The sequence below is a fragment of the Lissotriton vulgaris genome, chromosome 9 (assembly GCF_964263255.1).
Source record: "Lissotriton vulgaris chromosome 9, aLisVul1.2, whole genome shotgun sequence".
Lineage (NCBI taxonomy): Eukaryota > Metazoa > Chordata > Amphibia > Caudata > Salamandridae > Lissotriton > Lissotriton vulgaris.
In genome coordinates this window covers 1,212,232,716-1,212,304,804 of record NC_141697.1, presented here as the reverse complement: position 1 = coordinate 1,212,304,804, position 72,089 = coordinate 1,212,232,716, and the positions used below count along the sequence as shown (strand labels likewise).

Here is a 72,089-nt window from a genome sequence, read left to right as displayed (position 1 = left end):
CAGAATATATCATTTTGTTCAAACAGGGGAAGGCCCTGAAAGTATTGGCCAGGCCATGGCTCACCAGAAAGTTGACACTCAAGCCAAGATATTACGGTTTTTCATAAACTGCCTAATCAGAGAACAAGATAGGCCGGGTGTAGACCCGGAGGAAATGAGAGCACTTAATAGATGGGGTCAGAATATAGCAGACGGGAACCACGATAAACAGAGTTGTATAAAAAACATGTACCAAAGAATCAGAAGCGCAGTAATAAAAATACATGAAAAAAGACAGTTAGAACCAGAAGTAGAATCAGACAAGTTTGAATCCTCAGGGGAGGAGGACGCACAGGAAACGGCAACAGGACAAGCACAATTACCAGTTAGAGAAATGATAGCTTATGTAGGTAAAGGAAGATCCTATAATAATTCAATGCGTCCAGTACGTCCAGAAAGTAAAAGAATTTTTCAGGAAGCCATGTCTAATCCAAGAACGCCTGAACACCTATTCCAAGCCACTGACAACAGACTTCGAGAACGAATGGGGTACCATGTACTCGATTCTATGGATGAACAGGAATTAGCTAGGTCAGTAGTACAATGGGCTGACAATCCTGAGAAATATAGTGATGATGCGTTAGCACACACATTTTTGAATATGACACCAAGCGAACAGCGTTTAGCTGGTACATACATGATACAACACCTACTCCTATTGTATAGAAGCCAACACTCTGATCCAGGTCCCCTGCCTGATATATTAGCAGAACTACTCATGAATAAATGGAGAGGTCTAGGTACCGATCTCATTAAAGAAATTCTAGAACATCGGCACAGATATAGTGCCTTCCTGTGTCCACAGCCTGATTCAACACACTCCATGGAAAGAAAAATGTATTACATAGACAGACAGAATCCGTTCCGAGAAGTGCACCCAGTCCAGAATGCTGATAATACGCTTAGACGCGTGTTTGTGTACACGCCCATAACTAAAATAGAATTATTGGAAATGAAAAAATTAGTACCCAGCCATGACAAAGATCCAGCAGGTTTTCATCGTGAAATAAAAGACATGTTACTCATGGGTGATTACACTTATCCTGACCTTATGAAAATATTGAAAGTACTACTGCCTGCTGGTATTTACGAGAAACTCAAAGAAAAAGAATGGGAAGTGGGAAATGCAAAGATTGATTGGGCTGCATTGGAAAACGAAGAAAATACCCGAATTCCAGGCCTAGGGCTTGGAGACAAAGTTAAAGCGTTACCAGGATTGTTAGTACAAGTATTGCCACGTTTATTGAGTACGAAAAAGGAAGACTGGGGTGCAATCTCAGCCTGTAAACAGAAACCCGATGAGGACACTAGTGATTTTTATTCCCGATTTGAAAAATGTTTTGGTATTAACAGCGGCCTTAAAGCAAGTAGCGAATCATATCCACATCTTTTTGTAACAAAATTAGTCGAGAATTCACTGCCCCAGGTTAAGAACAGAGTACTAAAAGTCTAGAGTACTTGGCAAGCTAATACCCCTTCACAAATGTTACAAATGTTACAGTATCACCAGAATAGAATTAGAGAAGAACAAGAACACGAACAAAGACGTATGAAAGACACGAAAATGAAAATGTTAGTTGCTCAGTCAGTTCCAGCTGACGGTCACAAAAAGGGTGCGACCCAGCCCAGTAATTCGACGGCTCCTGTTAAAGGGGTGTGTAACTATTGTAAACAGCCAGGTCATTATATAAACGATTGTGCAGTTCTGAAACACAATATCTCCACGGGTAAGACCAAGGAGAGACCACGTCCACCTAGACAAGATCAAGCCCAACAACAAGTACCCCAGAATATACAGCATATACCGCCTATGCCAGCTTCACAACAGACCGTAGCAGTACCACAGCCACAGCCTATTGCCGCAACACAAAACACGACACAACAGATGTACCAGTATGCACAAAACGACTACCCCGATTACCAACGATACACATGAAACAGCCTAGAGAGGGAGGTTGGCTTGCCTCTTATTGAGGTTCCTGTAGATCAAGAGGGTCCTTATGTACACAGTCAAGTATTAGGGAAAGACAGAAAGTTTTTAATTGATACAGGGGCAAGCAGAACAACGATTAGTCACGATGAGGTTCCAGGGGCTCCCCTCTCAGGCTCACAGAATGTTTCCCTTGGATTTTCAGGAAAACCTATTATTAACGAAGTATCACAACCTCTTCCTCTTGCAGTTGGTCCTCTGATACGGACTACAGATTTATTGCTTACAAAGTCATGCCCAGAAAACTTGCTAGGTATAAAGACACTGAAAGCTCTAGGAGCTATAATATGTTGTTCTCCGGAAGGAGTACGATTATTCTTGCGAGATTTTAAAGGTCACTATGTATTGAGAGACATGGATCACCGATTACAGAATGTCCCTGCACATTTGTGGGCACAAGGCCCCACTGATGTAGGTTGTATGCACATTACACCATATCGAGTCACACTCAAAGCAGGACTGGTATTACCACGAATTCGGCAATACAAGTTACCCCCAGATGCTGTAGTGGCTTTACTGAAAATCATTGACGAGCTCATTGCACAAGGAGTGGTCGTAGAGACCGACTCTAATGTATGTATTCTCCTATCATTCCAGTTCTCAAACGTACTGATCCAAATGCACCACCAGTTTATCAATTAGTTATTGATCTGCGCGAATTGAATAAATGCATTATACCACAGTACCCCGTGGTTCCAGATATCTCTTCATTACTGACAGCTATTGATCCAGAAGCAGCGTTCTTTACTGTAATTGACCTCAAGAACGCCTTCTTTAGCGTCCCAATCGATCCGGAAAGCCAATACTTGTTCGGATTCTGTTTAAATGGACGAAGTTTCAAATTTGCACGCGCACCTCAAGGATTCACAGAAAGCCCCAGCATCTATAGCCAAGCACTGAAAAGACAACTTGACAGTATCCACATGCCTGTTAACACCGCCCTACTTCAGTATGTCGATGATCTGCTGATCACCGCCCGAAGCGAACCCGAATGTGAGAAAGCATCACTGACGGTTTTAAATTTTCTGGCCGACGAGGGGCACAAGGTATCCCCTTCGAAACTGCAATTCTGTGTTCAGCAAGTTGTGTACCTTGGTCACTTGCTGTCCAAAGTGGGGAGACAGCTCACACCTGATCGCATCCAGTTAATTGTAAACATGTCACCACCCAAGACACAAAAGGAGGTGCGGGCCTTTATAGGCCTCACTTCGTACTGTAGACAATGGATTCCCCAATATGCATTTCTAGCAAAACCACTTATTCAGTTGACAACTCAGGAGGCAGCGACATCGACTGTTCTCCCTTGGACTCAAGAACATACACAAGCTTTTGAAGACTTAAAGAAAGCCTTATGTCAAGCACCAGTTTTAGCAACACCATGTTACAGTAAGCCTTTTACACTTTTTGTCACAGAACGTGAAGGTACTGCCTTGTCAGTACTCACTCAGGAACAAGCAGGTTCACACAAACCGTGTGCTTACTTTTCTAGCACATTGGATCCAGTAGCCCAGGCTCTGCCTGCGTGCTTGAAATCAGTTGCAGCGACAGCTTTAGCAATCAGACAAAGCGATTCCATAGTGTTAGGACACCAATTGACAGTGCAAGTTCCACATTCCGTGGAAGTTCTTTTAAACCGTACACAGACCCAACACTTGACTATAGCAAGACTGACAGGTTATGAATTGACATTGTTTCAGCCACACATAGAAATCAGACGCTGTAGTACATTAAATCCTGCCACACTTTTGCCATTAAGTGGCGTAGACCCATTGGCACATGATTGTATTGAAGTCATTACTATTACGACGAAACCCAGACAAGACTTGACAGACGTTCCATTACCAGATCCAGACCTGACACTTTATGTGGATGGTTCATGTATGAGAACAGGTACAGGTGAATTAGTGGCCGCCTACGCAGTCACGACAGACACTGAAGTTATTGAAACCAATTGTATTGACACCCTGTCAGCTCAAGCAGCAGAGCTCATCGCTCTGACACAAGCCTGTATTCAAGCCAAAAATAAGAAAGTTAACATATACACAGATTCACGTTATGCATTTGGAGTCGTTCACGACTTCGGAGTCCTCTGGCGAGAGAGAGGTTACTTAACTTCTCACGGTGCCAACATTCAACACGGTCCCCTCATTCAAGCCCTGTTAGATGCAATACATCTGCCTACTGCAATATCTATCATGAAGTGTAAAGCACATACAAAAGTCACCGATATCATTTCCCAGGGTAACGACCTGGCAGATCGAACAGCTAAGCAAACTGCTCAGAATCAAACTCATGTAACTGACGTGACAAAGACAATAGTTCCGACATCGACACATTGCATGACAGTCAGGGATCCCGCACATGATGTAATTGACATACAGACACATGCTACACCAGATGAAATCAAGAAATGGACTGAATTAGGAGGGATCCAAACAGATCAGGGATGGATGACGAAGGGAAAATCTACATGGTTTCTCCCCGACTCTATGGTTCAAGTCATTATTAACACGATACATAGTCCAGCACACCTAGGAGAAAAAGCCATGCTAGACAGTATTCAACACATATGGTTCAATAAAAACTTACGAGCAGCAGCCAAACAGAAAGTGCGTACTTGCATGATTTGTTGTCAGTTCAATCCAGGTAAAAGCATTCCCGTAGAGCAAGGTGGATTTCAGCCTCCCGATCACCCTTTTGAAGTCCTCCAGATGGATTATATCCAGATGGAACGTTGTTGAGGATTCAAATATGTCCTCGTAGTCGTATGTGCACTTTCCCGATGGACAGAAGCATATCCAGTCCCAGATTACACTGCTCCGACCACTGCCAAGCAGCTGGTTCGTGAATTCTTCCCACGGTATGGTTTGCCCCGTATCGTGTACTCAGATAACGGTCAGCCATTCTCATCCGAGCTTGTGAAACACATTACACTCCTGTTAGGCTACCAGTGGAAATTCCACTGTGTCCGGCATCCCGAGGCAGCAGGTCTCGTGGAGCGTCACAATCAGACTCTGAAAATCCGACTTTCTAAAATCTGCAGAGAGAAAGTCGTTGACTGGATAGTAGCTTTGCCAGTTGCCCTTTTTTATATGAGGATGGTAGCGCATTCTCGAACCGGGCTATCCCCATATGAGGTGGTCTTTGGTAGGCCACCAAATATGTGGGGGACGCCTGTACCGCGTAAAATCACAGATGTTGACTGTATTATGCTGACAGATTACCTTGCTTCCTTGATGTCTGCACTACAATCTTGTCGTTCACAGGTAGCTGCAGCCTTTCCCGACAACACCGAGGTGAAGCCCCATGAAGTGGTTCCCGGGGATTTTGTTTTTGTTCGCAATTTTGATCGAAGAAGTCCGCTGGAGCCCCGCTGGCAAACTCCGAAATTGGTTCTTCTGACGACGAGGACCGCCGTGAAGGTTGAGGGCAGAAAAGGGTGGCTGCACTCAAGCCACGTTAAGAAGTTTCACGGACTCCCTTCGGACTTGGACTCTAAGCCCTGCCCTCCTCCACAGACTGACTCAAAACTCCCCCTGGTTGAGAAAACCGCCTCCGAGGAATATAGACTGAAACTACGGTCTAGCAAGTCAGACAGTTTAATTGTTTAAGTCCTCCCCTAGGTGAATCGGTTAAATTAGTCTCTGACATGTATCCCCTAGACCGAAATAGAGAGAGAGATAGACAGATACAGCTCAAGAAACGTGCATATTGTAAATCACTTCGTAGTCACTGTATAGTGACATTATTGATTATGTTTTTTCTGAGTCTGCTGATTATTGCTACCAGTATATTATTGCATATATATTACCCTATTTTCAAGCGTGCACATTCTGCTTTCAACGTTACTGCTGAACATTCCTTTAGCAAATTACCTCCGTATGAATTGTCTTACAGACTTGCGCTGCGCAACAACACATTCATTAGTATGTTACATCACTCCCATCTGACCAACAACGCTACAAATTGTTGGATATGTGGCCGACTCCCTCCCTACCAGAAATACAAGGGAGTTCTGCCCCTTTTTCCGTACCCGTTCACACACAATGGTTCATGTGGTGCATGGTTTAGACTGATTGATTCTTTAGATTCTGATACTATAGTTTATGAAGGAAATTGGGTTTGGGGAAACCTGAACTTAGTATTGCTTAAAGCCTGCTACCCTAACAAGGAGGGACTTCCCACAAGGACAGGAACCGATCTCGAAAATGAAGTATATGGATTAGGTAACTTTACCATTAACCTCATGATTTTGAATGTTGAATCCGAAGCTGCACCAGTTTTGCCTGCTATGTCAGTATTACCAGTCACAGGTGAATTATGTGTCAGAAAGAATGGTTCAGTACACTTAGGTCATAGTAAATGTTCTACTGTGGTCGAATTCAGTGATCAAGGCAAGTCTACATTCAGAGCTACTCGTCATTCCTACTTCATTTGTGGTCATACCGCATATATACGCTTACCTCTAGATTGGGATGGTACCTGTTACATTGCATTCCTTCTGCCACCTGTTTTCCTAGTCCCTCCTGATTATCATAGAAACACTAATCTAGTAAACTATAGACTCCGAAGAGATCTCCCGATTGTCGATTACACTGAAACGGCATGGGAGCAATACACAGACTTCAATAAAGGTTTCTTTCCCTACTTAGGTGCTGTCTTTAATAGTAAACTGATACGCAAATTAACTAGAACCCTCGAAGCAGTAGTGAATGAAACTACTTCCGCCCTAGGCAACTTAACAGAGGAGCAGTCTGCTATGCGGGTTGTTGTTCTTCAAAATCGTCTCGTCCTTGACGTCATCCTGGCCGATAGGGGCGGAGCCTGTAAGGTCATCGGGTCAAGCTGCTGTGTTTTCATTCCAGAAACGCGCCATCAGTATATAAAGCCATTACCCGTCTTCATAAGATTGCAAGTTTGATACACCAGAATCCAGGCACCTGGACTTGGTCCGGTTGGTTCTGGACAACGTTGACCGCCTGGGGATGGAAGGTCCTATCCTTCCTAGGCATTGCCCTTCTCGTAGTATTCAGTTGCTGCCTATGTCTGCAATGTGGGCCAGCGATTTGCGGCCTGTGTGCCACATCATGTATTCCACATTCAAGTTCCCATTCAAAACGCCATAAGAAGAAAGAAGAGCAAATGATGTTACGTGAACAGATTGATCGATTCATGAGGATCGATATATCATGAAGGGTCCGTAGGGGACAAGGAGGGAATGAGGAAATATGAATTTTATGATCAATTGTGTCCCCTATCTTAGACCCCAACGACTCCGTGTACGTGCTACAAGTACATGTATGTTCCCTCCACTTCCAGCTATGAAGACGCAAATACATTTGCGTCCAACGTTAACATGTCCTCTTTCAGATCCACCATGAATGGGTCGAATATTCCGTTCCTAAGTATGCCTTGCCAACGTCTGTATGTGGTGTACTTTACACGTTTTTCAGCTCTAGCGAAGTAGGCCCTGAATTCTGCCATCGAGCCTTTTCCTGCCTTATGACTCTGAATGCTTCAGCCTGGGCCTGCATCTGTACCCGTGACCTTTGTCTCACTCCCTGCGCGGCTAGCGGTGCTTGGCTCGGCCTGTTGCCTGCCAAGACTGTATTCAACCTTCAAGTTATCTGCTCCGCTCCTCGAAAAATACATTCCTGTCTAGTAGTTCAAGTAAACATCCTTCCAGCTGCAGAGCAAAGGGCCCGGCCTCACTGTCTCCGTGCAAGTAATTCATAGCTCCTGTTACCATGATAGGCCCATGCCCCCTCGCATCTCATGCAGACACGTAGACGCTTATACACGCACTCACAGTTAGTATAGAATAGCCTCTGCCCGAGAGACCTTTCCTTCCAGATAATATAGTTCCTTAAACACAAGATATTAGATACGATTTAGGATTAGGTTGATCTGACATCCCAGACTTCTGTCTCCTCATGTAGGGCTAAATGTAAAGTCCCCTTCACCCTCCAGTTACACGTCAATCACACGTCATGTTGCCTGCGCGCGCATCTCTGCCATGTATTTCTGCTGACACTGCAGGATTCTCTTATGGATCCACCCACTTGTGACATCTTCTTAATGACGTTTCTAGTACACGCCTTCATGCACGCCTATTGTAACGCCTTTTCATCACGTATGTGTATTCTTATCTCTCTTCTCAGCTGTTACGCCTTCTGCATCTGCCTTTACTGTAATGCATTGACTATATATACTATTAACTGTCAATAAAGTATTGTCTGTCAGTCCCTTCCCGAACCTACGTGGTGACGGAATGGTATGCCACCTTGGTTCGAACCAATACCAATTCCTTTTTAAGGAATAAAACCCCTTTTGAGAAACCTCAAATATCACGGATTTTGCCTCTTCTTTTTGACTGAGTTATTCTTATTGAACTTTACCGCATAAATTAAGTATAGGTCATTTAAATTTACCACAATACCACATGTAAGTAGTTAATCTTGCTGTTATTTCCTTGCATTCTGTAACTTCCATTTTTAATTTCCATTCATAAATGCAAGAGTTTAGGATCTAAATGAAAGGACTAGGCCACTTCACTGATGTCAAAGATGATTAATAGTCCTGCCATTTCACTTTATGTCACGTCACTTCTTGTGTTGTCACATGCAAATTAGAGGGGCCTCACATTTTCCCGTTCGCCCAGTGCCCCAAAAGTCCAAGTGGCGGCCATGCTGACGGCCTTTCGGTGTACTGGTGCAAGTGGTGAAAGGAAGGAAGGAAGTTGGCGGGAATATTCTAAAATATCTAGAGAGCCACGAGAGGGCAGCAGTGAGCAGCGGACAGCAGCGGACAGTCTGAGAGCTGCAGCAATTGGTGTGCAGCAAGGCCGCCGCCATCGCGACAGAAAAAGAACCAGGAGACAGGAGACCGGTGCCGGTGCCGGAGCAGGAGACCGGAGCCGCCGCGGCCGCAGCCACAGCCTGCAGTCTTAACGCGGCCACAACGTGGCGGCAAAGGAGGAAAGGAGAAAGGAAGCAGCGGTGAAGAGCGTGGGATTGCGGTAAGCACATAGCAACACCCTTCCCCGCCGCAACCGCCACCGCTAACTGCCCACCGCGGCCTCACCTGTCATGCAGCCGAGCAGCCAACTGCTCGGCTGGAGTAACTTGGAGTAACTTGGCGGGCAGCCCTCACCTTCACTCACAGTTACCGGAGGTACCTCAGAAAAGCGTCACAGAAGGCGGAGAGCGAGAAGCAAACGGCAGGAAGGCAAACTCCTGCAGAACATTGCTTCACCCCCTGCTCCCCCCCTGCTCGACCGAACGCCTGCCACAGCTACCTGCCACAGCTACCTGCCAAAGCGCCTGTCACCTGCCGCAGTGCCAGTGAGATCCCTCAGTGGGCCAGGAGGCCAGGCGACCAGTGGGTCAGGGGTCTAGCGCTCCCCGCTCTAACTGGGGTTAAGAGCGTGACAGGAATGCAGCATCCAGCACTCAGCGCCACCAAGCGGCAGGCCAGTGCCAGAGACAGAACTAGTGCCCTAAGCACCAAAACTCAAAAATACAACCTGCAACTTGCAACTTGCATCTCTCCCCCAGCACAAGCCCTGGACTCGTAGCAACAGCCGCAGGGAGCCCAGGGCACTTTTCAACCCAGCTGGAAACTCTAGGAGTCTCCCACAGACTCCATCCACTACCTGGGCTCAACCGAGTAGCAGCAGCCTAGGAGCCGGCAAGTCACTCAAAACCAACCCTAAAATGAGGACCAGAAACTCCACTCTAATCCAACCCCAGGAGAGGCCCCGACCACATAGCTCCGCCAAGAGACGGAAGGCGAAGTTATTTTACCCCCCAGTATTAGAACTAGGGGGATCTTATCAAGGCCCAGGGCCCTGGGATGGGGATCACTCAGGTGCAGCAGGAGTGACAGGAGCAACGCCAACTTTTCCGGTACCTCACATTGATTTCAACGTGGAACCGCTGGCCCCTTCCTCCCCAGCCCATCCCTCGACTGACTACACGGGGAAGCCCTATAGCCCCCCGAAGCTGAACGTGCACAAGGCCAGGCTCTCCACCAAAGAACGCTCAAATTGCTCCGCTGGGATTAGAGACATAAGAAGTTTTTTGAACCCTAAACCGTCCTCTCCCTCCGCCTGCCCCAGGTCTCTGGCCAGTTTACCTACTACAAAAGCAAAGGAGGAAGGGCCGAGCCCTACACAAATAAGTCCCCGAGCCAACAGGATCCCCCTCTCAACAACAATACTTACCCCCCCGCACGGAATACCCCCCAAATCTAAGACCCCGGACATGGTGGCACTTGGGCCCACCCACCCAAACATCACGGCCCAGACTCCTCCCCCGCCAGAGGACCGACCGTGGAGCAGCCCTTCTTCAACCAAAACAAATATGCACAACACTTCCGACAGTACTCACTTCGACAAGAAAGGAGGCACAATTTCCCCCACCACAGCGATGCATACAGATTTGACCTCCGCACCCCCCCCGCGACAAAGGAAGGTGCAACCCGACAATCATTCGACAGGACCCTATTCCACCCATTGAACATACCAGTACCAGACCACCCGGAACACGACAAAATGTCCCTGGCTTCGCCCTCTGAAAGCGGCCCCGCAAACACAAGCTTATCACTTATTAGTGAAGCCCTCGTCTCAATGACAGGAGCAGCGATAATGCACGCGGACAAGCTTGATGTGCAGATTAACATCCTACAAATAGTGGCAAACTTGATATCTGGGATAGACTCAAAATTGGACAACTTGAATACCCTGATACGCAGAGCACAGGACAGCACACAACTCAAGCCAGAGCCATGCAGCTGCAGCCCGATTCTGCACAGCCTTGAAAAACTTCCAAATATCATGACCACCCTGATAGAGGACCTCAAGGGCGAGGTAAACAAAAAAAACTGCCAGAAGAGCATGCCTCTAATCACACAGGGTCTCGCCCGGGCACACTCCATAGACAATAGCCCAGCATATCCTTGCCCAAGCAGCTCAGAAAGCATGCTCAACTGGCTTCGCCAAATGCTGGTGGAACAAGAATCACCTTCACCAAGGCCGAAAGCCACGCCCCGCAACAAACTCTTAAGCCACCTAGTCCTGGGTCACAAAACCTGTCAAAGAAAAACAAGAAAAAACTGAGAAAACTCAACAAGGAGAAGAAAAATAACGCATATGCCACCCGCGTTATTCACAATTGGTTACGACCCAATAAGCAGCCTCCCGATAACATCTTCACAGATGAAACACCTAACCTGGCAGACCCAAAACATACCGCAGAAGTTATCGGTCCATCTACTGGAAACTTATACACACTCATCTCAGCTAAGGAACCAAGTTTACTACCTCTCCCAGCGGCCCCTCAACCAGTCACAGCGCCAATAACACAAAAACAAGCGCATGAATCACAGCTAAACCGCCACGACGAAGCCACGCAACACAAGCAGGAGCCCAGCCAATCCAACTTCCAGAACCCAGCGCAAACCAAGTTTCCAACGAGCGGAGCATTTGACTCAGACAACTCAAAAACCACCAACGACACCATTGGAGACTTCCAGAGCGCCCCCCTAGGGTCAACATCCCTCAAACTGGAGCATGCCGTCTACAGGCCACGGAATAAGAACCACCCACCCAGCATAACGCCCAAGGAGGCACCTCAACTTTCAACAGAGCCAAACCAGCAGACAAACTCTTACCAGCCCGGTCCGACAATGCCATCTCCAATCGAGACCCAGGGAAAAATTTGGCTCAACGAGGCCAGCTCAAGTCAAGCAAATGCTAAGGACCGGAAAATACTGTTATACCCTGAATACACCTCGCAAGGAAAATGGGACATCCTCAACCGAAGTAACCTTTTAACACTCTGCGCAAACATCCCGGGACTGGAAGGTATAAATACCACAGACATCGAAACCATCTCCTTCCTGCCCCCGGATGCGGAGGAAAAAAACGAAACTACTGAACTAACCTTCAACAGCCCAGACCAGGCGGAGGCACTGAGGAACCAACATTCCCTACTGGAAAGCTGGGGCATAAAGATAAAGGCAAAGCCGGTACAAAAATACCCTTCAATCTTAAAAACCTTTAATCCACACTTTAAGCCGGACAACCAGGCACAGGGAGTGGCTGACTTTACACGCATAAACGCTCCTTCTACCCACCGGCCAAAAGTCGCGTCCGTCCTTCAGGGGTGCAAAGGCAGCACAAACAACAGCTCAATCAATGGAACCCCAGTCAAGATCACAACCAACCCCAGTCAAGGGAAACGACTGTGTATAACTAGGGGTCACGAAAGCAACGACTGGTCCTGGCTGTCATCAGCACTAAATTCCAGCACCTAATACACTTTGCCCCGCAAATTCAGACGGAACTCTTCAACACACTGCCAGTGAGCGAGTAAAAACTTTAAAAAAAAAGAAAACTACCGAGAGTTTAAAAATACTGACGTGGAACGTCTCAGGACTCAAAAAGCTGCTACTAAACCCAGTTGCGGTGAAATTCTTGGAGGAAGCAGATATTATATGCACACAGGAAACTTGGATGATCCAACCGCTGTCGTTAAGAGGATACGCAGAATATAGCAAAGCAGCAAAAAAGACCAATATATTCGGAAGACCTTCAGGGGGGACTTGCATCTATATAAAACACTCACTGAATACCGAATTCATGGAACTCCATAATCAACCAGACACCCTTCAGGCGGGCATCCTGAAATTCCCGCACTCCACTAATGGCATTGCCCCCATACTACTAATCAATATCTACCATAACTCACAGGAGAACACATCTAACTCGCTTTCACTTGCAAACCATCTCGAAACTTTACTGCTATGCCATCCATCATTAGATAGCATTATACTCGGCGACTTCAACATCCACAACATAGGGGCCTCTACCGAGCAAAACCAACAGCATGGGGCGACTAAAGCATTGAATGATCTTTTAAAATCCCACAAACTGGCGATGGCCAACACACTGCTCTTAAAGAACACCCCGGGAGCTTTGATTGGTCACACGTACAACAATAAAACGACGATCGATTATATCATCTTAAGCGACAAATTGCATGACAAAATGACAAACTTCACGGTTCACCATCGCAACGACAGCGACCACGCAGCTCTAACAATCACTATGAACCTATCAGTAAAATTACGCTACAATCCTGCATGCATCGGGGCATCGGACGGCCAAGAATTAATAAAGCTGCCTAGAAGAATCAAATGGGGACAGGTAGCCACCGCAACTTTTAACAACTGGGCAAACACGTGGGCAGGCTGGCCCCCGCGCAAATACAACCAGGAGGCAATAGCAACATGGGAAGGAACCACCCTGACCCTAGCGGCAGAACTCCGGGGATGCGGGGACAAACCTAGGGCAATTCACTGGCACCCTCCGACGGCCTTCGGATTCAACGTAGAAATTAAAACAAGTGCTAAGGATTTAAACAAAAAACGAAAAGCCCACAGCAAAAACCGCACAACCGAAAACAAAATTCAACTGCAGGAGGCCGCAAAGAGCCACTCCAAAAAAGTGTGGGCTGCAAAGCATAATCACTGCGAGGCACAGTGGCTGAAAATCTTCGAACTGTTGAGCCCTGGTAAATCACAAGAGTTCTGGAGCTACATAAGCCATCTTGGTCGAGGCACAAACCACAGAGAAAACTCCCTTGAGGCATCGGTCTGGGTCTCTCACGTAAAAGCGCTCTACTACGAAGAAGGACCAACCACCCAGCCACACAACACGCCTCCACCAAAAGTGAATCCAGTCACAATCACCGACCTAATGCCCCCCCCCCCCCCCCCCCCCCCCCGGAAAATCTCTAGTCTCCAAAATATTAAAAAAAAATCAGAGCAAACGGAGCACCGGGCCCTAACGGCCTCCCAGGCCACTTGTTCAAATCAAATATTGAATTTTGGTCCGAAAATTTGACCTACTTGTTTTCTGACTGCTGGCTATCGGGGGCCGTGCCCGACTCATGGCGAGGCTCACTCCTGCACCCAATTCATAAGAAAGGGACCAAATCGGATCCAACAAACTACCGCATGATCGCCCTGTTGGACATCGAGGGCAAAGCCTACGCAAGTGCCATCTTGAAGGACCTCACAGACTGGGCAAGTGAAGAAAATCTTCTGCCATTCTGTCAAACCGGCTTCAGACCAGGTTCCTCGACTGTAAATAACATCACAGCACTCTCTTACCTAGTCAATCGAGCACGGCTACGCAAAAGCCTCCCATTATTCGCCTGCTTCATCGATTACTCAGCTGCGTTCGACGGAGTAGACCGCACCATCTTATGGAGAAAGTTGGTCCATTGGAACATCGACCCCTCTTTGCTAAGAGCGATACAATCCCTCTATCAAAACACCTGGGTAAGAATCAAACTCTCTAATGAATCTGCAACCGACAAGATAGACACGAACCGTGGCTTAAAACAAGGGTGCGTGCTGGCGCCCCTGCTGTTCAATTTATATACAGCAGACATGGAGATGGCCTTGACTGGGGCCGCCTTAGCAACTCCAAAGATCGGGGCAATCAAAATACATTACATGCAGTACGCGGATGATCTCGTAATCCTTGATCACACAAAAATAGGACTTCAAAAGGCACTCACCGCTTTGGCAATGTATAACAACAAAAACAGACTGGTAGCAAATCCGACAAAGTCAAAAATAGTCATCTTCGGGTACTATCCCAAAAAAAAAAAAGCAAAATGGAGCCTCGGCCACCTGACTTTGGACAGCACCCAGAAATACGTGTACCTAGGGGTCTCCTTCCATGAATCAGGACTGTGCGGCTCACATTTAAAGAAAATCCAGGGTAAAGGGAAGTCCATCACCTTTGCCCTATGTAAACTACAAGCCTCCCTACACAGCCCATCAGCAATTGCCATCCAAAGAGTCCTCAAGGCCAAATTAATCCCGGCCCTAAACTACGCACAACAGGCGTATCCAGGCAAACTGAATAAGGAGATGGAAAAAATCCACTGCGGGTATACAAGAGACTGTCCCATCTACCGAAATGCACAAGAAACACCCTAATTCGCCTGGAATTCGCCCTTAACCAACAAACGCTGGAAGAGATGGCGGCCCTAAGTAAATATTACTACCTCACAACAGCGGCACGCGACAACACACTGAAGGCCGTCTTGAAATACATCTTTATTGAACCAGGGAACCCCTGGTCAGCCATCCTTGAAACAGCCAAAACGCAACTGAATCTGGCGATTGAGTCGTGGGACCCAGATCTGGTCAATTACACGACCATCAAACACGTGACAAAAAAGCAAATGCGTGCATGCTCCCTGGACCTGGACCTGGAGTCCCTCACGAAAAGAGCTTTTTGCGAGTCCCTATGCCTGCCGCACACCGCGCATAACCCCCGAAACCATCTCACGCAGGCCGTGGGCCTTTCAGCACTTCACAAGATTCTCGCCTACAGACTGCACCCACTGCCGCTCAAAGAACTATATCATCCGGCAACAGCAGGCACGGGGCCTCGGGAATTCAGGCTCTGTAATTATAAACGTGAATCATTGGCCCACCTACTATTCTGCTGCCCTGCCCTACGTGTACCCCGCACCCTCTACCTCAGGCCCATTCTAAGGGACGCCGGGTCACGCACAGCTAAGGAAGCAACCCATCAACTATTCACCTTGAGCATACCAAAACAGATGGCCTCATTTGGAAAATTCATACAACAGACTCGGTTCGAGTTGATGGCCGCCAAGGCCACGCAGGAATAGAGACTTTGTTGTGGGGCATCGGGTGGCCCGCCCCGATCACGGACTGAGTGTGTCCTTCTGAACTTTGACAACTTGCCTGCAGAAACACCTTTGGTTTTAACTTTTATAATTTTATACTTTGGTTTTAATGTAATGGTTTTAAGCAATCACACAATAAAGTTATTCATTCATTCATTCATTCATTCATTCATACTGGATGCCACTTGCCGCTTTGCATACTCCAGCGGCACAACCGGGCTTCATCGTCACGCCTATTCAAGGTTGTGTTGCACTTCCCTTGCTTGTGCCGGTAAGTACGTTTGTACTTTCGCACCTGGTTACCACTACCTTTAGCGCTTTCTTGCACCAGCCTGCTGCAGTACCTCTTCTTTTGGTCTTACCAGTAGGCTTCTGATAGGCTTTCTGACTGTGCTGCTCCTTGACCTTCTTCAAGAGCCTTGTTCGAGCTAGAGAGGAGGTTTGACTCCCCATACGCCAACCATAGACTGCTTCTTGAGGCGCCTGTGGCAAGCACAAGGAGTTTGCTGGAACTTGGCAAACTCTCAGCGAGAGCAGTCTTGTTTCTTCAGGGCACTTATCCCCTACTCATTGCCAGTTGTTGCGTCCTACCCAGCTCTGTGGCACACAAATGAGCACGCCACACACAGAGCTGTGTAAAACACATCTTTATTCTTTAGTGTGCAACCGTTAACTGAACGCACTACGTCATAAGCTTTATTAACCACACCCAGATACCTCCCAAGTGATTATGTAACTTTGTAAGGAGTTTGCCGAGAACCACAAGAGTGCACGTGATCACACGACACTGCAATAGTGAAGAGGATGTACAAATAGAGAAGAATGCAAGCGCACAGACGAGAAACAGGAAATGATTTGTCTCCTCTCTCACGTTTAGAATATCTATAAAGCATAAGCAATTTGAGAAGAGCATCACGAACTTGCCTTTATGCGATGTATTATTCAGGGTTATGCGAGGCCAATTTAGTTAGTCACTAAAATATTGGATGATTAAACAATTTATTAAAATGTATTGAATTATTTGTAAAGGGTCTGCAATAATAATCATGCATGATAACCCTAGAGTCCCGCACACAAAAAGATAGTGCCACCAGAGCATGAGTACTCAAGAACTCGAACTCATACCACAGCTGACAATATTTGTGTTGTTGACAGCCATTCCTAGGTGAACCACTCACAGTATAATTCAGCTTTATTGGAACAACTAGATGCTCGCGTGAGCTTGGTTCTGTAACTGTCTTTCAATCAGAGAAATAATTTTACACGGACTACTGAAAGAAATAAACCAGTAATAAATAAAGGATATTATTGTGCTCTGACACCTTCGGGTAAAGTTCGCGTTTTATAAAAATGCATTAAATAAATCATTAAATAAATAAAATAGTTTCTGCATTCCACAAGGTATAGGTTGCCCTGGCAGTCAGGCATCTTCTTCTGAGTCCCAGAACTTTTGGAGTTTATTGTAAACCATGCGTGACTCACAGACGCATGACGTCCTCTCCCCTGCTGGTCACGTGGTAGCGCGTCGCTGCTCGGGGTTTTTCCTCTAACCAGAGTCCGTCTCCTGTGGCGGGAGAAGGGCGGCTGTGACGTAAGTACGAGCGTTACAACTGTGGGCGTTAATGCGCTTCGCCCGCTGTGCGAACGGTTTCGGGGCGCCTTTTCCGGTCACTTCTGAGGGAGGGAAAGATGTGAGTCCCCAGTCCCTCCCGCGGGAAGGGCAGCTCTGTCCCTGGGTGAGAAACCGCACGCTTCAGCTGCCCTCCCTCACCTGAGGTACCTCCTCTCCAGGGTCTGGGGAGGGCCCGGCGGGAACGGTACACGTGAGCCCGAGGTCCGCTGCCCGTGGGGGCAGCAGCCTCCGTAGACGAGGAGGAGGCCGGCTATGGTTGCCAGTTTGTTCCATCTCCCGAACGTGCAGATCTTGGGAAAGTGCGCACTCTTTGGGACTTTGGGAAGGGTGGTGGAGAGGGCGGCTACTACTACTACCCCCCCCCCCCCCCCCCCCCCCCCCCCCCCAGGCCGCGGTATCCCTGGAGGAGCAAGCAGTGAGTGCACAAAGGAAAGTCCTTGGAGACAAATGGCTCCGACTTTCATTATCCTAGCCCGCACAGGTGCATTCTGGGCAGTGTAGTTTTATGCGGCTGGAGTTTGCGCTAAGGCTCTATCTCCCCGTCGAAACAGGTAGAGGAATTCTGTGTCTCTGCTAAACAGCTGTCTTTCAACTAGTAACCATATCTACCTCCATGATCAAAGTGCCAGGTCCACGCTTGACGAGTTGCTCCACTCCAGGGGGCAGATTTACAAGAAACTGATGCATCTCTGCATTTTAGCAGAGGTGCGTCTGTTTAATTTCGTCATGCTAAAAAAACCTTGCACCACCATGGATGCGTTCCATTTACAATGTGGCGCCAGGATTGACAGATGCGTGACGTATCTGTTGGTGTAAAGGTAACGCATTGCTGGAATTGTCGCAAGCACGTCACAACTCTAGGAATGCCTATACCTATTGTGCTGCATCACTCCTTACGCCTGTTAGACGCTGTGGTGTTGTAGAAGTGACGCAGTGAAATCTTGTAGATTTCACTGTGTCCCTTTTACAAGGCTTTCTTTTGTCGGAACGCCCACCCTGCATACATGATACCTGGTGCAATGACGCAACAACGGCAAAAGTGTCGCAACTGCAGCATAAAAGTGTTGCTTGAGGCTTGTAAATCTGCCCCAGGTGTTTTCTCTACAGTTTCCTATATTGAAAGAAAGAAAGCTAGACGGGGGTATCTACTCATGCGTGCAAAACTAGGCTGCTAAGTGTACAGGGTGTTCATATCTAAACCACACCTTCACCTATATCTACTTGTGTCTGAATCGAAAGCAGTAAAAGTACATGGCTTAAATGTAATCATGCTTATTATGAAATCCTATATAAAGGAACAAAGTTGCCTCCTGACTCCATAAGCGAAACGTCAAAGGAATTTACTTTTTGTAAACAATTTTACACACAAAAGCGTAGTGGCCATATATTCCCACAAAGGCTAAGACTTAGTAGATGTAAAAAAAAAAAAAAAGTTTTCCTTTTATAAATAAAATGTGTTCAACTGTTTGGTGTGACTATTTTTGTTTCCTGCTGATGTTTGTAACCAGCATCAATTCACATGAGCTCCACGTTCATTCGTTGTAATATCACCAAAGGGCACAATGGTTAAAGTTGGGCATTTCCTGCCTCATTCAACGAGCTTCAAAACATAACCCCGTCCTTGACCGGATGTATGACATTACAACGCATGCTTTTACCACGCATGCCTTTACAACGTGGTTTTTACAACGCATGCCTGTACAACACATAGTGCTTTGGGGCGCTGGATAGTGAATAGTTTAATTTACTATTTCAACTCCAGTCCCCGTGGATAGTAGGGAAGGTGTTGGATAGTACATTAAACCTATTCCCTATCCTAGAGTGCCCCCCCAGCGCAATGCGTTGTAATGGTTTGCGTTGTAAAAGTTGCGTCGTAAAGGCACTGCGTGGCAAAAGTTGCGTTGTAAAGTATGTTCCCCCCTTGACCATTCGTACTCATAAGGAGCTTGTTTCCTGGGGGTTTAAGAACCCCCCCCCCCCCCCCCCCCCCCCCACGAGGCCACAATGCAGTTGCATGTAAACTGAGTACAGTTTTCATTAAGAAAAAAAGTGGCAGTGGTGCGCAGAAAGGAGTCTTTAAAAGTGCAATTAAATTGACCTTCGAGCCACCTATGGCTAAAGGGAGCGGAGCCGCCCACCTTAAATTATGGGGGATGATGGTTTGCATCAATGAGGACTTAATGAAGGAATGCTTTCTCAGCGCTTGGTGTCTCTAATGGGGTTGATTGCAGCATGAGGTTCTTTGATAAGATAGGTTGCTGTCCCAGGGGGTCTCTAATGAAATGTGGTCATGCGTCTTGGCTCCAACAAATAAGACCGCAGTGCTCCTTAAAATAGGGATTTAATAAAGTTGCTGTTTGCTTCAGTGCCAAGGCAGTTAGTTGTCAAGTGCAAATGAACAGTCTTATTTCTACTTTAAATTGTGGCTATAAGGAGATCAAATGCTCAGCCAGTTCGAAATTAAATAAGAAGTGATGACGCACAATCACTGCTTATAGCCTTAGAGGTCTGTGTAAAGGAGGTGTAGGAGTCATAGGGATTTATTTAGTTCTTTCTTTTAGTACCTATTCCTTATGGGTGAGTGGCCACACATTTTATGAGTGCAAAGTGTGTTGGTTGGGTTGCAGGTCTGTTAAACTCTAACCAGTAGTTCAGTTTGGTCGTGTGGTATCTCTTGGGATTACTTTATGCAAATAGGAGGTTCACCGAACTATCTCCTGAGACCTATTTATACTTCTGGTCTGGAGTCATTGAAGCGTATGCCACAGAACTCATTTCTTTGACCACATTATGGTGAGCGACTTTCACATTAACCGGGATAGATGTCTTGTACAAAAAATCGTTTTTCAGTGCTATGGTTTGGGAGTCCGCTGCTAGCTCTTCAGATTTCTCATGTTCTGTAATTCACAAATTCGTGTTACTGCTGTAGACTATTCTCTCTACAAGGGCACAAGTCCTATGAAAAATAGTGTGTATGTGCGAGGTGTATCAATTACATAAATCACAACTAAATTACAAGAAGTGACACCACAATAATTAATGTCATGTCCTTATAATGTTCCTTTCTTATAATGTGGAACAGCTGTGTTTAGAAAAGCAACACGTTAAGACAGTTATGCAAACATGTGACAAGAACATGTTTTGGGATGTTTTACTTTCTATAAATAAAACACGTTGTCCATTCTTCAGTGGGTAATTGAGGGAATTGGCTGAAAGGGACACTATAAGCAAACGTGGAACTCTGGATTACATTTTAAACCATTTGTAGAGAATTTAACAAGCGGTGCATTTGCATTTCTGTTTTAAGGTGTTTTTTTAATTTGTCAAGCTTCAAAACAATGCACATTTGCAGTTCTTTAGGCGATAGAAGGGTTAATGGTGTGAAGTTCATGTTATTTCACAGGACATTCTAAGACATGGGTACTCGTAAACATTTGCCCAGGGGCTGCAAAGTGTGGTCTTTGGTGTGACCGAGGGCAGCACTGTAGCAGCAGGGGGTCCTGGGTGGGTCAGGGATTGTCTAAGGAGATCTAAAAAATGTTCAGTAAACAGGCGCGCCTTTTATTTCAGGGCTACCAAAGTTAAGTGATGCAGGACACCACAGTAGCTCATTCATTTAACCTGCAAATAAATGCTTACCTGTTTGCTTAACATTTTTTTAGGATTATTAGTGCTCAGCAAGTAAACAGATCATGCTATTGTTCACCAGGGGGGCGTATGTAAAGGTCAAGAGGGGCTGTACTTTAAGTATTAAGTATCACTGTTCTAAGATAACACCCCCCCCCCCCCCCCGCGGCTCTCACAAATAAAAGGACTGCTACATAGGTTTAAAAACACCGGGAGGCCAGGTTATCCATGGTTGCCACCTTTGCAAGAGAAATATACCGACCATCTGCTCACATTTTATGATCCTGCATCATTAAGGCAGCTGCAGAACACGTTTTAAAGTGTTTTTCTTTACATTTACTGTTTAAAGCATGCACTGATAAAATGGAAAAATGGCCTGAAGTGATTTGCAACATTTTTGTACCAGCAAGGACATTCAAATACCGGTACAACAGGTAGAAAACGTGTCAGGCTACAACCTTAAGTTACCCTTGCATGGTGTTTGTAAATGCAGGCAGCTGCAGAGCTGGGATACTAGGTGACACCTCACAGGCTCCTTTAAGCTCGGGTAGGGAATGGAGTCCTCTCTAAAATTGTGGGGAGGACCTGCGTCCTCCTCCAACTTGCACCCTGCCCTCTTCGGTATGCTCAGCCAGATGATCCAACCAAAGGAAATGCTGGCCGTTCCAATGCTGTGAAAGAGCCAGACGGGATGGTGCTAGCTCTGTATAAAACTCATTACTTAGTAATTATTACCTTTAACTGGAAAATCCATGAATTTTCTTAATATCAAGAATGTTTGTTACACGTTATAATATAAATACACAACACACTAATAATTATATGACAAGCATTCATTGTCACTTCTTTGCTGCCACCTAATTGTCCAGTGCGTGACATGCACTATTCCTTTTCTTTCTGTGGAGCATGGACCAAGTGCAGGTTGATCCAAATATGTGATCTTTCTTGGGGCGCTGAATTTTGGAATAGTATAATTTACTATTCCATCTCCAGTCTGCAGACACTAGGGAACGTGTTGGATTTTAAATCCAAAACCTTCTGCCCTTCAACGCAAGTCGTTGTTCGGACTTGCGCTGTAACGGTATGTGAAATAACAACACAGTCGTTGTAATGACCTCGCTGTCATGGCATGCGTTGTTACCCATGCGTGGTAAAAGCTGTTTACTGTCGATTTAGCTTAATTAACCCCTTCCACACTCATGACGAGCTGGGCTCGTCATGGTGTAGCCTCCTCATACACTGATGACGAGCCCAGCTCGTCATAAAACAATATAAATAGCGAATTCCCAGCACAGGAGGGGAATTGCCTTAGCAGCCATGGAGTTAATGTCAGTCCGTTGTTCGTGCTGTGATTGAGGTGCCCATTTCAGGACTCGTACTCTGTTTTCAGTTCTCGTGCTGCTTTCTCCATTCGTTCAGTTTTCAAACGCATTTTTGGACATTGTTCATCTACTCCTGCATCTTTTAGCCTACTCTTAAAACTAAAATAAATTACATTTTACCTGGGTTGAATTAAGCAGTTATAATATATAAATGGCACACTACACTACATTTGCACCTTCATGATGCTTGTTGCTGCGTGCCTATTTTTGTGGCCTTTCAGCCATTCATCCACTTTATGCCTCATACCCATGTGTTGACTTTTAAATTTGGTTCCTTGTTTAGGCTACTTATACCCACTTCTCTACTACTCTAACCCACTCAACTTTCTGCTACTCCATTCTACATCACGCCATTCCACTCTACTTCAGTCCAGTTTACACCACTACTCTCTAGTCTATGCACGTTGCTCTTCGCCACTACGCTCTATGCCACTCCACTCTCTGCCACTTAACTCGATGCAATGGCATTCCAATGTGCCTCTACGGCACTCTGTGCTACTCCACTCCACCACTCTTCTCCATTCTGTGCCACTCAATGTCGTTACAATCCACATCTCTTCACTCTGTGAAACCCCACGCCACTCCACTCTATGCCACAACTCCATTCCACTCCACATCACAGTACTCTGTGCCTATGTTCTCTACATCCCTCTGTGCCAGGCGACCAACCTTTACACAGGATGAAAAGCAGTCACGCTGCTGTACAACATAGATAAAAGACATCAGCAAAGCCAATAGATCTCGTACAGGTGAGTCCTATTGGCTTTGCCAATGCTTCTTTTAGTTGAACCTGATATCATTCTCTTTATGCAGACGACTAGTGATTGGTTAGTAGTGGAATTGGAAAGTAGATTCTATTCTGATAAGTTGAATAAAATTAGCCCATGTTTGGTATACGGAGTCCCTAAAAGGGAAAAACAAGCTTTTTCAATACTTCGAACAGATAATTGTAGAATTTTTTTGGGCAGGAAAGTCATATTATAAAGGAGATTGACTTGTGTTTTTTTGTGACATACACCAGCGTGCACATACACATATTGTAACATAACAGTACTGTTTTGAATTAATAATACACACATTACAGATTTCACGTAGTTACTTAGTATTTTATTCATTTTTTCAGCTTTTTACTAGCTTGTAAAGATTTGCAAAATGTGCGGGCGCACCGCCTGCACGCTGGCACCAGATGACATCAGTAAAGCTTGCACATACCGAGATGTGCACGGCAGAAGACGCCGCCCTGCATGGAGAGATGACAATGCCAACAAATACACTCCGTCTTACAACAAGGCTCCTCAATCAAACAACCCTGTTCTGGTCTCTGGAAGACATTTTGACAAGGTAGCAAAGTGCAATGAAAAAATGCCTGATGCATTAGGAAAGTAGAAGAGTTACCAGTGGTTGTGGAACATTAGCATGCCAATAATAAGGTTCTGATTTGTGTGCCAGTTGGATTGCCGTACTTAAGCATGGCTAGCTGTGTTATTCAGACTTGGGAATTTGATTCTTAATTATTTTGTTAACTTATTTTTCACCACTCGACGCCTAACAGTGAAAGTTGTAGTATTAACATTCCATGGGGACGATTTACAAACGTGTTCTTGTCAGCTAGTGTGATGTACTCGTGAATTTGAAGGCATACGTTAGTTAAACTCATGCAAAAACCTTTGATAAGTGGGCCTTCTCCTCAACACTTAATTCTCACTGATCGATTCCAGTACACCTCAATCGAAGCCACGTTGAAAATGCTGGATGCTTCCTTTAAAATAGACAATTGCAGGTTCCTTAGTAATTACAGGTGCAACTTTGAAACCTATATTTTATTCAAATCAAATGTATTCTTGTGGTAGATGTGTTCTCCACAGCAGTGCTTCACTTGTTAGACAAGGATTTACGCTGGCTAGTGTTCTGCCTTTTGAACCTAATTGTTCAGTTACATTTCCTAGGTGCATTGAAACCTAAATTTGAACCATTTAGAAGTACATATATCCCTTTGAGGGTTCTTTTCTGAATACTTGTGACTTAATTTCCTTTTTTTTTTTTGTAACCTTTTTTTATCAACATTTCCAGAGGGGTAAGGGGATACAGTGTCAATCATGGAACAGCAAGAACTCTGAATAAACAGTACAATGATCATAGTTCAAGCAGTGCAGCATGAAACCACAACCAGTCTCTTTTTGGTATAGAAAAACTTCTTTCTACTTTACAACTTGAATTTCACCGCACTTGAGGAGTAAGGGCCAGATTTACGAAGCCTTTTTGCGTTCTCAAAACGTCTAATTCGCAGAATTGTGCAATTTGCAACAGCAAAGGGGCATTTTTTGGTATGTAAGAAACCCAAAGTGCAATTCGGTAACCTGTTACTGAATCGCAATGTCGGTATACATACCGAATAGGTATTTAGAAGGAGAATGTTTAGGGCGGCATCCTTGCAAGTACCGATTCAGTATGGTATGTATTGTTTTGCAACCATAATCCGGCGGCAAAACATTACTACTTTACAACCATACAAATGTAATGGTTAGCTATTCGCAAACAGGAAGTGGTCTTCATTGAGCCCTCTCCCCTTTGAGAATGTTGTAAAACATTTTTGTAGGCAGTGGTCGCGGGGCCACTGCCTACTCTTAAAAAATGTTAGTTAGTTTTTTAAAAAACATTCTGTTTTACTTTAAAGGAAAACAGGTTGCATTAAAAAAATTGCTTTATTTAAAAGTGGTCACAGACTTGGTGGTCTGCTGACATCAGTACGTCACTCTTCCTGTGATGGCTGCGATTTATAGCAGATCGCAGTTTTCAAGCCACTTCCTTAATATTCATGAGGTAAGTATCATTGTTGCCCTTCCTATCCAAAATGCTAGAGGCGCATGTCACCAACTGCCTCTCCAATTTCGTGGAGGAATCAGACTATCTCCAACCCAACCAAGCAGGATTTCGGCCGGGCCACTCGACTGAGGCAGTAATATTGGCCGTTCAGAACACCCTGAGGTCCAACGCTGATAAAAACCTTCATCAAGCCCTGGTACTTCTCGACTTGTCCGCCGCATTCGACACGGTTGACTATTCTATCCTGGTCAATCGTGTCGAACAGGCGGGCCTTAGAGACTCTGCCCTAGCCTGGTTGAAATCGTTCATTTCTGAACGTACTCAGTCTGTCTGCCTAGGCTCTTTCTCCGCTGCCAGAATCAAGTCTTTCTGCGGGGTGCCCCAAGGCTCTTCGTTATCTCCCCTATTGTTTAACTTGTACATGCGGCCCCTTCTTTTCGCCCTGAGAAAGCACAAAGTCACTGCATATAATTATGCAGATGACTTGCAGCTAGTCTTCATTCTTAACTCCCCAAATGCCGTGGAGGACTTCCAATCCACTATGACTTTAATCCAGAATTGGATGTCCTCAAATCACCTTAAGCTAAACCCAGGGAAAACTGAGTTGATCCTGCCCGGCAAGAGCGAAATCAGTTGGAGCCCTAACTTCTGGCCTGCTGATATGGGTCTTCCCCCTAAGAAATCCTCGACGGTAAAAAGCCTGGGGATAACCATCAATGAGGACCTCTCGCTGAAATCCCAAATTGGAACCGTGGTTTCCTCCGGATTCTACCAATTAAGGAAAATTAGGAAAATCGCCCACTTCCTCACTCCTTCCGCCTTAATTCAGGTGGTCATGGCCCTAGTTCTCTCCCACATCGACTTCTCAAACAGTCTATACCTTGGCCTACCTGTAGGACAACTTAGAAGACTGCAGTACTTACAGAATCAGGCCGCCAGACTGATCTGCAATGTACCCAAATGGGAATCGATCAAATCAGGCTTAGAGACCCTGCACTGGCTACCCGTGGCTCAAAGAGCCGAATTCAAAGCAGGGTGCATCATCTTTAAGGCTTTGCAAGGCAAGGGACCTCTATTCATCAGGCAGCTGATCGGAAGATATGTTCCCTCACGTAACCTGAGATCAGCCCACAAAGACCTACTTGAAGTACCTCGCTTCAAGAAAAAACGACAAGGTGGCAGCAGCTTCCACTTCTTGGCAGCTACCTTATGGAACTCTCTGCCACTAGCCCTCCATCAGAGTAAGGACCTCCTTGCCTTTAGAAAGGCCTTTAAGACCCACCTCTTTACACAGGCTTACCTGAAATAAAGACTCCTGCAGACTCCCCCCTTGTTATGTTTTTTATCTTCCTTCAGCGCCAAGAAGCCTTCGGGCGTATGCGCGCTTTATAAATTTTTAATAACATAACATAATAATAACATAAGTCGAATTCTACTCATTACGTATCCGTATTTTATGAACAAATTTATTAGTACACAAGTCGGTTTGGAAAATAGCACACTGGTCGCAAATTGAAACCAGTATTTTGTAATGAGTGCTTCGCACATCAGGCCCTGAGAGATGTATTGAATTTGTCTACTAATCCTCTAGTCTCCTGACAAGTTCATTCAGGGTTTCCTGCTGCTGTTTTCTCGGTTTTTTAACCCCCTTCCTGCTGTTTAAAATAGATCTGGCAGGAGGCGATTCTATGCATTCATTGCTCTTTCCGTGAAAGAAATAACTCTTGTGCGGCATTTCAGTACCTGTAATACTGCAGCTCTGATTTCCTCTACTTCGACACAAGAGGCTGTCCAAATCAAGGCAAAATCAGATCGCTGTAATTGACTTTCGATTAATTGAAACTGAGAGTTGTGACTGTAAACTCTTGTCAAAACGTCATTAATAGTGCTTCCTCTTTTGCTTGGTGTTTTGAGGTCATATTTAGCACAATATGCAAATTTCCAGTTCTGTTAATAAAACTGAGAAGACTACACTAACATAGTATTTCATCACTGTAACCTAAACGCAAGTGCATTTCATTGTGCGCCTAGAGTACAACCATGAAATATTTCCACCACTAATTTACTACTGCACACTTGTCTGTTTATGACCAGAATGTGATGTTTGCGCCATTAGTCATTACTGCGAAGAATGGCGCCCGTTTTGACCCTTGGGTAAAGCATTCTTTCTGTTAAAAAAGTTGAATGGCTTGTTGCGGTTACTCATATTGGCAGAAGGTTTCCTTTGCTATGTTAGTTTCTCGTTCTGAAAGTAAGGCTGAATAATGTTAAGAAATGTTTGAAAATCAGTACATTTGCAGGTATATGGTTAAGTATTAGTTGAAAGTTGAAATTGTTTGTGATATTTTTCTCTTGACAGTAAAGGAAGCTAAAACGCCTTGATCGTTTAACAGACACATCTGCTTTACTTCCAGTAGACACATCGGTGAAAATCTGTTTCATTGTGCTTATCTTTCTGCAACTGCAGTATATGCTCTGAGATAGAAAGGTGTGCTATATTTGCAAAACTTCAATCTGAGAAAAAAAAATCAATAGTAGCTCAAAATTGCTAACTATTTAGCAGGTTGTAATCTCTCCTGTCCATGCATGAGATATATACTTATGTATGTGTGTGTGTATATATATATATATATATCACACGCACACACAAGATGTTTAAAACCTACTTTGATGAATAAGTAGTTGAATAGCCTAAAAAATGCTTTCTGGTTGCATTTTATCTTTGATGTGAGGTCCATCACAATGCAGGGCAAATTTCTAGGGCCATGTTGTTGATGATGAAGCATGCCACTCAAGTTGGTGGGTTGGGGTTTGCCTCTATGTTTCGAGAAATTCACACCACCTCAGCGAGAGTATCTAAAGAAAACTGTGATAATCTACTCTTGTGACCAAATTTCTTAGTTTGATTTTAAGGTTATTCCAAAATATAGTCTAATATATTCTTTTTTTTGGGCGGGGGCTGGGAGGGTCAGTTAAAGAAAAAGGCAGAGGTCTTCTGTGGGCCTAATATCTCACTTCAGCAGAATTTAGATTTGACAGTTACTAATCAAAATGTTTATCAGAAAGTTTATTTGGTTAGTTTTAGGTATTTTTTATGTTTCTTGTTTGGCTAGTTGGCCAACATTAATATACCAATACTGCCCTATTTCTCATCGAGTTGAAAACTATTGTGATGTTCTTTTCTTTAAAGGATGTAGACTCTTCTGAGCGTGTTATTGCTGCCATGCGTTGGGGTCTTATCCCCTCCTGGTTCAGAGAAAGCGACCCGTCCAAAATGCAGTACAGTACATCTAACTGCCGCAGTGATACGATCATGGAGAAAACCTTGTATAAGGTACGTTTTAAGACCATTCACACAAAAAAGGGCGACCATACATCATTTTAAATGGGAGAACATACACACCTATAGCATTCAGATATCGCAAGCATCAAGTTATTGCATCTAGAGGCATTTTGGTTTATTGTGCAACACAGTCAATGCAAACAATATTAAGGATATAAAGGTATCGTATATGTCCAATACCCATTTGTATCCGAAAGCTCCAGAGTTGCTGTGGAAAGTTGCTTATTTCTAACCTTGCTGACAAAACCCTGCAACGACTAGCAAGTTCATTTGCGTTCAAGCAGGCTACTGGTTTATTAATATATATAGATACATTTAGTGGGAAAAAAACTCTGAATAAGGACCAAGATGTCCTGCTTGGTGAACATTAGAATTAGTAAATAAGAAACAACATGAACGCAGAATAAATCTCCACGTTGCTAGATATTATTAGGTCCCTTGTTTCTCTTGAGGAGTTGCAGGTGAATATGGTATCAGCGCTGCTATGGACCACTATGAGGAAAATACATCTTGCACAGGGTGAATCGTTTTTTCAGTTAATCTCATGGACACATTTATGTTGAGAAAGAAGTCCTAGCAAGACCTTGGAAAGCTGTCACCCGGACCTGTTCCATCTTATATCCTGATTTATGTGCCTTTCTCATATGCCCTCATTCTCTGAAGATGGGGTTCAGCAGAACATACGTTAACCTAATTTAGGTGTATATATACAAAGCACAGTTCTACATGTCATCAAGATTCTCTACTGTCCCCTTGTACCAGAATGTGGAGCAACTGGTGGTGAGTGGCAGCTTAATGTAAATTCAGTTGGGGGGCAGTTTACTGGCCCTCCCGATGTAAAATCCATTCAGCTATCCATAACTGTGGCCCATATTTTCTCCTGGATGTGCAGTATGCCATTGTGACAGTTTTTATTTTTTGGGCAAATTGGAAATGTGAATGCTGTTCATGATTGCTAGTAGATTCCCCTTTGTCCTCCTGTGAACGGTGATCAGATTTATTTCCAGATAAAATATTGTTGAGCTCAAATGGAAGATTTCCTGGCTGGTCGTAGCCTTAATTAAATCTATGGTGTAACAAGGTGCATTTGATATCATGGGCGACAGTGCTACCTTGAAAAAAATAGCAGTGACTCGCAGCTTTCTTGTATTCAGCTTTCCTTTATTCCTCATATAATATTCCACCCCCTTCCTCCAAGGCACCCTTTACATACCTTCCTCCATTTTAAAGCTTCTAAAGTGGAAGGTATCTTTAACAGTCAGGGCTTTCCCAGAGCTCTTTTTAGTGTTATGATAGGAGCTTTCGCCACACTAGGTACAAACTATTGCTTTAGTGTTACGGTAGTGGGCTATGGAGCAAAAATCTAGTTACATTGCTTGGGTGGATTACATTGTGGTATAACCATGGCACAGTAGCCGTGGTATACAGAATTTGCCCTTATGCACTGTAATTTTCCCGTCCTCTGAACCCATTGCTTTGCCCTCTGCCACTATTCTCCTCACCCCTGGTCTTTCACTGAATGCCTGTCGTTTACTCCTGTTTCGCCGCCTCCCCCTCCTTATTTAAATGATTAATTATTCTTATTTGACCTGTAGTAAGTGTTTGTTGTGCTGAACTCTTATAGCTTGTTTACTGCTAATTTAATGCTGCTTTTTTCTGATTGTGCAATTGGTATATCTGCAAGGCTCCTCTGACAAAAGGAAATCGGTGTGTTGTCCTGGCTGAAGGTTTCTACGAATGGCAGAGACAGAGTGGAGAAAAACAGCCCTATTACATCTACTTTCCACAGGGAAACGAGGAAAAGGTCAAAGAGGAAAAGGTATTGTCTTCATGTATAACATGTGCCTTGGCTTTTGTGTATGCTTTTCACAAGAAGTAAGACTGCTATGGTTGCACTTTTATTCAACATGTCTGTGGCTGACATTTGCAGAGCAGTTACTTGTTGGTTGATTCATAGTTTGTGCTTGCTATTGTTTGAACTATGAAGAAAAAAAATCCTGGTAAATAGGCAACCACTAGAATCTTATTTGGTTCAGACTGCCTTCTCAACACTTCTTCCTCGGAGTTGAGGTTCTGCCTTGGCTATGGACCCCCAGTGTGATCCTGATCTGTTTTTAGCTTCTATTGCGTATAGGCCTGTCCCGAATAGGCATCCTGTGTGTATCTTCTTCCGTGGAAAGCAAGCTATCACTTAATAGGATCTTCCTTGATGTTCATAAATGTTAAAGTATTGTGATAGGTAAAATTATATTTTTTCAAAGAAACCTTGTTAAAAACAAGCCTGTAGGAGACAATATTTTTTACCTTTTTAAAAACCCGGTAGGATACAATTTAACTCTAAAAATACACCAGCATATATAAGAAACCTCTTTGATTCTCCTAAAAGAAGGGGAAAGCAGAGAATGGTGTATATGGATAACGCAACTCACAAGGAATACTTTTGACCCTGCTCGTGTCCCAGACCCAGTGGCTTAACTGGCAATTCATATTTTGGTATATCGAGCAAAGGTTCCTAAACACAGCTGAGCCTTTTCCGACTGAGTAAAGTCAGATAACCTTTTGAAGGTAATCTTCCTTTTCAACAAAGCTGGGTCTTCTCTCAGCTGCTTTTTTAAATCGCTATCTAGGCTTTTGATGTGTCCCACCTGCAGCTTATGGAAGTGGTGAAAAGATGCCTATTCAGTTTGTGTTAGAGATTCTCACCCCATTGAGGACTAGTTCTCCCACTTCCTGTGGATGCCAAACCATTCATCGTGAAGGCAATCCACAGAGCTACACTAACAATCCAAGAGTAATCCAAGAGCTGCACTAACAACCTGTTTGCTGTTGAGGCCTCTTAGGACATAAAGGGCTCTGTCATCCGAGCCTGATGTGGAGACATCATTTGAATGTTATATAAAAAGTAAAAAAATAGATATCAATCTCATCCTCTAGACTTGACTAACAATATAAGTACTTGTTGAGTAAAGCAAAAGGACGAGTACAGTGACTTGTTAGCAGGACGTGTGTGGAACATTGCTCAGCGCCGAAAGAAAAAGTTCTATTTTAATGCACTCTTTGGGACTGGAGGTGCAGGAAGTTTTTGAGCATCTACCTGACCTCTCGGATGGTGACTCTGCAGGTCGTAAAAAATGTGAAATTTCTATAAAGAAACTTGACTTACATTATTTACCCAAAGTGAGTACGGTTCTAGAAAGATACCATTTTGGCAGACGCATGCAAAAACGTGAAGAAACTGTTGAACAATATATTACTGAATTATGCAAGTTGGCCTCGACGTGCAGCTTTGGTGTTTCAGTAGAAGAGCGCCTCAGAGATTAGATGATGTTAGGATGTAGCATTGATAAGGCTAGGGACAACTTATGGCAGAAGAATAATCCGTCTTTGCATGTAGTTACCATTGCCAAAACGTATGAACATTCAAAGGTGTGTCTTGAAACTATTCAGAAAGATTCTCCTCTTGGTAGAGGGCAGAGCTCTGTGTTGAAAGTAGACCGTGATAAAGATAAGAATAAACATGAAGTACCAAAGAGCAAAATGCAATATAGGTCGGACACTCAACCTACTAGTCCGAAGAATTTTCAATCATCTAGGGGTGATTCTCAACCTGGCGGTTCAAAGAATTTCCAGGTTAAGTGTTTCAGAAGCGGGAACTCTGGACATATAGCGAATTTCAAGGACTGTCCTGGCTGGAAGGCAGTGTGTAACACGTGTGGTCGTAAAGGCCATTTTACAAGGTGTTGTAGGTCGGGAGAGACCAAAAGAAAGTTAGAGAAGTGTACTTGTTTGAGGATGAGGTCGATGAAAATGAAATTTGCCAGATTAAAGGTTCTGGGGGTCCCATAAATGTCGTTCTAATCAACGATGCACCTGTGAAAATGTTATTTGATTTTGGTGCCAAAGTGACATTAATCCCGAAGAAATTCTTTGATCAGTATTTTTTGGGTAAGGTCACCCTAATGAAGCCAGACATAAGACCAAGGGGTTACAGTGCAGAAATCATTGATCTCCTAGGATGGTTCTGGGGAACAATTGATTATAAATAACGGTACCTGTTTTCCGTTTTTACTGATTTTTACAGATAAATACCATTTTGGCAGACGCATGCAAAAACGTGAAGAAACTGTTGAACAATATATTACTGAATTATGCAAGTTGGCCTCGACGTGCAGCTTTGGTGTTTCAGTAGAAGAGCGCCTCAGAGATTAGATGATGTTAGGATGTAGCATTGATAAGGCTAGGGACAACTTATGGCAGAAGAATAATCCGTCTTTGCATGTAGTTACCATTGCCAAAACGTATGAACATTCAAAGGTGTGTCTTGAAACTATTCAGAAAGATTCTCCTCTTGATAGAGGGCAGAGCTCTGTGTTGAAAGTAGACCGTGATAAAGATAAGAATAAACATGAAGTACCAAAGAGCAAAATGCAATATAGGTCGGACACTCAACCTACTAGTCCGAAGAATTTTCAATCATCTAGGGGTGATTCTCAACCTGGCGGTTCAAAGAATTTCCAGGTTAAGTGTTTCAGAAGCGGGAACTCTGGACATATAGCGAATTTCAAGGACTGTCCTAGCTGGAAGGCAGTGTGTAACACGTGTGGTCGTAAAGGCCATTTTACAAGGTGTTGTAGGTCGGGAGAGACCAAAAGAAAGTTAGAGAAGTGTACTTGTTTGAGGATGAGGTCGATGAAAATGAAATTTGCCAGATTAAAGGTTCTGGGGGTCCCATAAATGTCGTTCTAATCAACGATGCACCTGTGAAAATGTTATTTGATTTTGGTGCCAAAGTGACATTAATCCCTAAGAAATTCTTTGATCAATGAAGCCAGACATAAGACCAAGGGGTTACAGTGCAGAAATCATTGATCTCCTAGGATGGTTCTGGGGAACAATTGATTATAAATAACGGTACCTGTTTTCCGTTTTTACTGATTTTTACAGATAAATACCATTTTGGCAGACGCATGCAAAAACGTGAAGAAACTGTTGAACAATATATTACTGAATTATGCAAGTTGGCCTCGACGTGCAGCTTTGGTGTTTCAGTAGAAGAGCGCCTCAGAGATTACATGATGTTAGGATGTAGCATTGATAAGGCTAGGGACAACTTATGGCAGAAGAATAATCCGTCTTTGCATGTAGTTACCATTGCCAAAACGTATGAACATTCAAAGGTGTGTCTTGAAACTATTCAGAAAGATTCTCCTCTTGATAGAGGGCAGAGCTCTGTGTTGAAAGTAGACCGTGATAAAGATAAGAATAAACATGAAGTACCAAAGAGCAAAATGCAATATAGGTCGGACACTCAACCTACTAGTCCGAAGAATTTTCAATCATCTAGGGGTGATTCTCAACCTGGCGGTTCAAAGAATTTCCAGGTTAAGTGTTTCAGAAGCGGGAACTCTGGACATATAGCGAATTTCAAGGACTGTCCTGGCTGGAAGGCAGTGTGTAACACGTGTGGTCGTAAAGGCCATTTTACAAGGTGTTGTAGGTCGGGAGAGACCAAAAGAAAGTTAGAGAAGTGTACTTGTTTGAGGATGAGGTCGATGAAAATGAAATTTGCCAGATTAAAGGTTCTGGGGGTCCCATAAATGTCGTTCTGATCAACGATGCACCTGTGAAAATGTTATTTGATTTTGGTGCCAAAGTGACATTAATCCCTAAGAAATTCTTTGATCAGTATTTTTTGGGTAAGGTCACCCTAATGAAGCCAGACATAAGACCAAGGGGTTACAGTGCAGAAATCATTGATCTCCTAGGATGGTTCTGGGGAACAATTGATTATAAATAACGGTACCTGTTTTCCGTTTTTACTGATTTTTACAGATAAATACAGACAGAACACCATTTCTTTTTTGTCTGTATTTATTTTTAAATGTGGATAAAAACGGAAATTGGATGCTTTTAAAGTGATTCTAAATACACTTTGCCATGACTGCAAGACCAATACCTGTGTGGATTGATAGGTAAGGGGGTTAAAAAAGAAAGGAATTTTAGTAAAGAGGCTTTAACAGCAGTAGATATGCACAAGGCTAATACTGAAATATGCATATTTTCATATAAGTGCAGTGATTTATCTTTTACGTGTGTTCATTTCACTGAAACCTGGCAGGTATTCAAGCATGACTGCATATTTATTGGTTAAATAAATATGGAAATATACCAGTTTCAGCTTAATTTTTTCACAAAACCCATAATAAATATGGATAAATACAGATAACGATGACGAAAAATAAATATGGATAAATACAGACGGAAATGCCCAAAAAATAAATACCATAAAACCGGGAGCCCTAATTATAAACGAAGAATTGTCCCTGGGCAAGTCTATATTTTTATGAAAGTAGATTCACTTCTGAGCTGGTTTCACCAATGCGATCTGCATGTCCTTTTAGACCCTAATCAAAACCCCTCTGTGTGCTTAAAAGAGATACCTTCTGTCTCTCCGGTTACGGCAAGATGTAAAAACTGGCTTAAGGAGTTCCCTGAAGTCTTTGATAATAAATTGGGGTGTCTTAAAAACTACATGCACCAAATTCAAATCAAGCCTGGTTCACTAGCCAAGGTAGCAAAGGTTTGCAACGTTTCTCTTGTGGCAAAGGAGATTATGAAGGCCGAACTTGACAAGCTGAAGGCCAATGGGATTATGTAGGAAGTCGATGCAAACAAATGGCTTTCTCCCTTAGTTATAGCCCGGAAGGCCAATGGGGAGGCCAGGCACTGTGTTGACCTGAGGGAGCTTAATAAGGCGGTGGTTGTGGACACTATCCATTGCAAAATATTAATGAGATGTTGTGCTCCCTTGGGGGGAGGGGGGGCATTTCTCATCCCTTGACCTGTCTTCGGCCTACCATCAGGTCAGATTACACACCTCCTCTCAAAATCTGACGGCATTTGTCATGCCTTATGTCGCTTCTCTTGAAGGGTGTTGAGGGCTTCAAGATAAACCAAGATGACGTTCTTGTGCTTGGGGTGAACTCTGAAGAACATGATGCTAGGCTGAGTGCAATGTTGAGGAGATTATGTGATGCTGGACTAACTTTACGGCTGACAAGTGTAAATTTGATGTGGCTGAAATCGAATATTTGGGTCACCTAGTCTCTGAGAATGGTATTAAGCCCAAGGCTGCTTTGGTTGACACAATTTGCAAACTCAGGGCTCCCCAAAGCAAAGATGAACTTGTAAAATTCTTGGGGATGACAAAGTTTTATCACAAATTTGTGCCACATTTTGCAGGGGTCACCAGACATTTACGAGATCTTTTAAAAAAGGGTTGCGAGTTCATGTGGTCGAGTGTTTGCGTTGAGGAATTTCAAAATCTGAAGAACTGTCTAAATCATGCACAAGATCTTAGTAGGTTTGATCCTTAAAAGGATTGTTATTTAATGACAGATATGAGATCCAAAGGTTTGGTGTGGTCTTATTTCAGAAATCGGAAGGCAAAGAGAAGTGGTATTGTTCATGTCCAGACCTTTGAGAGGGGCAGAGTATAACTAATCCGTTGTAAAAAGAGACGCCCTCGCTATCTATTCGCAAGTTATGCAAGTTTCTTTGGGGAAGCAAGTTTGAAGTTCTAACTGATCATAAGCCGTTGAAAGAAATTTTTGCAAAAAAGTGGATTTGTTTTGTTTCTCATCGAATACGTAAGTGGGTGGTTGCCCTACAAGAGTTTAATTGTGTTGTCACCTGTCTGCCAGGTGTCTCTAACACGCTTGCAGATTGCTTGTCTAGACTGGGCACTGAACGTGAGGAACCTTTGGAATGTGATCAGTTTGGTGGCTTGGAGTGATGGTATTGTATCTGAGGATGATTGGAAGAGGGCTTTGGTTGAGGGTGAATTTTTAGAAAAGGTGATTGCCATTGTTTCAATGGGTTGGTGTGATGAGAAAGATTGTGACGAGGAGTTGATTGGTTTTTGGCAGGTTAAGGGCGACTTATCAATTGTGGATGGTATCCTTTTGAGGGGTAGCAGATTGATTCCCCCTTCGCACTTTATGGGATAGGTTACTGAAGAGCGCCCATGCCAGCCATATGGGAATTGTTAAAACTAAGGAGAGGCTCAGAGAGGCATATTGATGGCCTGCCATGGATGTCTGGATTAAAAGAGAGGTCAGGAGTTGCTCAGAATGTGCATGCAGCGACAAGGTTTTGAAGTGTAGAACACAAACCATGGTTGTGAGAGAGCAGTCTAATGGGCCTTGCAATTGGTATTTTAGGTCCCATTAAGATAAAATCACGTAATATGTACGTCTTTGTTTGTTTGGACATGTACTCTCGCTGGCTTGATATTAAGGTGGTCGGCCCTGCAGAATCTTCGGTGGTGATTTAATTTTTGGATGGTCTTTTTAAAAGGGAAGGATTTCCTCTGTCCTTGTTTTCTGACAATGTCGTACAATTTACCTCAGCGGTGGTTGAAGAGTACTTGGCATCTAGGAGCATCAAACACAAGAGGGCAGCCCTCTATCATCCGGAGAGAAATGGAGTTGTTGATAGGTTTGTGAAGGTGTTGAAAGAGGCTGTACAACACGCTGTTGCCAATGCTGCTGACTGGGGGTTAGCCATGATGAAAAAGTTAGGGAGTAGAGATTCACTCCACACTCCTCCACAGGTGTCTCACCTTTTCGTTTGTTCAAGAAGAGAGTGGCCAATATGGAAGTTTGTCCCTCATGGGTTTCTTCTAAGAAACTGTTGTGAAGAACAGTAATCATAAAGTATGGAATTTAAACAGGGTCGCTAAGTGTCAACCCACAGAAGAGTTGGTAGAATCTGAGGTTGTTCCATCACAAAGGAATGTGAGACCTCGTAGGGTTGTTCAGCGCCCTGCTAGATTCCATGATTACGTTTAAACCTTCATTTTATCTTTTGTACATACCTCTCCCTCAAGTTTTCTATGATGTCTCTTTTGTTTTCTTTAGTCAATGTTAAGAGGGGAGGGGATGTAGTGTTCCTGTCTTAGAACAGAACCTACCTCACTGTTCCTAGGTTACTAGAATTGGAACATGGAACTTGTTGAACATGATGTGGGGTAGAATGTAAGCAACTGGTCAGTTGACAGTTGCAGGTGTTGTTGCTGGATGGGGTCGTTACTGCTTGACTTGAATGAACCTAGTTTGAGTTCACCCAACTTTGCTGTTCCTCCTGGTACAAGTGGCTGATCTTACACCTGATGTCGACATCATTTGAATGTTATATGAAAAGTAAAAACATAGATATCGATCTCATCATCTAGACTTGACTAACAATATAATTACTTGCTGAATAAAGCAAAAGGACGAGTACAGTGACTTGTTAGCAGGACACAGGAGGTTACTTGCAGAAAGTCTATAAACCAAGCCCCTGCCACTGCAGGGAGATGCCCATATTCCTGCCCTTCAGCAGCCGCAGCCAATAAAAGTGCCCTCGCTGCTATGGTAAGCCATAGTAGTCACGTTGCCAAAAGGATGGCTTAGGGCAGAGGTCCAATAACTACAGGAAAATACATTGGAAGGGGAAGACTTGCCCCAGAGATGAATCTGCTCCTCGTCACTGCCATTGTAGTAGCTCAAGGTTGCGGAGATGCTTTAGACGTGGCACTGAATAAACTGGACAGACTTCTTTATCATTGGTCTCTTATATACATCCCCTTTAGAATTTCTCTGGTTCACGATATTGTGACTTTTCATGAGGTCACAAACATATATTGTCACGAATTCTAACCCTTGACACCTATTTTTCACCAGAGACGTTCTGTCATTATTGATATCTCGCATATAAAATCTCCAGCAAAGACTCTGACATAAGGCTTTTTGAACCCCAATAGGGAACTTTTGTCCAGACCAGCTGCCAACAGAGTGAAATAAACTAGAGGCTGATTAAATCCCTCTGCTCACTACAGCGCATTTGGCGGTGGTCGTTCCAAATTAGTTATGAAAATAAATAATAAGATGAGTGTATTGGAAAAATTACCTTTATGGTGCTTATATTTCCTCATTCACACCACCCATCCTACTACCGTATGCGCACACGGGTTGGAAAAACATTGCAACTGGGAACAAATGGTAAATGGCACTGTGGTGGGCAGTGCTTACTTCGTTTGTTAAATAAATCAAAAATAAGTTCAGGGTCCAAAGTTCTTCTTAGGAGACTATCACCAGTGCTGCTCCATGCCGAGGTTGCTGGTCACCTAGTCTTGACTCCACCTCATGCCTCTTTTGTTCACTACCCTGCACTTCCTCGTTCTCTCACTCTTGCTGGTTCTTTTCCATCCCTGCTTCCTCCCTTTGCCTCTGTTTTGAAGTCTTTCTATTTCCTTCCCCTCTTTCTGCCTGCCTTGTTCTTATTCTTGGCCAAAGTGTGACTATACAAAATAGTCTCATTCTTTAACAAGCAATGGCAAAGCTAATGTGTGTTCCTTGGAGAAACCTTTCCTTTTTTTCTTTTAATTTTTTTGTCCGCAAACATAGGCATTTTTCAGGAAAATTGCAAAAATATCAAAATAAAGGAGTTGGCCAGCACCTTAACCCTGGCACTAAAGAAGACTTCTTTCAAGGCAGCGGTGCACATTTGACGATGCAAAATGCCATTACTCGCAATGCAAAGTTGCTAGTAAATAGTAGTCCGTCCTGTTTGACTTTTATTATGAATATTTTGAAAAACCTTAGTCTGGCAAGAAAGCTAAAGCTTTATCTAAGCCAAGCCAGAATTAAAGGGCCTACTGATGAATGCCAAGAGTTCTCCTGCACTATTATCACTCTTATCGCCGTTAAAATGTTTTTCCTGCTTTTACTGGTGAATTTTCGGGACACCCTTAACACCAGATATGTTGCACCCACTTCTAGTACAACTGCTTTTAAACGTCAGTAACTCACTCATTTGGGAATCAGTGCCTGAGCGCAAGCTATTTCCTACCACTTGTAGACTATCATTTAGTTGTGATGGGTTACATTATCTACTAATAGTAAAGTGAAAAGGTTCATGCATGAAATAGCTAATATTTATGTCATTGAGGATGATTCTGTGTGGCAAAATGGATAGTTACACTCTAGACAGATTCCCTTACAGGTACTTTCACTTGCTTGCTCGGATGAACAAGCAGCGCAAGAAACATGTCTAGGTAAATCCCCACATATGAATGAAAGAAGCAGATGACAGATTTTCAAATTAAATGAACTTTTAAAACTCAATTGCAGATTGAAACCGATAAACCGGGAACACAATTCCCTTGGTTTTTTGAGAGAAGTAGGAGCAACTAGTGTGCGAATTTAGTCAACCCCGATATACAATTGTACCAAATTGTGGAGTGATAAAACTAGGTAGTGTCATTTCTAAAAGATTTATCATAGTTTTTAACTTTTTCATTTTGTTGATCAATAGGATGATAAAAGTTTAACCTTATCACACTGCAAGCTTTAAAGCCCCTCTTTCACCACTGAGTGCAAGGCGAAATCACTTGTAGGTGAAATTACACCAGCTGTCGTCACATGCACAGTTGTATTAACACTCACATTGCACAGTCATCACCTGTTAGCACTGACAGACATTTGAAGCCAGTTTAATAATCCTTAGAACTCAATACAATAACATTAAGTTCTTGCATGATTTGGAACATGGCATCACAGCCTGAAATAATGCTGTTCAGATTTAAAATTTGATACCTTTACTTCTAAAAAGTTGTTAAATCTGTCAAGCTCTCAAGAATCTCCAATTAATCAAACTTCTTGTCATTCTATATCTCCTGCTAGGTGGAATGGTGTCAGGGCCGGCCCAAGGCATGTGCAAACTGTGCACCTGCACAGGGCCGCCAAACCCGAGGGGCCGCCACGACGACCGACCGAGCCGAGGATCGGATTCGGATCTATCACTGGCGGCCCCCTGGCAGGATTTCCAAACTCCAAAATAACTATAATCACTGGCGGCCCCCAAGCCTCTTTCATAAATTAAAGGATGCACGGCCTCCTCTTGAATTAAATGGAGTGCCCCGCCCCCAGTGCCAGAGTATTTCGTCAGAAAAGGTGATTGATTCCTGGCGCCCGCGCCGCTGACGTCACATCCTGCTTCGGTTTGTTTGAGGCTGGCTAGAGCTATTTGCGCAAAAGTATGGCGCTCGCAGCAGAGCTGCCTGCTTGCACCGTCCCGCCGCATCCTGTTCAGCTATCAGAAGAGCTGCAATTAAAATCAAACAGCCACCCTCCCCCTTGCCCTTCTCGTGCCACGGAAAACTAATTTGCAGAGAGACCGTCCTCGCCACAGAGAGGCCAGTAATCTCATTCCTCAATCGCCTGAACAAGTTGGTTCTACTACCCGATTCATGCCATGTCTGTTCCAGTGTGAAAGACAATGATCTGTCTCCTAGGCTTAAAGACAATGAGGTAACGTGTGTTCATTTTTTCAGTGTATTAGGGTTGATTTACACTTATTGGGGCATCTGCAATGTCCTTAAAAAGTTAATAGTAGAGAAACACTTTAGAAAAGAGTGATCAGTGGTCCATTGCAGGTCTCAGGTTTGTTCCCCTCGCTCACTGCTGAAAATATAGTGTTAAGAGGCGTGCTTTTCTGAATTGACTTGGAATGAAATGCGATCCAGACCGTGGACATTTAAAAACATTTATTTCAGCAATGCTGAAAGCGGGATCGGGATTACCTGTATTTACTGGCAGCCAGGTGCTTTTCGAACAGATTAAAAGTACTGAGGCTGCTGGCGTCAGATATATGTAAATACAGCTGCATATTAATTTCAAATAAATGTGTGCCTAGGGTTTATTATAAAGCGCCTTGATATCCCATAGGGTCTTGTTCGCGCCATACAAAATAGCAAAGTAAAATAAAAGTATACTTGGAGACTGAACCTCACAATGCTAAACTTAAGCACCACGATGCCTGTTTCGCTAGATAGCCAGACGCCTGCTGAGCAGCAAAAGCCTTAAACTGGAGCGAAAAGTCAGAGACAGGGGTCTTCTGCACACAGAGTCAGAGCCATGGGTCTGGATGATAAATTTGAGGGGTGCTGCACAGAGTTTGGGGCCTGGGCGCACTGTATGCAGTCTGAAGCTTGCTGTACACAGACATCCTGTCGCATGTAGGCAGAGTCTGAGAGATGCGGCCTGAGCCGTGATCTCTAAGGTCTGCTGCACCCAGTTATACAGTACACACAGACGCAAGCCTCCTGCACCCATACATCACAGCACACAGTTCACTGTGCACACAGACGCAAGCCTCCTGTAGGGCACAGAGCAACATGCACAGCTACACGGTGCACACAAACGCAAGCTCTTGCACCCATACAGCATAGCGCACAGTTCACTGTGCACACAGACGCAAGCCTCCTGCATGCACATAGCACCGTGCACAGCTAGAGTGTGTACACAGACGCAAGCCTCCTGCACCCATAAACCATAGCGCACAGCTACACTGTGCACACAGACGCTAGCCTACTGCATCTATACAGTATAGTGCAGAGCTACACTGGGCACACAGTTGCAAGCCTCCTGCATGCACATAGCATTGTGCACAGCTACACTGTGCACACAGATGCAAGCCACCTTCACGCAAACAGCCTCGCACAGCTGTACACTCTATGGTTCCCACTGCTACACACAGAATTAACCTGCAGTCTATTATACATAGAAAGTAAGGCCTGCAGCCAAAAGGGGTAGTGCAATAAATGCTGGACGGTTTGAGGCCTTCTGCTCATGGGGCCAAGACCTGATGCGTGCAGTGCTCCGAATCATACAGAGATCCGAGGGCACACCAAACTCAGCAGTCATTAGTCTGTCTGCAAAGTTGTGCCACTCATTTAATTTACTTTATTAGGAGCGCGAAGATTCTGATATTTGTTTCCCTTGCCTTCATTGCGTGATTTTGCTTGCGAGAAAGTGTCACTCATAGTTGTTGAATGTCACTCATAATTACACTGAAATTATAAAAATGTCACACACAGCAATCTGAAATCTTGGCAGCTCAACAGATGTTTCCTTGTCTGTGCGTCTTCAGGGTGGGGCTTAGGGTGGGACTGGTGACCAATGCCATACAGTCATGCGCATTGCGCAGCAGCACAATTAAAAGTGCACGTGAGGAGTGAGGTGAGGCATCCCAGAACCCAGCCAGACTACTGAGAAAGGTCGTCACCGTGCCGCGCCCCAGCCATAATTTAATTATTACTAGCCCCTGCCTTTGTCCTCTTCTGCTGCCCGCTTTCGCCTGCCACTGAAGCTGTAGGCCAGGCCTCAGGTGAGTCTGTCCGAGCCCGATCAGGAGTGGTCCGTGGTGCCGAGAAGCCTCAGTGGGTGGGTGGGTAGGGTGGGAATTAAACCATCCGCAGCTTCTTCCTCTTGAGCCCCTGCACGCCTATTCTTTCTACCCCTTTAAATCCCTATCTCCTTAAACCCTTTATCCCTGTAGCCCCTCTCGCTTTAAACATTTTTTCACCCCCTTAATTCCTCCATTCCCTGGGTAGTCTCTGCATCCCCACCTTCTCCTCTTACAATGATGGCCTTAGATCAGGGTGTAACACACTGTTGCCACATACCTAGGAAGTAGATACTTTGGTGGTGAATGAGGAGGAGGTGGGGTGTGTGCAGTGCAAGTCCTCACTTGTACAGTACCTCCGAACAACTAAACTAGAACTTGGAGTTTTAGTCCTCCAGGAACTGAAGAACGCTCCCACTGCACCCGTGCCTCTCCCCTTCTCCCCCACCATGGATGCCAAAGCAAAGTGCCAAACACTCATGTATTGAGGGAGGTACAGGGCGCTCCCACAGGGACAAACACATTGGGGCGATCACCCAGAGCTTCGGATATGGTCAGGGGTCACATAGAGAAACAAGCGCTCTCACAAAACCCTAAAAGGTCTTCGAAACACCCTGCCTTCAGATTAGTTGCAGCAGCCCATAACCTGAACTCCCCTGGTGGTTTCTCTCACCAGGTATCTAGGCCCCTCCGTATGCGAATCCCTGTGGGGTCCTTACCACTAGGGGGACTACCCGCGAGGAGAACAGGGAATCCTCACATTGGCAGCCAGTGCAGGCATGTGTATCATGATGAAGGAAGCTGCCTTCTGTGCCTTCTTAAGATGGCGGATCTAGGGAATGGGCTACCTGTTATGCCTACTTCTAGGATACCAGTGCCGGTGTTGCCGGGAGTTATTGCAACCACCCCAGAGAAGGGCACCGTGTTGACCTAGTGCTTTGGCCACCACCAGATTTGGAGCAGTGCTTAATTTGCATAAAAAATAAATGCCAGGGCTGTCATCAGGTGGACACTGCACATTGCCCCTGCCAACTGCAGCCAGTGATAGTGACAGCACAAGTACTAACATTCACACTCTTACAAGAGTGACAGTTCGGACTGTTTCAGGCCCCAAAACAATAAGAATTTCTTGGGTGGCAGGAAATATTCGATTTTAATGTATATTGAGTTAATAATTAACTGTTGCTAGGGTCATCTCTAAATTAGCCAGACTGTATGGTATTTCTGAGCTACGTGCTACATAAGCTCAACCCAGTGAGCGCTATTACATGTCTGCATGTGGTGTACATTATTGTAAAGTGTTTTTGGGTGCTACAGTGCACCACAACAGTCAGCTGTATGCTCTGTGAGGTGCACATTCAACATACATTTGTAAACTGCTTACAGAGGCTTAGTTTTTTTCTTCTTCCAGTACCCCCTGGGACCCCACTCTGCCTATTCCTTGCATTTGAAATTTACATTTAAAACTGTAGTGTGAGAATGCTTTTCATGAAAAGGAATATAAAGTTGGCTTGCTAAAAGAAAAATGTCAGCTATGTGTTTAAAGAGCCTGGAATGACCTCGTCCTGGCACTAAATAGGGTTATAAATAAAAAAGTATGTATTCATTTGTAATGTGACTTTTGTGTCTTTGTTCCCTTTAATTATCAGTCATGGATCTAATCATTCAGACAGCCCTAGAACACAATTAAAGTGCATTCTATTTATGTTTGCTGTTCGGAGTACGCATCGATAAGTGCTCAAAATACGGCTTTAGGTGACGGCTTATTTTTGTAGGTGGGGCAAAGTAGTAGGTGGTGCGTCGGGCACTGGGAGGCCCCCTCATTGTGCTTTGCAGGGGGGCCCCCTCACGTTTCGTTACACCACTGGCTTTATTAAAGTCTATTCCGACCTCGCTCCAGCCTGTCTCTGGCTGGCTCACTTTGTACCTCTCAGCCCCTCCCTTTGCCTTCACACGTCTTCGTGTTCCGCTGCTCCCTGCATGGCTGAGCCTTTCACCTTCTAAACCCCGGCTCTTCTGGGGGCCTCCACCTACGCTCCCTGCACAGGGCCACCATGAGCCTAGAGCCGGCCCTGATGGTGTCAGTCTACTAATTGCATTGTGGCATTTTATGGTAAGGGAGTTTGCAACCGCCCGTACAACTTGCTAGCTGACCCAGTTAGTCCTATTTAGGAAACATTGGTAGCTGATGCTAGCAGTTGAAGGAATGGATTTGGACGCTGAAGTTACATGCAGCAGATTACATTTCTATTGTTATATTTTAAGTTTTTTAATGTAGTAGTTTAGACGTATGAACCACAGACCTAGAATTCAGACACTTTGTAAGCATTCAAGAAGTAACGCAATGGCTTCTGCCTTTGTGAAAAAAATCCTACTGCCACCACTCGTGACCCGTCAAAAATGAACAGTAGAGCAGAGTAAAACGAATGTTACATCAGCTGCTTGGTTACTGCTTAGTGATCCTCTTTTATGATGATCCCAGGTATAATAACTCCTTATGCTTTCCGGTAATACAGCAACTAAGCAGCCACAATTTACACACAATCCACAAACAAGCCCTTCAGAAGCAGCCATTAGAACCTTGTCCGAAATATCCATGCGTACGCGAGAAATTATAAACATATCTCGCAGAGGTCGTGCAGCAAAAAAAGGAAATTAGCTACAGACAAAATTGCAAGTGCTAAGAATATCATTGCTAAAAATATAAAGGACGAACAGCTGATGCAATAGGTCTCAAATTTACGCGAGTTCGAGCTATTGGCATTGTAAATGATATTTCCTTTTATTTGTGTTGATTTTCAGCAGCTGCTATTAAAGTGAAAGTGCGGTATGAAGAGCTTTTACCCAAAAAAGCATTTGTTTGCAAAGTTGACAAACAATTGCTTTTTTTGGTACAAGCGCCCCATGCCGCGGTTTCACTTTAATAGCAGTCACGGACCCTTCTTTAGACTGGGGCTTGGCCTCTATTAATGTGAAAGCGCGGCATGGGGCGCTTGAAAACAACCAAAATTGTAATAGTGAAGAAAAAAACTGCAGCCATCTGTGCAGCGCAGCGGGGGGAGTGGGCAAGGAACAGAGCATGTTTCAAACTTATAGAGCTGAGTTAGTAAAAAACTGTTTTGGCAAATTAACAGTGCTTGCTTCGCACGGTGTCTGTGCAGGGGGTTGGAGGGGCATATTTATAGCTGACCACCCATTAAGTGAAAGCATGCATAGCGCTCTGCAAATACTCCCCACCCCCTCGAAAAAGGCCTCCATTGCTAAAGCTGGCGTTAGCTCTTTACATTACATTAATTACCAATAAAGAAAATTGTGCTCACCGACTACATAAATCAGACCGCCGTGTAAGACCACAAGTAAAAAGTCCAGCAGTCATTATGTGAGGTTACAAATGCAGGCATGGCGGTAGGTACCAAGGAGGGACTAGTAAGCCTATTCACGAATAAAAAGCATCGATTTTGAAAGGATGTAACAGGAGCCAATTGAAAAGATGTGCAGGAAATGGGCTTTTATTCCATTCCTCAATACAGCATGCCTCGCAGAGCAGCATATGCGCCGCCCAGGCTTGATCTAAAAAAGCAGATGCCAACAATGTACAGATGTCGAGGAACGAAAAACAGACTATACATTTAGGCATTGAGCAAACTGAGTTTGGGCTGTTCCGGCCCTGGAGGAATGGAATAAAAGGGTCACGTCTGAGCAATAAAAAGCAGCACCTCAAACCCTAAACTTGATTGCAACACCTCTCATTTGACAGACCGAAGCCAAGTAACGTTTGCACTACATCCATGTTCTAAGAGGAAATACATGCAAACCTTCTATGATCTTTGAAACAGGATAGACTACTTCCTGTATTCACTTCAGAAACCCCCACCTACCGCAGCTTTATACCAGGATCAAATATGCCTGAGTTATTAAAGCTGGACTGGGCCATTGTACTATCAAATGAAAATCTCTCCTCAGTACTTTGATTTTAAGGCCAATATTGCAAACATAATTTTATGCTTGCCATAGAGCGCTTCATGTAATTTCAAACTGGCTCTACAGACACTCGCTAATCTGAGGTTTGAAGAGGGTTTTCTTTTTGGCTGATTTATATAGAATGAACTCGGCCCAAAGTCATTACAGGTTTTACATGAGCACCAGTTACATTACACAAGGTCAGATTGTTTTTTTCTTCTCAGGAACGGGAAGATTAAATAATATGCCCTGAATCACAGGATATTGAGACCGAGGCTGAGACATGAACTGGGTTCCTCAGTTCAAAAATCAGATGCTCTGTCAGTACCAGCACATCCTCTCTTCAGTGTCACTCTGTTTTAAAGATTGTATTCAGCAGAGGTCACAGCAATCAAGAGCTTGTATTTCATAAATACCTTCCTATTTTGTGACAAACACTGGACCTCAAATAGCCTGGAAGGTGCAGTGAACCACTGTTCTTTAGCAGTCCAAGGTTGTCTGGTAGTTTGTAAGGAGCGTGTGGCCATCGTGGAATGATAAAGAAAGGAAAGAAATTAAAACAATACTACCACCAAGGCAGTTCCTGCACTAGATGCTGCGTACTGCAAGCAGCGGCAGACGGCTCGATAGCAGTGTGAGGGGAGCTTCCTGGCACTCTGAAAATGGAAATAAGATATATCAATTATTATGATGGTCAAAATAAAGAATTTGTCAAAAAAGAGGACATTGGCCTTGACACTGACGTGGACTACATTAATGCTGGGTGTGCACAGTGTGCACAAGCTAAATACAGGCACTCACAGAATGGTAAGCCAATGGGTCAAGTGGGCTGTACCATTGCTTTATCTTGTACGCTGTAGTGGGCGAAAGGAAAGTATGAATGACAACATAACTGGCCAATAGATGAAGACTACAAGCTAAGTTCCCTATATGTAAGTATACAATACATTTTTTATACAAACAATAGTCTGACGAAACCGCTAAAGCTGTCTTATAGGCCAGACATAAAATTATTGCTGGTGCTCACCACCTGCAACTATCTGTACAAATTAAGAACTGGTGGTGGGTAGTGTCAGGCTCTTGCACTCGGTGGAAAGCAATCAGAACCAGTCACAAAAGTGGGCGAAATATTAGTATACTTTTTATAACTGTTTTCCTTTTACACACTTTTAACTGATAACTGTGTGCTGCGTGTTATGTTTCAACCATTATCCGTTTTGTATTTTATTTGCAGTTCGATGCAGAAGATGATGTTGCAGAATGGAAAGGATGGAGATTGCTAACCATTGCTGGGATTTTTGATTGTTGGGAGCCACCAAATGGAGAGGAACCATTATATTCCTACAGTATCATCACAGTGGAAGCTTCCAAAGGTGTAAACTTCATCCATCACAGGCAAGGATTAAAGGGCCAAGTGTCTAGTATCGGTGTATGTTATTAAATCTACATCGGTAAATCTACATCTGCAATTCATTGACTTACCTACATTCTTATAATTAATCCCCCCCCCACCCCCCCCCCCCACCTCTCCCCCGTTTTCTAAGCAATGCTTGGATTGCCCTGAGTACACAATCACAGTAGTTTGTTTGATTTAGAACCATGACTGTTTTGAAACCAGACTGTGGAACAGTGAAGGTTTTGGATCCTACATCTGCCCAGCCTGGATCTCAACAACAGGGAAAACAGAACAAATTGGCTGGACAGGAAAATTGGCAAAAAAGTTCTACAGACACGCAGTCAATATGTACCACGTGACCACAGGGTTTATATCCCAAACAAATTTATTTTCTTTTTTACTGAAATTGTCAAAGTTTCAAAAACACGGGCACGAACAAAAAACCATCACAACAGTGAGTTCATGTATACAGTATCTACAAATATACAAATTTACAAATGTACAGTACTTACAACGAGTCAAACAAAGCAAATAATAATGACACACCAAGGAACAGTAAAACATACAGTGATCCAAATAAATTGCAGTTATATACAGTGCAAAATTAGTGCATGAAACAGAGGAGAGAACCAGTCCTTAGAACTATGAAACCAAGGGACAGGCGGGATAGATGGAAAGGAGTGCCTGCCTGTCTACCAAAACCTGTGGTCAAATGTTTATATGGGGTTGCACGACTAGGGTCCAAAGTAGTAAGGTGAATTATATCCTAGAGGCACCCTTTGAGATTGCCACAGGGTGGGAGTGTCGACGCGTTTCGAACCTAGATGTTGTAGGTTCTCTTCAGGACAGGGACTGGGGACGGTAAATCTGTAAAGATATACGGAGTTGGTGTCAGAATTGTATATCATAGTACTATAACGGTCTACTCTGACTCCACAAGATAGAAAAAATGATTACCTGCACAGGGGCACACAAGTTGCCGTAGTGTCGGTAAATCTCAATGAGCAGTCAATTCTGAAAGAACATACAAAAAAGTACTCAGCACGATGACAAACCGGGGTGTCTTTGGGTTGTTTAGAGCAATAGCGCAAGGCCTTAGAGAATGTGAATCATACCTGTAATTCACACAGTGATGGACTGAAGACGTGATGCCCGCCAAGCGGTGCACACTCAGGATGGAGAACGGCTCACATTTTGCAGCGCAGGTGTTGTAGGCTGAGTGAGTAACCACAAGAGAAGGATTCCCAAGGTTAGCAAAAATTACCCAGTGTTAAGACCAAGTTTGACCAACCAGTCACAGGCACGGAGAAAGGGAAAAATTCCTACCTGAATTCAAAATAGCGATAATGGGGGCGCCTGGTCACTGAACCAAATTCAAGCCGGCAGGCGTTTTTCGATTTAACCGAGGCCCACTACAAAAGGAATGGAAACGATTAAGTATAGGTCTCGTGGTCTGAAAGCCGGCAACGCTAACAGCACAGAAGGGCGCGCACAATTTGCGCGAGACACTTACTCGTGTGGAAGGAATCAATCAGTCGTTTCCAAAAGAAGTTCAGTCTGTGGATAAGGCGCGGCGCCCTAAAGGGGTATTTAAAACAACCGGGGCATGAAATGAATGAAACTTATATAGCGCACGACTTACCCTGGGGCATCTCCGCGCTTGCTTAGGGAACCCGTCCTGGTATTCCCCTGTGAGATAACCCTGGCAGGGTATCCACAAGGTGAAAGCCAGGCATCCCACCGCGAGGGGCCATTGTGGAGATTAAGCAAGCTATTGCCCAGAGTCGCAGAGTGTGAACCCGTGAGTCGAGAAGGCACCGGAGCGAGAATTATCGAGTCCGTGGAATTTTTGAGCCCAAGACCCGCCGAGGCGGGGAATTGAACACTGGTCCAGGGCAGGCCTGGGTCTCTTCTCAAGAAGATGTTCCCTGGGTGTCCATCTCGCTGTCTTCATAGAGTGCTTCAAGAGTTTATGAGGGTAACCTCTTTCTTGTAGCTTGGAGGTCAGTCCTTGTCCGTGCAACTCGAATTGCTGGATGGTGGAGCAGTTTCGTCTCACCTGGAGGTATTGACCATAAGGGAGGAGCTTAAGGGATAACCTCCCAGAGACCCAGGCCTGCGACTGAGAGGATGGTATGTGTATCCACCTTTGGCCCCCACACCAACCAACTCCAAAAAATCATCAAAAGAAGTTGGCATTTGGTGCAGGAAATCCTTCCAGACATAGGTGCCCCTCTCTTTGCTCTCAAAAAGAACAGGAGCATTGGTGAAATGATTACATCTACCAGACCACCTCCAAAAAGGGACTCTCAAGGCACAATTTTCGGAGCTAATCCAGTCAAAGGGCACCGAAAATGCGGGACATGTTCCGTCTGCGACCTCACAATAGAAGGCTCACTTTTCACGGATGGGAACAAGTTTTGGCGTCACAATGAACACACGAACTGCAAGACCAAGTATACTGTGTATGCCATACAATGCCCGTGCAAGAAGCTGTACATCGGCAAAACCACGCAGGAGGTCCGCCAGAGAATTATCCAACACCGTTCAAGAATTAACAACAAAAACATGACAGCACCCCTGGTCTCTCATTTCCTGCAACAAAAACACTCCTGTCACGACATAAGATGGACTGTTCTAGCAGTTATCAGGGGTGGCAGTGGTGACCCTGATCTTCGCCTTTCTCAAAAAGAGGCGTACCTCATACTAAAGTTCGATACATCCAACTCCGGTCTGAATGAAATGTCCGAAATTGCCAGTTTATGAACTTCTTTCGATCTATGCTGTTGAGCTTGGCTGTGCTGCAATTCTTTACTGTTTTTTCCGTTTTTCACTAATTCCAAACGGCTGTTTGGTTTCTAACAGTCATTTTCTGACACGATGATCAAACTGGTCATGGGATTATAGAGTCTTGTTTATAAATCTGTGAATATGTGCCGTCTCAAGGCTTTAGACTGATGTTGTAAATATGCTCACGATATGCTTCTGTGATGAACCATCTATACAAGCAGCAATGTTATTGTTGAGACTATGCGACTATACAATGAGACCGTATGTTCTTACCTGTGGTTTGTTGTGCTGATCATGATGTATTCTGACTCTTATGGAAAATGTTAGATGTCTTCAAACTGTGACAATTGTGGAATTGGGTTCTCTTGTATCACTGTGAGCGTGGTATATTCAAACTACATCTACCAGCATTCCTTAGCAGTCCCCCATTGGACACACCCACCAGTCTCATGACCCGGTTGTTTTAAATACCCCTTTAGGGCGCCGCGCCTTATCCACAGACTGAACTTCTTTTGGAAACAACTGATTGATTCCTTCCACACGAGTAAGTGTCTCGCGCAAATTGTGTGCGCCCTTCTGTGCTGTTAGCGTTGCCGGCTTTCAGACCACGAGACCTATACTTAATCGTTTCCATTCCTTTTGTAGTGGGCCTCGGTTAAATCGAAAACCGCCTGCCGGCTTCAATTTGGTTCAGTGACCAGGCGCCCCCATTATCGCTATTTTGAATTCAGGTAGGAATTTTTCCCTTTCTCCGTGCCTGTGACTGGTTGGTCAAACTTGGTCTTAACACTGGGTAATTTTTGCTAACCTTGGGAATCCTTCTCTTGTGGTTACTCACTCAGCCTACAACACCTGCGCTGCAAAATGTGGGCCGTTCTTCATCCTGAGTGTGCACCGCTTGGCGGGCATCACGTCTTCAGTCCATCACTGTGTGAATTACAGGTATGATTCACATTCTCTAAGGCCTTGCGCTATTGCTCTAAACAACCCAAAGACACCCCGGTTTGTCATCGTGCTGAGTACTTTTTTGTATGTTCTTTCAGAATTGACTGCTCATTGAGATTTACCGACACTACGGCAACTTGTGTGCCCCTGTGCAGGTAATCATTTTTTCTATCTTGTGGAGTCAGAGTAGACCGTTATAGTACTATGATATACAATTCTGACACCAACTCCGTATATCTTTACAGATTTACCGTCCCCAGTCCCTGTCCTGAAGAGAACCTACAACATCTAGGTTCGAAACGCGTCGACACTCCCACCCTGTGGCAATCTCAAAGGGTGCCTCTAGGATATAATTCACCTTACTACTTTGGACCCTAGTCGTGCAACCCCATATAAACATTTGACCACAGGTTTTGGTAGACAGGCAGGCACTCCTTTCCATCTATCCCGCCTGTACCTTGGTTTCATAGTTCTAAGGACTGGTTCTCTCCTCTGTTTCATGCACTAATTTTGCACTGTATATAACTGCAATTTATTTGGATCACTGTATGTTTTACTGTTCCTTGGTGTGTCATTATTATTTGCTTCGTTTGACTCGTTGTTGTAAGTACTGTACATTTGTAAATTTGTATATTTGTAGATACTGTATACATGAACTCACTGTTGTGATGGTTTTTTGTTCGTGCCCGTGTTTTTGAAACTTTGACAATTTCAGTAAAAAAGAAAATAAATTTGTTTGGGATATAAACACTGTGGTCACGTGGTACATATTGACTGCGTGTCTGTAGAACTTTTTTGCCAATTTTCCTGTCCAGCCAATTTGTTCTGTTTTCCCTGTTTTGAAACCAGGGCATTGTTTAATTTTTCCCCACTGTTTTCAAAGCTTCGATAAAAAACAGTGACTGTGAGGGTTTGCACATTGTGTGCCATACCAGATCACGTTTTCCATTGGGCATAAAGGACTTTTGCTTTTATTTATTTCCTTCTTTCAATATTGATATCAGCCCCTTCAATTATTCTTTCCTTCTCCCCGCCCTCTTTCTGAGTGCTCTCCTCTGCCTTGTGTCCCAGAAATCAAACTCTTCATCCCAGAATGGCAGTCAGGCCCATGTTAAGGATTTGCAAAGCTGGGGATATTTTTGCACGTTAAATTTGAATGCAGCAGACGGAAGCTGTGGGTATGTGGAATAGAATACACCATCCGCTGCTTATTTATTCAGTTGGCTGAATGAAAGTTTTCCAACTAGGAATGGTGCAAGCTGTAGATAATGTAATGGGTATCATTTGTCGTGGCTCTCGAAACTGTGAGTATGGCCTATAGACCATTGAAGCTGGGAAAACAAAAAGGGTTAGATTGACCTTCCATTGGGAGGGATGTGTAGCCTTAAGTGCCTGCAATCATCTCCTCAGAGTAAACCCCGGCTGGAATTTCCTCAGGAAATCACTCCAGAAAAGGTGAACACCAGCCTGTTCAAACAATTGTGGGAAAATCCAGCTCCCTTGGTCCCTTAGCTGAATTGCCATCTTCACTGGTGACATCTGTCATCCTTGTTAACAATGAAGGAAAAGGCGCATTTGCTGACGAAAACCTTGTGATAACATCCCCGTGCAAATATTGGAAGAGCCCTCCCCGACGACTGTGAGGAGATCTTCTTGAGGAGATCTTCATTGACAACAGCCTAGTTGTTAACTGCTCCTTCTGCATCAAGACCACCATCAGTAACTATCCTAAGGATGTCTTTTCTTCTGATGCTGATGATGAACCATCTTTCACCGTTGACTGTAATTGATGCTTAATACTTTGTCCACAACAGCCCATTCAAGGGCACCGTTGGAACTGAAAACAATGGATTTTTCAATGTAATTTTGCTTATCACCTAGGAATGTGACAGCAAGTCTAATCACACAGCTTCTGGACTCTAAGCTCAAGGCAGATGTCTGCAACCAGGACATTGTCCCGGAAGCAGTACAGAGGGGGCTGGATGTGCATGATGTACCTAACTTTGACGAAGACTCTTAGATGAAGAGGGAATATACCAGGAGTATCAGCCACAGGCCTTCGTAACTGACAATCCTCCTTCAATCTTACGAACTTCGTTGTTACTTTAATGAACGAGTAGTCATGCAGGGGGAGTTGTATTTTTGACAACTTTGTAACTAATGGAGGATACCTCAACAGCCTGCCAGGCAGCCAACATCTTCCCTGTGCTGGGCTCCATCCCTGTCTATACTCTACATCCACCGTCTACTGTTTGCCTCTTGTATTATCAGACACCTCCCACAGCTATCACCCACCTACTGGTATGACAACCCCAAAAGATATGGGGCACTCGGACAAATATTCAGATTTGGAAGATGGTGGACTTACACACGAGGCCACAGAGTCAATGATTAATAGTGAAACTTACCCAGGAGGAAAACAAAACACCCGTTCAACCAGAATCCCTTCCACGCAGATTGATGAACCAGAGCCCCCGATTCGTTTTCAGCCTGCCGTTTGGGCTGGTCAAAGCCAGATTCTGTTATTACATCGTTTCCAATTCCTGACCGAGACAGCCAATGGATAGTTGATTTGGGGCGGAGAGTTAGTTTGACAGCGGCATTGTTGATCAAAGCTGCAAATGCCTTTCCAATTTCAGTCCGTTATGACTGCCAAATGTGTCATGATTTCTAGCCACTGATCAACCTCATACTTGAAGACAAGAGAGAGGCTGCCAAGGCGGTCGTCCCTGTGGGAGCAACAAACATCCTCAGTCATCATCAATCCGGCATTGAATATATCCAATGCGGGCATCCGCCAGCTCTCATGAGCAACTGTTTTAAGGAGGCATGGATGGCTGATTTCTGCAGTTTTCCTTTCAAAAGTGCAAGCAAAGATCCTAGACGTGTCGTTTCATGGACTCACATTGTTTGGGAAACTGTGAAATCATTCAAGGTTCTGTAGTGTTCCAGTGCTGGCTTAGCCACTTTTCGTGGCTCACAATGAATCCAAATAGTTAGGTCAAGGGTGACTACATTACCCCATACATCAGGATATGCTTAAGGATATACATACATCAGAAACCAAATGCAAGGATATGGCATATCTTCCAAATGGTAAAGAGGCGCCACTCAGTCCCTTTTACAGCACAACCAATGAGAGAATCGCTCTTCACAGCTACCTCCCTACCATCTCCAACCCTTCAGGTCAGGAGAGAAAATTTCCCTTTTTGCCCCCACATGGGAGTCAATAACTTTGGACCAGTGGGTGTGGCACACTCAGTACACACTCTGGAATTTGTACAGAAACCATCTGCCTGCCTACCCAGGAAGGAACATTATCTTCACTTGAGAGAGCTACAATAGAAAATTATCTTCCTCCTTCTCAGGGTGTGTCCCGAAATCCCAGAGGAGCCAGTGATTTTATTCAAGATTATTTTTGATGAAAGAAAAAAAACGGACAGTGGTAGTCTACTCTAGAGTCTCAGGAAGATGAACAAGTTCCTGAACTTTCACATGGGAAAGCTCCAGGAATTCCTACTGATGCTTTAGGAAGGAGATTACATGTCCTCACTAGAACTTCAAGAAGTATATTTTGACATTCCCCATACAATGGAAACACAGGAAGTACCTCAGCTTTTCATTGGAGAGGCCGTACTATCAATTCAGGGCACTTCCATTCGACCTCAAGCCGGTACCCTGGATTTTCACCTAGTGCCAGTTGCTGCCTCCTCTGACAGGGCACTCATTGACATCCAGTTGTTCTGTCTTGCTTTACTCTGTTTTTAGAACCTGTAAAAGTCCTGCAGATTCAACCACAACTTTATTGTCCATTTTCTGGATTACAAAATAGGTAAGAGGCAGGCATGTATAGGTGGCACACTTTTGAGATTTTAAGTCAGAATGGATAAACACGTTTTCTCTTTCTTTCTTCCTTTCCAGTTTTTGGTCCTGAGGAGAACCCCCCCAAATCCAAAAGGGGTTCGAAACGCGTAGACCTGTTTTTTGTTTACCTAACAAATGCACTGTTGTGACAGCTGAGGCTGGCTATGTGCTAGTTGAAATTGTATATCAAATTCCTTTACGTTATTCAGCACAGCCAAGCCTTGATTTATGAAAACTATTGCATTGTTTGGTCGATGACCCCCTAGGTTGTTTAAATCTGCAAGTACTTCATCTTCGCTAGGGGCGTATGAGTATGTGTATGGATGTTAGAGAGGATGTTTGAAGAAAGTTGGTGTGAATGGTGAACAGTTTGAATGAATGAATTGAGTGCAGATCATGTTTTGAATTTTCTTGTATATAGTGTTTTCTTATGTTGAAACACAAAGTGTGGTGGTTTATTCGTTTTTTTTCAATAACAATTATTCTACAACATTTGTAAAAACTTGCGGTGTTTCCTTTGAGAAAGAGGTCAACATTAAATAAATTGCCTTTTCCAATGAAATAAATATTGATTACACCGGACACAGATTGACCAGTGGCTTTTTTGTCCGTTGCAAATTGATTTTGAATAGTTATCAGTACTGGCATTTGTGGTTGTTTATTCGCCTTTATGAGAGGGCAGGGTCACCAAGTATATCCGTACTTGGACAACTGGCTCATCAAAGCTCAGTTAAGTGAAGAGGCAAAGACTTCTACAGCAGCCTGCATCACTCTGTTACACAGATTATATTTGACACTATACATTGACTAGTTTTCTATGGAATCAGTGAGGAAACTTCGATACTGGACACACAACTGGGGAAGGCATTTCCCTCTTTGAATAGAGCATTGAGGCTCTGAGCCATTCCAATTACCTTTTTTTCCAAGCGGTCAGTCACAGTCAGGCTATTCAAATCTCTGCTGGACCTGATGTCATCCTTCAGAGCCCAACACCCTTTTGTAGCCTCTGGATAAAGCCCAACACCCTTTTGTAGCCTCTGGATAAAGCCCATTCAACAAAACCGTAATAATCAATAGGAGCAGAAGGGCGGCTCGTGGGTCAACATTGGACTAAGTCACAAGCCGACTCAAAAAGGTGCTGCTATGGTGGAGGTTCTACGCAAATCACAGTGCAGGCCTCCATGTTTTACCCATCATCAGGCTGGGTAGTGATAACGATGGATGCATTCATGGGGGCTGGAAAACTCACATGCAAGAACTGCCAACAGGATGCCTCTAGTCAGATGCAGAAAAGTTGCTCTACATAAATATCCTGGTGCTGCAAACCATAAGACTGCGCTTACAATCATTCCTCCAAAAACTAGTAGGACAACAGAACGCTAATGTTATACACCACCAGGTAGGGAAGAACAAGATCCCAGCCTCTCTCCTGAAGATGTGTAGTTGCTATAGTACAGGGCCATCTCCCACCAGATGAAAATCTCTATAGACATTTACCAGGATGCCAAAACAGTCAGGCAGACACACTCACTCATTCTAGCAGTGTCGAACTACCACAAGTGGGTGCTCCAACAGGATAAAGTGCAATGTATCTTCGACAAATAGGGGCACTCCACACTAGACATGTTTGCCTAGTGTTTGCCACACTGAGTAACAACAAATACTGGTGCTTCGCCAGCAGGTTTTGGCTACCAGGAAACAAGGGCAAAGCCTTTTCGGTCTGAGAGTCCAACGTCTTTGCATACACATTTCCCCTGTTTCCCAGAGATTTGAGGAAGATGAAGGTGGGTCGCTGTACCCTGATTCTCATTGTCCTGGTGTTTTCACACCAGTACTGGTACAGCTAACGTCTGAGACAATCCACACTTCTGGTGATACCACTGAAAAAGTATTCTATGTTCCTCTCTAGACATAGTGCAGATACTCCATCACAATCTCAAGTTGTGAATATATGAACGATACCAACTCTAGAGAACTGGAGTGGAGTTACAGGTAAGTAAGTAAGTAATTTCTTCTCCACCATAGCTTCACCCTAGTGACCCTCATTTCCAACTTCTAGTCCCTTTCACTACATGCCAGGACCTTAACCCATTCGGTGCTGCGGACGGCCCCTGACCTTCCCACGTGACGGTGGGCGTGTGCGGAGGACAGCCGGGGGCCGTCCGAATCCCACCCACTCGCTAATTCACCTGCACAGCGGGCAAGGGGTTAAATGAGAAATCTGAGCTCTCTTAGCTTTCTGCTTGAGAGGTGAATTTGTTGTTTTTAATCAATTCTGTCATCTACATTTCTAGAATGCCAGCTATACTAGATGGTGAAGAGGCAATCCAGAAATGGCTCGACTTCGGGCAGGTGCCAGCACAAGAAGCCCTCAAGTATATTCATCCCATAGAAAATGTTTCTTGCCACCCGGTCTCCAAAACAGTGAACAATGCCCGCAACAATACACCGGAGTGCACCGTGCCTGTTGACTTGAAATGCAAAAAGGTGAGGTTAAAGTCTGTACAGTTTTAAGATGCCTGTTCTCATGCACATGTCGTCGTTTGACCCTCTTTTATCTTGATGTCTAAATAAATGTTTGTGAGGGTAAAATGGCAATACTGATTGGGTCTTTGGATGAATTTTTCACAAGCATAAGGGATAGGTGTTTATGTAAATTCTGTAAGTATGGTGGAATTTCTGCATTCTGAGATTTAGGGCTTCAGCAAACTTGTGGTCAACCTAGGGAATCTGTATGCCCAAATGTAGTAAGCATTCAAAGACCAGTTTTGGGGTTTACACACCTTCATAGGTAGCGGTTTACATACCTTTTGTAGGTAGTTTGCACCTTGGATATGCATGCAAATGTATTTTTGTCAAAACCAGGATTAAGTGCATGGGGAAGGAACTCTCATAGATAATGTAGGAGTAGTGGCAGGGATTTTTCTGTATGAAAGTTGGTTCCATATGATTGAACACAATTTACGCAATTGTACCTGACGTCCATATGCACAATGCAGAATCTGAAATGTAGAAGTTCAGAAAAACATTTTTGATTAGTTATTCTAGAGTTCCAAAAATGTCAGTCTTTTCCCTTTTTGTAAATTATTGCAGTAGTGGGTTTGAGTATCATACTATGTTGTCTTAGCAATTTCTAGGTTCTGACTTCATAGTTGTTTATTAATCCGTTTTCATATTGAGGCAAGCCTCTATAATTGTTCCAGGAATCTTTTTAAAACATTTTATTTGTAATTGTGGTTCTGCACATGGTAAGCGATAATGCTATGAGATACAAAAGCAAAATTCAGGTGATCTAGATTATAAGCGTTACAAACAAATGATATCTCCAGCGTACAATCATTCAGGTGTTTGAATTAAGTCTACTATTTCATAAAGGCAGCAGTGGAAAACATAGAACTGGACACGTACCTCCAAATAGATGATGTCAGTACAAGAAAGACGTTATTACACAGTGCTACTGCAGACTACAAACCTGCTGAAGTGAGGTGCAAATATGTCAACTGCAAAAGCAGTTACTTCAACAACAAGTTATTAAACCCTGGAGCACACAACCATTTGAAATTAAATGCAGTAGTTTGCGATTTAAGGAAAGAATAAAGACTTATTTATTCTCAATGTTGGTAAAATGCATTCGTTTCTAACAATATTATGATTGTTTTTGAAGTTTTAACATTCAACAACATGTATTGATCACAATCCTTCAATTTTGCTGTTAATACATACAATGTAATAAACCTGGAAGAAAAATTGTTTCAAAATCACATTTTGTTTTTAAAGGAACCTGTTTTAAGTGCAAGCAGCAAGAATATGTTGAGCTGGCTGAAAAGTACATCACCGAAAAAGGAAGTACTTTGTTCTCCCATATCAATCAAACCACTCTGCAAACAAGAGACACCACCAAAGAAAACCAGTGCAGGTTTAATGCATAAATGGCTGAAGAAAGAAGACGAGGAGCCTTCGCCAAAGAGGCCAAAAATTAACTGAGATCAGTTTTGACTGTTTTCCAAAGTGAATAGAACAATTATTATCAGCCCAAAGTTTTCTGGTGTTAGTGGGGCATTTCTGTGCCAAATAGTAACAAACTTTACCTCTCCCCTTTGCTTTATGTGTTATTTCTTATGTGACACTAACATCTGTTGTTGTCCTGTTCTTATGGGAGCATTTTTCTGTCTATACACTAATAAAGGGTAAGCATCAATCATGTCTACCAGGGTAGTCGATAGTGCCATTTAAATCCTTCGACCAGAAATAAACAGCCGTTCTTTGAGATAAGATTGCGTGACCCAATGATCTCATTGCACTTATGAATCCATGCCATCCTCTTCACACGCCTCATTTTCTTGTGCGAGAGTTAATGATAGTTTTTAAATCTGGTTTGTGAAACACGTTTCTTTCAGGGCCAATGTATTATGAGGTCTGTTTATCAGATGCCACCCCTAATTTGACTCCGTTTATTTTAGATTTGAGGTCAGCCTAGTAAGAACACAATGACCCAGAGTTGATATCCATATAGAATTGCATGGTACTATAGGTAGTAAACTAAATAATATGAAACTATTTAGACCAACTGTCATTTGATAAAGTGGAACTTTATCTTACTGTAGTAGTATTTTTACAGCAGCCTGTCCAGTACCGTCAGAAAAACCTTTTTGATGTTTCGGGAATAAATATTCACCTTTAAAATCACCTTTAAAATCACAGTGATTGGTTAAACCTTCTTAACGTCACTTTTCCATCTTTAGTGAGGTAGGACTTTATTTGGAGGCAGATTTCCACATCATACAAGAGAGCTTGTTTTCACTGAATTAGCTCTTTCACATTGTAGATCAAAGTATGAATGGTTGATTCAATGTAATCCTGCACTTATATGTAATAACGTGAAGTCCCCCTCTTGACCTGGAAGGTTAGGCATCATATCTATAAAGGATCTCACTTAGCTGTGTTCAAAGTTAATCTATACTCCACAAGAGTTTGGCAAAATAAATGTCGAGAAGAGCTGTTTGAAACTCTGTAGTAGTACAAAGGTGATTTAAATATTCAGCGCATCTAATCTTAAATACCACCCAGTATATGCCTTAAATACAATATGACACTAATCTGCTTACAGTTTGTGAAAGTGCAAGCATCATTATTTTGGCATTCTTCCACTTTGCGCAATGTCGCAAATGTGGAATGAGTGAGCAGCCAATGGCATACCTGCCTGATTGGGACACTAGTTGAAATGCTGTAGTTTGCTTCCTTGGGATTGCTCCTACACTTGGAGCAAATTTCCTGAATAAGAAACACTCTGGTAATCAAACATTTCTATGCATACTCTCATGCCAAAAGTTTATGCGCTTGAAATTTCGTCTTGGTAACAATTGTGCTTGCATAAAAGTGATACAAACGGCATTTACACATAGAATTTGTTCTCATGGTGAAAATAGTTTTTGTGGTAGAAAATCTACTCCAATATTGGGTTTGGGATGTTCTCCTTAATTTCCACCCTGCTAAGTCTCTTCTGCCTTTGGCAGTAGCAAATGTGCCTTTCTTTTTCAGGGTGGAAAAATGCCTGCAGTGGATATATTCATTCCTACAAATTTACAAGATTGTAATTCTTAGCCTTCCTTGGCCCTCTCCCCCCCTACCAACACAAAACGTATCGCTTCTGCATTTGTGAATGCTAAATAAACACCTTAACGGCACATTTCTACATCTATAAAATCACTTTGCAAAAAGCAAACTTTTGCAAATTCTCATTCTGTTATTCAGCGCAGAATATTTATTTTTGCAAAGTAGAGTTTTTGTGCATCTAAATACCTATCAAGTAAGCAACATATATTGTGAATTGGGCCAGCTATGGAAATGTGTTTAGCAGAGACAAAATGTGCTAGTAGTAGTTTGTTTAGAAGACTTAATAAATATTATAGCTGACCACTACGAGCTGCAACACATTTTTATGTAGTTCAAGATGTTTGTTGAGGACCAAGTAGAAAGGTATTGGCCACATAAATAGTGATAGAATCATAGTGGTAAGGCAGTTTAGCTCCCTTGAATGTGCACTTTCAGAAAAGAGTTAGCTTTTATACTTTTAAATCCACTTCAGGCTTTTAAGATGAGACAGCACCATTGTATGTACTATGCAACCTTTTTATATGAAACCAGCTTAAATACCTGCCATCGTTTTTTTGGGGAATGTGACACATTGACGACTTAGTGTTGTGCTGTGGTTTAGAGCAACAAAATTCGAAGTCATGGATGTACGCTTTCGCATTTTTTAAATAAACTTCATTCAATAAGCTTAATGTAAGGTGATGTCATGGGTTCTTTAACTGCTTTAGGGTTCCAACTTTTTTAATATAAAGTAGCGAATAAGATCTAGTTAAATATGCTGTTGCAAATTTTTATAAAATTCGAATTCCACCTAGCTTAACTGTTCTTTTCAACATTTTGTAAATATTCTAACTTGATATGTTTTTGTAATAATATATTTAATATTTTATGCTACAACTTCCAATAAACATTGTTCTCTTGCATAGTCTCTTTTATTCCAGCAGCTCACCTTGACAGACCTGAACATTACGAAGTCCGCTCGTGGATGTTACATAGTATAGTTTCTACTGGTAGTACTTACTGCATAGGAGATTAAGTATACCCACTCTTGTTCCCATTCTGGAAGAGAACATTTGCTTTTTTCGCTCTACACTAGTTCGACCTACAGAAATGGGTCTACAACCCTGTACAGAATATAAGAAAATTAAGACTTAGATTATATTTGTTAAGATTACATTTAGGACTGCTTAATGCCTTTCGGTACCTTTGGGGCTCTAAAAAGTAGGAAAATACAGTTTCATTGTGGAAAAGAGTGGTTAATACCCAAACAGGAGGGGTTGAAAAAATGTCAGATAGACCCTTGTGCTATGTCAGACTTAAGTGAAGTCTGAAGAGTTTAATTTTCAGGAGTTTCCTGAACATAATTTGTTTCAGTCTCGCCCTGTAATTGTGGTTCTGGGCATTCCTTCGACTCCATTCTTGTGCACCCACAGATCTTCCACAATCTTTCACCCTTCTAAGGATCTCCGTTTAATACCAAAGGCTGGTAGTGAGTTAAGGTGTCCAATAGGGATGTAGTGTTATGTCAGTTGCTGCCCCACTATGCTTGTCGACATGCATAAGATCTTAAGTTTAATCCTGCACCGTACCAGAAGCGAGGTTTAAGAGCAGGTTTGATATATGCCTGCTAGTTAAGGTGAATTCTGTCTGTCTGGTTTTGAAGTGTCTATGTATCTATTTTTTGGGACTGGGGTGAAAGAGAATTTTCAAGTTTCTTACTTTTGATGAGGCGAAAGGCGTTTCAGAGTCTATTGGGTCAGTTAAGTAGTTGTGCCTCAAGGTCTGGGTTGCTGAGTAATAGTATCTTTCTAGTAGCGCCGTTCATGCACAGGGCTCTCTCCCCTTCATGCAGCGGAACATGCTGTCCAAGCACATTGTAATGTTAGATGGGTTATCTGACCCATTTTCCTAGTGGAAAGGGAGTTGTGTATTTCGGCATACCTTTGGATGTAGATCTAGTTCTGCTGTTGGAGGTGTACTGAGCTGCATACCTGCGTGTTGGAAAGAAGTGTGGCTCACGGTGTAGAGCAGGCAGACCCGGAAGCTGAGGTCAGACCCGAGACCAGGGTTCAATTCCCGACGCGGCAGGGTCTTGAGCTCAAATGTCCACAGACTCGATAATTCTCGCTTCGGTGCCTGCTCTAATCATGGGTTCTCACTCTGCAACTCTGGGCATTAAGCTTGCTTAATCTCCACAACGGCCCCCCTGCGGAGGGATGCCTGGCTTTCACCTTGGGGATGCCCAGTAGGGGCTATCTCACAGGGAAAAGCCAGGACGGGTTCCCAAGGCAAGCGCCAGGAAACCTCCGGGTAGCTGTGCGCTCAATAAATGCAATAATAAGACATGAGGGATTATCAGGGAGGAATGCTATTTGCACTGGGCTTGACAATGATTTCATATATCTGATTCTGACTTTTTGACTATGTTCAGTGAGGACTCAATGGAAACGCTGCAGTGCCGGACTGGGAATACCTGCCCAGCGTTTGACTGTTTCCAGTATTGTGTGGTTGGACGGTGCTGTAGGCTGAGAACAGGTCAACAAACATTAGAGTGTTTTTCCAATCAAGGGAGAGGATAATCTCTTCCCTCATATTTGCCAGTGCTTCTTAAGTTATCACTGCGCCTTCCATGATTCTGCTAAGGAATGAAAGGTTGGAGAGGGTCTGGTAATTGGCCAGTATTTTTGGATTACCAGATTGTATTTCAGGAGGGGGTGATGATGGTTTGTTTCTGAGAACTGGAACCAGTTCCTCAAAGGAAAGAGGCGTTTAACAAAAAGTTCATCACAAGAGAATGCAAGAGCTGTGTGAGGTGTTTGGCAGAGCATAGGTCAGTGATTGTTGGATACTTTCAAGTGTCCGGTTTAGGTAATCCGTGATTTTCGGAGTTCAGAAATAGTAGCAGGTGGATTGTAGAAGGTGACTATTAGAGGACTTGAATTATATGTGTGCTATTACTCTTTTATCTGTAATCACCTAACCATATGGACCAGGAACAGGCATGTGGCTTAAATGTATATAGCTACCCCTCAGTATTTCACACTACTAAGGAAGCCCTGTGTGGATGGAATTCGTGCTGGCTATTTTTGTGGCAGCTTTTATGATGATAACTATCAGTGATAAATGCAGTTAAATGTGTGACCTTCAAGTCTGTACCTCCAGAGGTAAACCAATTGCTGGGTTACTTCTTTACAACTAGTGTGAGTCGGGAAGGGCCCATGCATGCATCTAATATTCAAGCATGTGTTCATGAAAAGAAATTGTATAACGGAATTGGTGCACAAATGCCCACTGCTGCCAGTTAGTGTCCAGGGGCCACATGTACGCAGCTTTTTTGTAGTTTTTGCAACCATAAAAGGCCTTTTTTCATTCTGAAACCTATTGCCGAATCGCAAAATGGCTTAGCGGTTCTGTATTAGGAAGGGGGTTGTTCGGAGCATTCCTTCCTAAGAGCTACTCACAGTGCTATGTACAAATGTTTTGCGACCAAAATGTGGGTGCAAAACATTTGCATTTTACTGCCTACTTCAAGTGGGGGTAACCCAGTCGCAAACTGGAAGGGGTCCCCAGAGGAGCAGAATCTACATTATTCTCTCTTCAAATATTCCAGTTCTCAAGCACCACGAGAGAATAGAACAGAAGACTTCAGGTAGGAGAGGATCTTTTGCCAAGTAGCTGACCCTAATTTGCCTAGATTCTCCTGAGTCCGTGAAGCCTTTTACCACTGACTGATGCGATTTCGCTCCCTGACAAGCCCCATTATTTCAACAGCATAGGCCACTAAGTTAGCATATTAGATACTGATGCTAGAGTCTTAGTTGATGCTGGTGCCTCTGATGTCTGAAGCATCATGTCTGTCAGTACTGGCCATAGTGACTTCTTGCCTCACATCGTTGCTTACTTCAGCATGGAAGAATAAAATTGTTCTTCTGAAGTGAAAAAAGCTGAATACGTAAGAAAGACGAGTCCTAGGAGAGCTAGAAGCAGAAATTGAGGAAGAAGAAATGGTGCCTAAGGTAAAGTAAAGCAAGTAGCAACACTGAAAGACATTGATTTTAGGAGGAGAGGCCATGCTTCCCTGAGGAACTGAATATGTCAGAGGATCATGTTAGCTTGCTGCAAGAGATCTTCAGGGAATATGAGGGAGTAAGCCATGGCAATCAGGAATGCAAGCAGGAACAAAGTGAGTAGATAGCTGAGACTGACCCCTTTAGGGTACTTTTAATCTTTCAGAATGAGTATGGATAATACCTAGCAACTATCAGACTGAAACTGCGAGGACCTGTACCTGCACATTGACGCTAGTTCAAAAGGGCTTTCCTGTCCATCCCCTCTTGTCACCTGCGGTAGTGTGATCTGATTTAGGCCTGAAGAGGAAGACGTTCCATACATCCTCTGTGATGGAGAATGAATTGGAGAAACCACTGACCCCACCTTTACTGGACCACATTTGGAAGGAGCCCAATAACCCAAACTCATGAGACACGATAAGTTTAGAGCCCAGGACTTGCTCTCCACCTGTCATTACTAAGCCGTACAATTTTGGCTTTTGCCACATAACTGTGTTTGTGTATGACATGACTGAAGTGTCCCAGTTTTCAGTCCGAGCTGTAGGCCAGGGTGCTAGACTTCCTTTGGCTAGGTTGATCAGGGTTTTGAGTTAATCACGGCTGGATTTGGCTGGGTGACGGCTATGACGGCCCTGAATATGGAGTATCCATCTCCCTTATGGACAGAGTGACCCACAGTTCCAACAACCATTCTTCATTATCCTGACCTATTGCTGGTAATCCTGGCGATGTCAACAAGCGCTTCAGGTAATCACAGGAGAGAGGGACTACAAACCTAGAAGCAAACAGGGATGAATCTGAGGATAACCAGTTGGCTCTTCTTAGCCAAGCAGGGGTTATTTTTCACATGGTCTCGATGTGCGATGCAGTCATTTCAGACAAGTGGGCGATGAAAAATGTGGCATCTGTCCACAGATAAAAATACACAGAGAAGCCGACACTTCATCACCCACAGTGCTATGAGAAATTGGGGAACAACTTTGTTGGCTGGAAAAAAGAGCTGCTAGCACTTTGCAGTAAAGATTGGAAGTGTATCACCACGCAAAAGAAATAAGAGAAACATGCGAGGTGCAGAAGAAACACACGGCCCTATGCCTTGTCATTGATTTTCCCTTCATCAACAAGTTCCTTCAAAAGCAGTTCAAGATTGTTAGCAGAGAATATCCTCTATGTGCACAGCGTCAATCTGAATATCATAATTGAATCTCAAGAAAGCCTACCTTGCACTTCTCCGTTCACTGAAAGCATCACAGGTGCCATATATTATGAGTGGGACAAGGGTTCTGGGAGTTAATCATCTGTTCCTTGAGTTGTGGTCTGCTCCCAGGATGTTCAACAAGTTCCAAAGTTTCCACCCCATAGCCCTCCCGCCCTGGTGGCCCACAGATGAGGTAAGGAATTAATTCTCTCCCACCCCCACTTACTGGGTTGTAAAACATGATGATGAAGGACTAAGTGGCTGACCAGAACATTTAGGGACACTTATCAACTTCCACACATTCCTCTTAAAATCATCTTAGTAGAGCTTCCTCTGTGAACTCTTGAAGGCCTCGGGCATCGGATACAACCAGCAGAAACATGGTGTGGAGATTCCATTTTATAATTTCGGATCTATTAATTACTCCCTTGGCGCATTGACCATGAAATAATCATGGGATCTTATTTTTTACCTTAAATAGAAAATATCACAGTAAATAATTCATTTTAGTTCAGCATGGTTTCTGTGAGCGGTCTCGTGTGAGATCAGTATTGTGTCAGGACAGTCAGTTCTAATGCTGCACCTACTGCTATGAGAGGTTCCACTGCAAGGCTCAGTGTGCCATTTGCAGTAAAGGATAAGGAGGATGCATGAGGCTAGGAGACTACGAAGCCTCAGTGGCATCCTCATCGAGACCCAGAACTGATGCTAAAACATTATGATCATATCCTGAATATCCCAGACTCGTGGTGGATGGAGAGGAATGCTTTGATCGCCACCGTGTCCAGGACCGCCCAAATGAGTGAGGTCTTCTGTGAGACGTCAGGTGTAGCAAACCACAACAATTTCAAATGGCTGTATGCACTCTGAAGCTAATCCACAAATCACTGTGACAAGCCAATCTTTATCATCAAGAGATTGCGGTACAGGAATACATGTACTCACGACTTTAGAAGATAGGCAGCGGCCACCGTCATAACTTTTGTGAAGACCTCAGGAGCTGATGTAAGGTGGAAGGGAAGAATGGGCAACTGAAAGTGTACTTGGTCCACCTTGAACTACAGGTAACGACTGTAGGACTGCAGGATGGGTATATAAAAATGTGCATCATGCAAGTCCAGGGATACCATCCAGTCACCCAAGAACTTATCCTGAATTTGTTATTCCATAGGAAGTAATTTAGCAAGCGGCGGTCAATAATAGGCCTGGGGCCCAATCCTTTATCAGTGCAAGGGATGAGTATATAGTAGGAATAATAAATCTAGCCTTTCTCTGAGTACGATACTTGCTAAATGGCACCTTTGGGGAGCACAAGAATACCTCCTGCCTCAGGATTTGCACATGCTCCCCCAAAGTAAATTCTGATTTGGGAGGTAAGTGAGGTGGGGAGGAAATGAAGGGTAGGGTGTGTCCATTATGAATTATCTGTAAGATCCATTTGGCTCACCATCCATGGAGGAAACTTGGATCCGATACCCCACTGGCCTAGCATAGGCCTTAACGGACAAATTAAAGAAGCTTGGTAGCCATTGAAGAATAAAAATTGGAGGACTGTTGTCATTGCTGAACTGTTAGTTGTCTGCTGGTACTCTGTCCGGGGACCTGAGAGGACTGAGCTGGTTGCTGCAACTCTAGTTGGAATGACTGTCGCTATTTATAGGCCCCCCCCCCCCCTTTGCACTTATGGAACTGGTGGAGAAATTGTTTTAGCTGGTGTCAATAGTTCTAAGGATAATGCTATGGCTCAGCTGCCTTTGAACCGCTTTAGAGTGTAATCTGGCTTTTCCCTGAAACTTTATCCATTCCTGGCTCAAGACCACGCCGGTATCAACAGCTCTGCCAGTGCAATCTGTAGTATTCAGGCCAGCACACATCATCTTTTTTGTGCCAAGGAGGTTCTGCAATACTTTGGAACTGTCAGTAAGATCTTGCTGGCCATGTCCCTGAAAGCATTTAGGCACCTTGGTGCCAAACACGCAGATGAAAACATTCTCTTGCCAAATTCGGCAATCTGTAAATATCCCGTCTGGTTGGTCAGTAAAAAGTTAGGGTTACTATTGCTATTCAGAATAGAGTTCAGAGTACCCCTGCTATTGATAGCCTGCACAAAAAGGCTCTCAGGTGTAGGGTGTTTAATCAAAAAAACTCGGTCACCAGCTCAGGTCTGTGTCGCTGTGCTAATGGTATGCAACTGCTGGGAAGAACAAGGCTTTAACCATGTAGCTATTAAAGGGTCAGATCCTCTATAAAAGGCAATCAGAGGTCTTAGGTCCTGGCTGAAGAATCTCTCGGAGGACATATGACTCTGTTTCAATGGAGGGTAACTGCAATTCTAGCACCTCAGCTCCCCCCTGGCCTCTAGTGCAAACAAGTGCTACGCAAACAAATGATGGACGGAATGCTGAGTAAATCATACATTCACCCCCATTCTAGAGATCTGGGTGAAATCCATTGTTCTTTGCTCACCGTGCCACCCATGATTAGACCCAGCCATATGCAAATCAGTCTTGACCCTGTGCCTCGTGGGAACAGTCCAGCCCGAACTGCCAAGCCAGGTCCTCCCTGGACCGGAAACAAACATCCTGGGACCGGTTTCTAGGTATTACCCTTCATCAGCCAGGCTAGCATGAATTCAGTGGCTCAGTGAGCAAGGGACCCAAGTCTGGGCATACCCATCCCACTTAGGGTGTAAAGTGCTACCCAGATCTTTTGACTGGGAGAGAATGTGTGCATTGTCAGCATTCCGTCCATCATTTGTTTGCTGTAACACTTTTCGCCTTAAGTGGGACGGGTATGCCCAGACGTGGGCCCTTGCTTACTGTGCCACTGGATTCAAGCTAACCTGGCTGAAGAAGGGTGACATACCCTGAAACCGGTCCCAGGATGCTTGTTTCTGGTCCAGGGAGGACCTGGCCTGGCAGTTCGGTCAGGAAAGTTCCCATGAGGCACAGGGTCTAGACTGATTTGCATATTGCTGGCTCCAAACTGGGGTGGCGTAGCGGGCAAAAGAACAATGGATTTAACCCAGATCTTTTGACTGGGGGAGAATGTTTGCATTGTCAGCATTCCGTCCATCGTTTTTTTGCTGTAACACTTCTAGTGCATAGAAAGCACTTCCCTCTGTTGCTTGTCTATATGGTGAGTCAAACTTGGTTTTAGAGCATTGTTTTAACCCACTGGCATTGTGTAGGTCTAAGTATGATGCATTATACTTAGACCTGTGTCATCAGTATAAGGAGGAGGAAAAAGACCCTCTCCTTGGTGCTCATTATCAGTATCCTGAGGAACCGTACATGGATCCTGCATGGAGTCAAAAGGAGAATAGAACCTCTGAGGTAGCTGCATCGCCGTATAGGCACCGAGTTGAAATCAGGCTGAAGGGCAACCGGCTGTGCTTTTATAATCTCAACGTAACATTGGTTGGGCTCTGACCGAGGTAATTTGGGTATCTGACAAGAGTGTTGGCACTGGGTCGTTCAGCCACGCCGGAGTGGCACTAGTGCAGCAGGAACAAGTGTGGATCTCAGAGCTAGTGTAAGAGAATGTTCCAGAACTATTAAGGGCCCTGGAATGTATTGCAGGGGGTGCAGATGGCATCAGGAGAGGACACACTTGCTCTGACTGGAGGCCCCTGCGACTCCATGGGAGCCGAAGGTGCTCCAGAGGAAGTTGGCACTGCACCTGAAAATTGCAGCTTTCCCCGAAGACCGCTATTTGCTGCGGTGTATGCTTTCTGGCCCCTAGAAAACATTCAAAAGTGAAAGATTCTGCACTTAGATGTAGCCATCAGAAAGGTTACATTTTAATTATAGTTTTGAGAGAATGCGGAAGGCTTAGCTTTTATTTAAAAGCCATGACTTTCCCCCAAAGAAGGAAAATACACCACGGTTGTCAATATTCTATTCTAAAGTTCAAGATTTAATTCATGACCTTTTTTGGGCCAGGGCTAGAAGGTGTGCCAAAGGCAAGCCTGTCTGCGCCCGAACAGGGGCAGGGCAGGACTGGCCTTAGTGGGCACCGGGCCTTTCTCCGGTGGGTTGCCAGAGTGGGGCTAGTTTTGGACCCCTGCAATATCAGCCCACTGTAGCAAAAGCTGCAGCAGTGAGATGGGAGTGGTGCTTTCAACCAACTACTTCTCATTCAAGCAAGGTAATTTATTCCCTTGCACAACTATTTGCTCTTCAGGATCCATCAAGGAAAATTGCCTAATAATGTGAATAATTGTAGATCCCTACCTCGTAATAATTTGGAACTCCTCTCTTTTTTAGAAGGTAAATCAGATGTGGTCTTTCTAACAGAAACTTGGCTCCACGCGAAGTCAGGTCCCGACCTCGCCCAGGCCCTGCCTTCTGGCTATTATATTTGGGGAAAGACTGAGAAAACAAGATAGGTGGGGGGCTTGCAATAATACATAAGGAACCCTTTAGATGTCTCTATAAGAACTCCATCTTCCAGATTGCGAAGCTATGACCTTCGCTATCTCCTATATATACCTTCTCAGGGGCGCTCCTTTACCGGCCTCTTTGGCACAACGGGTCCTTCACCCAGGCCGTGTCGGATGCAATTTCCAATCTGCCAAGCAAAAACCTAATTTTACCTTACCGGGAGACCTAAATATCCACATGGAAGAGCCATTAGATCCACAAGCAGCCAGACTCTTGTAAGACCTTTCCACAATGCAATTTATCCAATTGGTATCTGGTTCCACTCACGAAAAAGGTTACTGGCTTGTTCCCATTTTTACGAATGAACCTTTCTTAAAAGTTCTGGACCCATTCCTGGTAATTTGGTCCTACCATTTCATGATCCTCAAAGCCCTCCCCCTACCACAAATACCTGGAGAGACCGCAGATGAGCTGAATTAGATAATAAAACCTGGATACAGGCTCTCAATACCTCAAGCCCTTACTTGGGCTCTGACCCCTCTATTGCAAACACTAAGGTGTCAAAGTGGATCACACAATCACTGGATCATTGTATCCCTATAACAAACCCAAATTCACGCGCCAAAGCAAAATCTGCTTCCTGGTACAACCCCCAATTATGACGACTAATTCAAGAATGCAAAAAGGCTGATGTGGGAGAGTAGGATCTGCTTACTATGGTTGCCCCCACTTTTTGCTGATGTTTCACAGTTTTCGACTTGGACTGGCTGGGATCCTGCTATCCAGGACCCCAGCCTAGCTGCTTTCTCCTCTAAATTGATTGCATGTACTTTAGGTACACTCCAGATTGGATTCTAGGGTACCTTTATAAGTCCCTAGTATATGGTATACTATGTACCTAGGGCATAGGTACCCTAGAGGTCTCCCAGGGGCTGCAGCATGTATTGTGCCACCCCTGAGAGACCACTGAAACTGACACCACAGGTCTGCTATTGCAACCTGCGTAAGGTGGTGCATGCACGCCTTACTTGCATATAGGTTTGCTACCTTATATCACTACACATATAGACCTATCAGTCACGCC

The 72,089-nt window shown here is 43.9% G+C and overlaps 1 protein-coding gene across 2 annotated transcripts; it reads left to right on the top strand.

The window, feature by feature from the left end:
• Positions 1-17,301: 17,301 nt before the first annotated feature.
• Positions 17,302-62,275, top strand: HMCES (5-hydroxymethylcytosine binding, ES cell specific). 2 transcript variants are annotated; one of them, XM_086939303.1, is made up of 7 exons: positions 17,302-17,359; positions 23,534-23,751; positions 28,424-28,567; positions 30,261-30,395; positions 48,000-48,160; positions 58,055-58,247; positions 59,538-62,275. In XM_086939303.1, exons 2-7 carry the CDS (start codon positions 23,563-23,565, stop codon positions 59,742-59,744), a joined length of 1,029 nt encoding a protein of 342 aa, XP_086795429.1. In that variant the 5' UTR covers positions 17,302-17,359; positions 23,534-23,562; the 3' UTR covers positions 59,745-62,275. The 2 variants fall into 2 exon arrangements, with proteins under 2 accessions (XP_086795429.1, XP_086795430.1); XM_086939304.1 differs by lacking the exon at positions 17,302-17,359 and adding an exon at positions 17,362-17,459.
• The last annotated feature ends 9,814 nt before the right edge of the window (positions 62,276-72,089 follow it).

Excerpts from the sequence above, each read along its gene's own strand:
- HMCES (XM_086939303.1), top strand. The coding sequence starts at position 23,563 with ATGTGCGGGCGCACCGCCTGCACGCTGGCACCAGATGACATCAGTAAA. Across the intron at positions 28,568-30,260 it reads TGGAGAAAACCTTGTATAAG|GCTCCTCTGACAAAAGGAAA; the intron begins GTACGTTTTAAG and ends TATATCTGCAAG. Across the intron at positions 58,248-59,537 it reads TTGACTTGAAATGCAAAAAG|GAACCTGTTTTAAGTGCAAG; the intron begins GTGAGGTTAAAG and ends TTGTTTTTAAAG.